This window comes from Bombus fervidus, chromosome 10 (genome assembly GCF_041682495.2).
Source record: "Bombus fervidus isolate BK054 chromosome 10, iyBomFerv1, whole genome shotgun sequence".
In the NCBI taxonomy this organism is placed as follows: Eukaryota; Metazoa; Arthropoda; class Insecta; order Hymenoptera; family Apidae; genus Bombus; species Bombus fervidus.
In genome coordinates this window covers 2,795,024-2,867,112 of record NC_091526.1, presented here as the reverse complement: position 1 = coordinate 2,867,112, position 72,089 = coordinate 2,795,024, and the positions used below count along the sequence as shown (strand labels likewise).

General features: G+C 38.5%; 1 long non-coding RNA gene and 19 other non-coding genes across 20 annotated transcripts; 19 read left to right on the top strand and 1 right to left on the bottom strand.

The window, feature by feature from the left end:
* Window positions 1-47,690: 47,690 nt before the first annotated feature.
* LOC139991356 (uncharacterized) lies at window positions 47,691-51,169 on the bottom strand. Its single transcript, XR_011800804.1, has 2 exons — window positions 49,575-51,169; window positions 47,691-47,895 (listed from the first exon to the last, which is right to left on the bottom strand). It is a non-coding gene; the product is annotated as an uncharacterized lncRNA (long non-coding RNA).
* Window positions 51,170-53,994: 2,825 nt separating this feature from the next.
* LOC139991822 (5S ribosomal RNA) lies at window positions 53,995-54,113 on the top strand. Its single transcript, XR_011800944.1, has one exon. It is a non-coding gene; the product is annotated as a 5S ribosomal RNA (ribosomal RNA).
* Window positions 54,114-54,320: 207 nt separating this feature from the next.
* LOC139991821 (5S ribosomal RNA) lies at window positions 54,321-54,439 on the top strand. The gene has a single exon (XR_011800943.1). It is a non-coding gene; the product is annotated as a 5S ribosomal RNA (ribosomal RNA).
* A 209-nt stretch (window positions 54,440-54,648) lies between these two features.
* Window positions 54,649-54,767, top strand: LOC139991820 (5S ribosomal RNA). Its single transcript, XR_011800942.1, has one exon. It is a non-coding gene; the product is annotated as a 5S ribosomal RNA (ribosomal RNA).
* Window positions 54,768-54,979: 212 nt separating this feature from the next.
* Window positions 54,980-55,098, top strand: LOC139991819 (5S ribosomal RNA). Its single transcript, XR_011800941.1, has one exon. It is a non-coding gene; the product is annotated as a 5S ribosomal RNA (ribosomal RNA).
* Window positions 55,099-55,307: 209 nt separating this feature from the next.
* Window positions 55,308-55,426, top strand: LOC139991818 (5S ribosomal RNA). Its single transcript, XR_011800940.1, has one exon. It is a non-coding gene; the product is annotated as a 5S ribosomal RNA (ribosomal RNA).
* A 212-nt stretch (window positions 55,427-55,638) lies between these two features.
* LOC139991817 (5S ribosomal RNA) lies at window positions 55,639-55,757 on the top strand. Its single transcript, XR_011800939.1, has one exon. It is a non-coding gene; the product is annotated as a 5S ribosomal RNA (ribosomal RNA).
* A 207-nt stretch (window positions 55,758-55,964) lies between these two features.
* Window positions 55,965-56,083, top strand: LOC139991830 (5S ribosomal RNA). Its single transcript, XR_011800951.1, has one exon. It is a non-coding gene; the product is annotated as a 5S ribosomal RNA (ribosomal RNA).
* A 207-nt stretch (window positions 56,084-56,290) lies between these two features.
* LOC139991815 (5S ribosomal RNA) lies at window positions 56,291-56,409 on the top strand. The gene has a single exon (XR_011800937.1). It is a non-coding gene; the product is annotated as a 5S ribosomal RNA (ribosomal RNA).
* A 208-nt stretch (window positions 56,410-56,617) lies between these two features.
* On the top strand, window positions 56,618-56,736 carry LOC139991814 (5S ribosomal RNA). The gene has a single exon (XR_011800936.1). It is a non-coding gene; the product is annotated as a 5S ribosomal RNA (ribosomal RNA).
* Window positions 56,737-56,943: 207 nt separating this feature from the next.
* On the top strand, window positions 56,944-57,062 carry LOC139991813 (5S ribosomal RNA). Its single transcript, XR_011800935.1, has one exon. It is a non-coding gene; the product is annotated as a 5S ribosomal RNA (ribosomal RNA).
* Window positions 57,063-57,269: 207 nt separating this feature from the next.
* On the top strand, window positions 57,270-57,388 carry LOC139991824 (5S ribosomal RNA). The gene has a single exon (XR_011800945.1). It is a non-coding gene; the product is annotated as a 5S ribosomal RNA (ribosomal RNA).
* A 209-nt stretch (window positions 57,389-57,597) lies between these two features.
* Window positions 57,598-57,716, top strand: LOC139991812 (5S ribosomal RNA). The gene has a single exon (XR_011800934.1). It is a non-coding gene; the product is annotated as a 5S ribosomal RNA (ribosomal RNA).
* A 207-nt stretch (window positions 57,717-57,923) lies between these two features.
* LOC139991829 (5S ribosomal RNA) lies at window positions 57,924-58,042 on the top strand. Its single transcript, XR_011800950.1, has one exon. It is a non-coding gene; the product is annotated as a 5S ribosomal RNA (ribosomal RNA).
* Window positions 58,043-58,249: 207 nt separating this feature from the next.
* LOC139991811 (5S ribosomal RNA) lies at window positions 58,250-58,368 on the top strand. Its single transcript, XR_011800933.1, has one exon. It is a non-coding gene; the product is annotated as a 5S ribosomal RNA (ribosomal RNA).
* A 208-nt stretch (window positions 58,369-58,576) lies between these two features.
* Window positions 58,577-58,695, top strand: LOC139991810 (5S ribosomal RNA). The gene has a single exon (XR_011800932.1). It is a non-coding gene; the product is annotated as a 5S ribosomal RNA (ribosomal RNA).
* A 208-nt stretch (window positions 58,696-58,903) lies between these two features.
* Window positions 58,904-59,022, top strand: LOC139991809 (5S ribosomal RNA). The gene has a single exon (XR_011800931.1). It is a non-coding gene; the product is annotated as a 5S ribosomal RNA (ribosomal RNA).
* A 208-nt stretch (window positions 59,023-59,230) lies between these two features.
* On the top strand, window positions 59,231-59,349 carry LOC139991808 (5S ribosomal RNA). Its single transcript, XR_011800930.1, has one exon. It is a non-coding gene; the product is annotated as a 5S ribosomal RNA (ribosomal RNA).
* A 208-nt stretch (window positions 59,350-59,557) lies between these two features.
* On the top strand, window positions 59,558-59,676 carry LOC139991807 (5S ribosomal RNA). The gene has a single exon (XR_011800929.1). It is a non-coding gene; the product is annotated as a 5S ribosomal RNA (ribosomal RNA).
* Window positions 59,677-59,884: 208 nt separating this feature from the next.
* Window positions 59,885-60,003, top strand: LOC139991806 (5S ribosomal RNA). Its single transcript, XR_011800928.1, has one exon. It is a non-coding gene; the product is annotated as a 5S ribosomal RNA (ribosomal RNA).
* The last annotated feature ends 12,086 nt before the right edge of the window (window positions 60,004-72,089 follow it).

Sequence of the window (72,089 nt, the reverse complement as noted above, 5' to 3'; positions counted from 1 at the left end):
GAAGTAAAAATTAGAACAAGAAATTTAATCCAATTATTACGATTTATTTATTCATTAAGATTCAGGCTATTGTCATGTTATTGTAAGTATTTAGAACTAAATAAGCGACTTTGAAACACTTTATTCCAGAGCATCATAAACAAAATATCGATTAAACGAAAAAAAACGACTTCTTTTACATTTCGCTTTGTATTTTAAGAACTATTTGTCGTACTTGAAGAAATTTTACTAGCAAATTGTAGCTAATAAAATTATTTCTAAAATGAGGCCTGTTGCGTTATGATAAGACCAATTGTTAAATAAAATTGTTTACAAATTTTTAATTTACAATAAAAATATATAAGCTTATCTTAGTACGCTATCTGGAAGACTTATATTTTGATATGCAAATGTAAAATAATGTTTTCCTTCAAACACTTGGCTAAAATTCAGTGATAATCATTTCTGCTGAATTGGAAAATGCTATAACTTTCATATTTTACCGTAGCGGAACTTGCTTCTATCGATTTATGCGATCCATCTGGGATTCCACGCAATTTGAAAACTTATAAAAACGTTTCTTTAGAACCAATTTGCTCTAAGATAGATCTTTTTAAAAAAAAAAGTCGTCAACACTAAACTATTAAACATTACAAGATGCAACAGGCGTCATTTTACAGTTTATTATTTGTATTAAACATGGATGTTTTTTCGTATTGAATGGATGCCTACAAAAGATAGAAAAACATTTGCAATGTTGTTGACTTTTCGCAGTGGATAGTCGCGAGGTTTCGGCACAACGGGCAAGGTCGTTGCGAGCCACGCGTGTCGTTCTTGAATTGCCTGCGCAAAAAGTGTAGATCCGAACAGGTTTTAATATGGCCTTATATAGCATTGTTTTACTCTGCACGCTTAAGTTGGAACTTCTGCCAATGAACCAGTAAAATTTTTTTTAATTTTAATTTAAGTTGCTTGGATTTATCTACGATGTGTCGTTTCCGTGTCACTCTTCTGTCGAGAATCATGCCTAGATATCTGACTAAATCTTTGTTTGGAATTGGAATATTATTTATAGCCACCTGTGCACTAGATTATTTTCAAAGCGTTAAGGTTATATGACTGGATTTATTTTCATTTATTTTAAAGCGCCATTTGTGGTACCACTTTTCCATAGAGTCGAGACCTCGCTGGAGAGTTGAAGAGGCAATTATTAGGTTTGAGTGGGACACCTGAAGAATACAATACAGCAAAATTTTAAGAGAAGCGTCAGACTCTATTTGCAAGGGAACGGAGGACATGTCGAACAGTTATTATACAATGATTTGTTGCATATTTTGTGGACACTTGCAGACGAGACAATCGCAGTTTACGTCTTTAAATATCACCGTCTTCTTCTCTACGACTTCTATCTTATGTATCGTTCGGATTGAGTATCGCCGTGCAGCCCCGCTGCTTAGGCTGACCTCCTTTCGCTCGTGTAAGAAAGTTTGCTTGTGTGCAGGGGTATTTTAGCCGATTTTTAATTGTCAATAACTACAAAACAAAGCCGAAAACGCAATCTTTTTATTCTTAATTTTCGTCTTGTTTCGACTTCAAGAATCGCCCTTTAAATTTCCTGACACCTATAGCCGAATACCCTATATATTTGCCTATATGCGCATGAATTTCTTGCACAGAATCATCGATTTATTTTATTTATTTATTTTTATTATTAATATAATATTATCAATAAGTATCTTAAACACTTTAGAGTTGGAGTTCTCAGGAATCACCTTTTTCATTACTTTCTTATCCTGTCGTTATACATTCTATGGTTTAGATTCCCTTTTAAATAATTTAAATTCAATTCTTACCACACTTTTCCGTTACTAGAATCATTTTAATTTAAGCTTTTTTACAAATGGTGCAAACAACACCCCTATCTTGGTATTTAAAATTGTCATATAATATCATTTTTGGTAATTATGTGCAACAGGAGCGACCTCATCGATTTCCATGACTTTGAAACATGTTGTCAAGGTGATCACCCTGAACAACTTTTTCTTGTACATGTTATCGCCGCTCGGCCTTAGTTTCCGAGATACACGCAAAAATATTTTTAATATTATATATTTAATGGTATATAGCTTTTTGGAGTTTGGGTTGGATTTCAATTAAATTGGAATTCATTTTAAGGTGTATTTGCTTCAATTTAATACTCATTATTAACGTTATTATTAACATCTGCTATTATATCGAAAAACGCAGTTATTCGATCGTCGAAATTATGTTGTCGCAAATCTATATAAACAGCTTCACCGAAAATCTCGTTCATAATTGCGTATGCGTGGCAATAAGAAGTGTTTTTGAAAATTTTACTTCAACACCGCACTCGTTGCTCTCTCGTAAAGATCTAATTCGTTGCAATACGAACTACACATAAGTTATCGAGGGATTTCTAAGAAAAATATTTCTTCACTCGCATGTTGTTATTTGGTTGGACGAAATTTTTATGCCTGAGCAGCATGTAAAGTATTGAAGTAAAATTTGTGTTACGCCACGAGGCTTACCATAGGCCGTGTCTCTAACCGCTGCTCGTGGTACTACAGTGTCGCAGACAGATCGTGTTATCACACAAGTGCATAGTTGTCATCAAGCAGCGAGTTCTAGAAACGTCGATTCGCCTTCGGTTCGTTATTTCATCTACACAAAGAAGCTGGCATACGTGATCATACGAAGGCAAAGAAAAAATCGAAGGGCAACAGTATCGTTTGAGGATTCAAACGGAATGCATCGAGAGATTCAGCTGAATAAAATTAAGGTCGCTTAAGCTAACGAATATATCGAGAGATATCCTAAAGTCGAGACGAATTCCTGTATCAAACGAATTGTATTCATCGCTAAATAATTTGTAACGTGTGCATTATAATATTAAATATTATTAAATATTTAATATAAATATAGTTTATATTAACCCTGTTAATTCAGTGTTAAACTCTGTTGAAGTGGTCATCACTTCTAAGAAAACTCTACATCTGATCTTTTAGTTTTCTCAAGCGCTGAAACCACCGACAGCGTATAGACAAAAGATTGCGTCGAAGGCAAACCGTAAACAGTAGATAAGCGACGTTGGCTTCAGGGTTTTCAGTCACACTGCTAGTGTAGCATCAACCACATCCCAATCCACATCAGAGACCAGGCCGCGCTTCGGAACCGATGGGCTGATGACGGAAATAAAGATGTGGCGGCACTCGGCATCAATGTATGTCGCCGAAGGGAGGTGCCTAACGAACCCTCAATATCCCAACGGTCCTTTCGCCGAATGTTCGAAAACGCCTAACAAACGCATGGATAGTGGGGATATTGAGGGATGACAGAGAAAATGAATCGGATTCCGCCAAAAGTCAAGTAGTTGTAAGAGCTTCAGTCTTGAAATGTCGCGGCTGGAGTTCAGAAGTAAATTATAGTTAGTGTAAACCAAGTGTTAAGAAATAAATTCTCTCTTTTTATTTCTTTATTTTTATCTTTTATTTTTCGACTTCGATCTTTTTCGATTTCTCTTTTTTATTTTACGTGACATTAGCGTGCAGATCTGGATCAGCTCAATTATATTCCGATTTGTATTTACACTTCAGTATTTAAAATATATATTTTCTACCTTACAATTTATCCACGCGTTCCTTTGTATTCACATACATCTAGTAACCTCAACAAACTCATTTGAACTACCTCTGTTATCGTAATCGAAACAGGGGAACAACTGATCGATTATCCGAATCGTAGCGAGAATTTACGCAACCGCGTCTCTCCGCGAACGATCGTAACAGTTTTCCAAGACACTTCTTACAGCCTCACGTATGCAGTTGTAAACGAGGTTTCCGCTGAGGCTATTTATTTTGGTCCGTAAAATATGATACGAAAATGTAGAGTTTGATAGCTGATGGATGTAAATAGATAGCTAAACGGCCAAGTAAGCGGCAAACGTGTTAACTATGCTCGTGACTAAGTCAAAAATACACACATATGATTATGATCATTGTAGTGATACCGATAGTTTTTTGCAAATATCTTGGTAACTAAACCAGGGAGAGGTTACATGTATAGGAAAAAGTTGAATATTTCAAGATCATTGAAATTGAGATCGTCCCTGTCCTAAATGATTAATTAGATAATTAAAGGAACTTATCTAATTGGAGTTCAATTATAATTGTAGCGCCTCCTCTGAGAATATAAATTGGTAATGCCATCTGCTTGCAATACTTGCCAGACGTTTAAAGCAAATTAAAAAATAAAAATCGCGCTCTGCTTGTGTTTTCAGCGTTGCCGTTCTTCCACCGGTTCACGGCTGTCGCTAGTTTAAAATATTGCCGTTATTATTTAAGCTTGAGTATTCGATTGAAAAACGAGGAACAATTAGGTTCGTTTAATTATATAATTGTAATACTCTTCCTCAAAATGAATTGGGAGATGTTTAAAGCATCTAACGGGAACCAGAGACTCGAGAAAAAGTTGTAAATTCAACTACTACAAGACGAGAAGAATAAAGATTTTTTATTATACCTAAACATAATAAAACAAAGATAGCTGTTATACAAAGAAAAGGTTTAAAAATAAATATCTGAGAAAAACATTCTAACTTATCATCTTAAAGTTATCTTATATGAATTAAGTCTCCAAAATCGCATTTGCAAACACATTTGCGTCATGTATAATCGATAAATCATAAAATTTGGCGAGCTTCATTCCGTTCATCTGGCTGCTCTACAAATAACATCAATATTAACACCTTCTTTCTTGGCAACAAAAGTCGACGCATATGTTGTGCTGTGTGTGTGTTTATATCAATACAACTATTCTCTAAGCCGCGTTTGACCCATCGTCTCAGCGTACTGTTTTATGCGTTAATAATCATAATTTGTTATTTTTTAAAAGAGATAAAAATGTTCTTTGTTGAATGTTAACATAGAGAAAATATTTATCTGCTACTTATATCGAGCTACAATAAATAAAAATCGTTTTCCATTTAATGCAGAAGTCTTTATCCTATCAGGTATTTTTATTTCGAAAGAATCGAGTTTTATTCTACTATTCTCGAGCCTTATAAATGTTAAAGTCTGAATGCTGTGGCTAGTGATCAAGGCAAGTAATTGTCTCGAAGGTTAACCTTTCGAAGAACAAAAAATCATTTCAAGAACAAAAACATTCATCAAATAAAACGACAAGGACTACTCTAGGATTCTACGTTTCGTGGTGTTTTGGATTACGTAATCTCATCTCTGCTACACCTTTGAAAAATCTCCTTATGTTGTTATCCTGCCCTATACTTCTGGTTTTAGTAAACGAGAGATCGTCGACTAAAGACTAGTGAGTGAACAGTATTTAGTTGTTTTTCCAAACTCCTGAGACAGACACGCAAGAACGTCCCAATCTATAGATTTTCTGGCAAAAGCTCCACCATTAAGGCTCTATCGTGCTGCTTAATCAAAAGAAGATATAATTTTTGGTTATTATTCTTCGGGTGTACTCCATACCCTAAACGGTTTGCGAATAACATCGTCAAGACCAGGGATAGCTTCCGCCATGTGGATGAGAGTCTCTATTAGGAGAAATTAATAAATTACTATTTGGCCTAGAAACTAACGGCTCTTTTACAAGTATTGATCGGTACAATGGATACGACGCGTGTATCGCGTAAATTTTAGTGATGACGAGTTGACTGACTTCAATAGATGACTGCTCTAATGGTAAGACCGTTGACTTGACTACACGAAGATTATAAGAGTAGTAGTAGACCCGTCTCGTACTATTAAGGAGGAAAGCTCGGTGTGGATGTGTCTTTTTGAACTAAGAACGCGGATTCGTTGTTCACACTTTTCGGTAGGAAAGTGAGGATTAACGATCCGCGATGCCCATTGGTTATAGCTAACGATAATAAATAAAATTATGAGGAGAAAGTCTCCTGCAGATGTGGCTCATGGGTGTCCTTGTTCATGAGGAAAACCTGCTATTTCGATAGACAAACACCCGCTTTCTCCGTAATTGATAAGAGCGTGCAATAAACATAAGGACTGTTTTAAGGACCATCCATAAACCGAAAATACTTATATGTATAGAGATTAAGCTAAAAAGATCCGATTTATGGTGTTTCCTTAGGTTTATTACGGGTCAGTGTAACAATGTGTAGGTCTTGGCAGCCAGACCGTGAGGGACCTCGCACGGACCATCTCACGCGACGTAACACATGGTAAGTAGAATTTGACCCGTGACACGTGCGGCGACCAGTCTAGGATTACTATTGTTCCTGTCACACAATGGCTCTTAATCTTTCAGGGAACTCTTCAAATTAAATAATTGCTCCAATTTAATGTGAGTGCGTCTATTGTACTAATATTGGGGTGTTTAAACTAGGAGACACAGCGCTCACATTCCGTGTTTATACGACTAGTAAATAGGTCAATCTCGGGCTTACCGAGATAATTTACGATAGTTTTAAAGGCTTTATTGCGTAAGGATTATTCTGTCTCGGGTTCTAGTCTACGAGATTCTCTATCAACTTCTGTATGTTCTTTGGATTTTATATATGAGGCGTAAAGTCAAATATTTCTCTCTTCGCGTCAAGATTTGATTATGAAATTTAACGCGGTTGATTATTGAGATTCTGAAACGTACTTCTCTCATTCTGCTAACATAAGAGATGGCTACTGTATTATCAAATCGTAGTAAAGTATCGCAGTCTCTCGACTCTTTGGTGAAATAACGTAATCCAAAATAGGCTGCCTTTAACTCGACAACACTCATTGCCAATTTATGGTCCTCTTTGACCCTTTGAGCGCAGCGTTGTCCGACGTTAAGCGTGCGCCGTGGGTTGCCCACTCTTTACGAAAAAGCACACCGTGGGCTGCGTATTTCTTACGAAAGAGCGCAAGTTGAGCAGACTGAATCTTCATTGCAAAATATACTGATTGTAACTAAAATAAATTATGTAGTGACCTCGCTTGTCTTAATCGATTGCGAAGAGAATCAAGCGGTGCGATAGCATTCGTCATATTTGTTACTTTATAAAGTACATCTATGTAAACTCCCTAGAGTTCATAGAGTTCATGTGATAGGGGCTCTCTCTCTTTCTGTTCACGGATAGCACGACTTTCTTTGTTTCACAGACAGAGCAACTTTCTTTTTTGTTTTACGGACAACCATTTTGAGAGATAGACAACATCAGAGATAGACAAGATCACAGAATAATTATTTAAAATACTGAAGATTGACGGAGAAAGATCGGTAGCTCAGGACGTTGAAAATCGATTCTCGATTTTCAGGTAGACATTGCACAGAACTTGTTATTTATTGTTTACTGTTATAGATTTGTATTAATTGTTGTTTACTCCTGTATCTCATTTAAGTATTTTCACAATAAACTCGATTTTCAGACTTCAGAATCGATCACTTGAATTACCCCGAGATTTACGACATCACAAATATTTCAAGTTTTGTTCAATAAAAATTATAAGATGACAATGAAATACAAAATATCATTAATCGTCCATAGCGTTCAAATGTACTGAAACTTTACGATATAAAATCGAAACAGCGCGGTCGCGCTGCTTGGGACTCAACCGATTAAGAACAATGTCATTTAAACTACTAGAGTATTGCATACTCTGCCGAGATTGTTACGCCAAATTGATTATGGTTAGAGTGATCGGTAGTATCGTTCTGGTTGTGTTCTAATGTCTTTTGTTGCAGCCTTGTCTCCTCCATTGGTATAGCCTGCTGTTACTACGGTTCACCTCCCCGGTATATCCATCGGCAACGTTCTACTCGTCGTTCTCGTACGCGTGCCGCTGTTAGAATTTAATCTTGAAGTTAAGATTAATAATCTGTAGAAGACACAATGTTTATGTTGAAATAATATTCAGTGATGTTTATTAAACAGAACTACAGAACCAAATGTATATAAGCGAGTGATATAATTTTTTTGTTATTGATTATTTGTTTAAATTTTTACAATTTGTCCAGAAGGACATTTGGTAAAATATTATAGCTTAAAGAATAAAAATATAGCATGTGGATGGTTACCCCCAGCGGGGTTCCATCTTCTAGGTTGCCTATTGCATCTCTATTGCGAGGTCTGCGGGATGCTTCCTCTTCAGTCTTCTTTCTATTTTGGTTTTATTTGTTTCAGCAACCAGCTGGTTTGGGTGTGCTGCAAGTCTTTCTTTGTACTTTTTTGCGTATCTAGCGATTTCCTCTTTGACTGTTGGAATTTTTAGATCTTTTCGGAGGTCTTCATTTTTGACGTACCATAGAGCGTTAATTATTGTCCTTAAAATTTTTGCTTGCTCTATTTCTATTTTGCTTATGTGACTCATTGTTGCCGTCCTCCATAGTGGGACTCCGTATGTCCCGATTGGTTTGATTATTATCTATTTCTTCCATTAATGAGCTGAAGAAGTTTCTTAAAGGTAATTCTTGCAGCCATCGCTGCTTGTCTGTATCTGGGTTTCCTGCAGCATTTGTGCCTGGAATTATTTTTCGTTTTTTGCTAGTCTTTGCTAGCTTCCAGTTTTCGTCCTGGTAACTTATTTCGTTGTCGTGTCTGCACTCCTCCTGTCTCCACTGCTCTTCCATTTCTTCTGTTTCCATATCATTTTGGTTGTTATTATTTTGCTGTTGTTGCTGTAAGCCTGGTAAATCTGACGACCCTTTTATATAATATTTTTCTCCTTTGGTTGCAATCCTGATTGTTTATATCTGCTGCTGCATTGTTTGTCACTATCACTATTCGTAGCACTTCTCTGAATCACTTGACTGGAGCACACGTTTGCTTACACACATCTGTTTGCCTCGGTTGCCCGAGCGATACTGAGTGATATAATTAACAACGTATACAAGAATTGTTAATTGTTGGCCAGTTACTCTCAGACTAGACGTAGGTAGTGACCCATGATCCCTTAAATATTTTGAACCTAACTCTCTATACAGTATTGAGTATGACCTGTGTAAGTGTCCTGTTCAAATGCCTGTGTGGATGTTGTGTAAGGGTATTGTGCCTATGCGTGAAATATCGTTGTATTCCAACAGCCGCCTATGGTTGGAAATTCTAGTTTTGTGATTGCGGACCTTGACATCGTTGCTGGGATTTTAACTTTGCACTATCCGCACTTGATCGCAAATATGTTAAACACGATCTTGAGTCAGGTGAACTGTAGCGCCCTAATTAAATCAAAGGGACTCCATGATAGATAGAAACCTAATAAGGCGGGTAAGGAAAGTAATATCTTTCACTTCTTTAGAAAACGAAAGTAATGATTTTGATTTCTTATAGCAATAAATATAATCTCAATCAGGCTAGAACCCGAAAGAGCAACTTTGGATTTCTAATAAATTAGAGTGGTAAAAAATCCGTCGTAACTTGTCGTAAATTCGTTTACGTCGCTTTCGATTTATCCTGCTTTTAACGCAATTTCTGATTATTCCTTCCATGCTGCTGCTTAAATGCTCTGATTCAAATGACGAATATCATCCTTTCCCGACATTTTGAAACCCGTGTGGTTCACCCGATATGAAAAAAAGAAATGGTAGGCGAGCAACGACGCTGGCGGCACAGGCAAAGCGCGATTTCCGATTTTTAATTCGCTTTAAATGTGTGGCAGGGAAGGAGTACTATCAACTGATCTCGAAATACAGTTATCTTAAATTTTGCTTCTGAAACAAAAATGATAATTCAGTTTCTACAATGTGAAATAGTCATTCTTAAAGCCTCTTAAAGTTTGTGCAGGCTTTCTTTTTTCTCGCAACCTACCTTTTCTTCCGCCTTTCTTTTTAACATTATGGGGATGCGAAAAATAAAAATATTCGATACTAAACAAGCGTATTACATAATCAAAGCAATTATTAACAACAATAGAAAGGTACCCACCGTCGTCATTCAAAAGTTAAGATAAGAAACTCGCCGTCTTCCATTTTCGTTTAAGAGGAACACGAATTCTTGATTCTCTTAATTTAAACAAGTGCTAAAACACGACGCGATACAGCAATCCGACAAGTGAATCGTCGTTGCACAGCAAAAAATTTTGTGTGTACGGAAGCACTATTGTACGTGCGTGACCGTGCACGCATTCTAGCAAGAATATTTGCCTGTGATCGTATTCACGAGCTATAACTCCGCAGAGAGAAAACTTAAGTAAGCGATTCCACATAATAGGAAAATGCATTGAACGTGTATTTAGTAGTGATTATGGCATGAGATAGCAGATCTAAAACGTATAATCTTAGCTTTGGGAAATCATGCGCCGAAAGATATAGGCTCCTATAGATCTTTACTGCTATTAGATGTAATGGGCGGCGATTAGTATAACAATATGAGTGGGAATAATGTATATAGTTGAGAGATAAATATATGTATGTGTATGATAATGTATATGTACGTATATATTGAGCTCAAAAGCGATCAATGAGCGAAAAGAAGACTATCCTATGAGGAGAGATATCGGTATTAATTTGAATCAGTAAAGAGTCGTAGAATATCGGTCATTCTAAGTTTATGCGCTTTAATTTGGCCTACTCTTGGTAAGCGTCATGTTTGAAAAAAGCAACTTGTAGCGCATCATACAATGATATTTAATAAAAGAGGACACATCGTTTTTTTTTTAATTTTACCATAAAGATTAATCATTCGCAAAGATAAGAAAGTTGTAATTTGTAACGAATGAAACATTGACGTCGGCTTAACTATTTAGTTGGCAAACTTTAATGTCTAGATAATTAATAATGTTAGTGTTGAGGTTGACTGATTGAAAAACGAGTGGATGAATTTGTAATAGAAAAACATATTTAAATAAATAAAGGTATAAGCATAATGTGTAAGTTTATGCTGATCCAGATCCTCGCTCTCATAGTGTTACAATAAAATAGAATCGATAGGGAACACGTTCATATATTTATAGCAAAAGGACATTACCAAAAAAGTTAACCTTACAGCTTTAGCTAAAGGCTACAAACAACATAAATAGAAATCTATTTATTAGTTCCTTTGTTCCTAGATCTTGTAACCCAGAACATAATGTATATTAAAGGGAACAATAATATGAACCTCTCCTTATTTAGAATATTTTTTGTTTCACTAAACTCAGTTTCCTGCGTAATGGTGATCTCTAGGTAACGAATGTGCATAAATAAAGATTTTTTTTCTTTTTTGCATTTATTTTACAATCAATTCTCGTTGGAGAATTTTAAGTAAATTTATCTGGCGTGGTACTATGACATGGTTAATAAGTGTTTATAGTATGTTTGATTCTATTTGAATCTAGTGCTTAGGTCTAAGGTGTAATACCTTTTTAGCCTGCGGATCTGTTCCGACGTGTCGAGTAGTTGAGTAATTAGAGGGTTTTGATGGTTGTTAACTCTTGTGTTATGTCTATTGCTGAATTTGGATAATTCTTCTTTGATTGTGGGTATCTCGAGGTCGTGATGTATCGTTTCCTTGGTGACGTACCAAGGGGCATCTATTAAGGATCTTAAGGTTTTCGATTGGAATCGTTGAAGAATTTCTATGTTGGAATTACTTGCTGTTCCCCATAGTTGGATTCCATAAGCCCAAACAGGTTTTAATATGGCTTTGTATAGTGTAATTTTACTTTGCGTGTTTAAGTTGGAACATCGGCCGATGAGCCAGCAGAATTTTTTAAATTTTGCTTCGAGATGTTTGGTTTTATCTAAGATATGTTGTTTCCATGTCAATCTTCTGTCCAGAATTATGCCCAGATATCTGACTGACTCTTTATATGGAATAGGTATATTGTTTGTCGTCACCTGTGGTTAAGTTTGTCCCGTAGCGTGAAAGTTATGTGGCTGGATTTGTTTTCGTTGACTTTGAAGCGTCATTTGTGGAATCACTCTTCCATAGAGTGGAGACGTTGCTGGAGAATAGAGGAAGCAATTGTGGGTTCTGAGTGCGAGGCTAATAAGGCTGTATCGTCTGCAAATGTCGCTGTGGTTATCACAAATAAAGATGTAGTTTTTTTTGTAGTAGTTACTTCAACAGTTAGTAAAAAACATTTAAATACAGTAGAACTTTTATTTAGCCATTAGTTTAAGAATGTCACAAGTAAAATTATCGATGATCGTTCCACGTTAGCCCAACCTTTACATTTGATATACAGCACCTGATATTAAATGATTCTTTGAAAATCATGCTCTTAGCGACTTGATCAAAGTCTAGTTCCTTCCTAGATGAGCTAATCTTTTTACTTCTCTCTTCTTCTAACGTCCTTTCTCTTTTGATTTATTCGTACTTCTTTAGTGCTTCCTCAACCTTTTTTTGTTTTCGTTTGAAAAATTAGTAAATTAACTAAACAATTACACCTTAGCAAATACGAAGCAAATCGCAAAAGCCGAGACATTTACGTATATTTGATAGTAATACAAAGATGACGTACGTAATACGACAAAATTTAATTACTTGAAGAGTAAGAAGTCAGCTATGAAAAGCAACCTTACGTAAATAACGATGCTAATACGACCTAATAGCAGCGAAGAACTATTATACAGAGGGGTGTCCCATAGTTGGTGGTACAACCAAGTAGCGGCTGATCCTACGTGAAAAAATAGATTGAAAATATTCAATGAATCTTGTCAAGAAAATCGAATTTGGAAAGATATATATAAAGTTGGCTAATTCCACTCTAAACAAAAGTACATAATTAATAGAAGCTTAAACGACGTGTGAAAATAAGTTAAAAACGTAGAATAACACTTTTTCATGTTAAGGTTTATCTCGATAAAATAGAGAGGAACGCGTGGATGAATGTGTAATAGAAATATATTTAAGTAAATATAAGTACAGTGTATGCTAATCCAGATCCGCACGCTGGTGTCACGTAATTTTAAATGATAACCAATTAATTCAGTGAATGGCTGCCTTTATTGGTAGCACAGTTAAGTTTTTAGTACACAAAGATTACAAGAACCGTCGCAGACCCGTCTCATACCATCAAGGAGGAAAGCTCGGCGTGGGTGTGCCCTTTTGAACTAAGAACGCGGATTCGTCGTTCACACTTTTCGGTAGAAAAGTGAGGGTAACGATCCGCGATGCCCATTGGTTAATAAATGAAACTATGAAGACAAAGAAAAGCAGATGTGGCTCATGGGCATCCTTGTTCATGGGAAAAGCCTGCTATTTCGCCAAACACCCGCTTTCTCCGTAATTGGTAAGAGGGTGCAAACACATAAAGACCATCCGTAAGCCGAAAATACTTATATGAATAGAAATGAAACTAAACAGATTCGGTTTATGGTATTTCCTTAGGTTTGTTGCGGGTCAGTGCAACAATGAGTAGGTCTTGGCGGCCAGACCGTGAGGAACCTCGCAAGGACCATCGCATTTGACGTAACACGTGGCAAGCAAAACTCGATCCGTGACACTGGCAGCGTTGCATTACAACAAAGCTTCAAGGCCATGTGCCTATGGGTATTTATATTGTCACGTGCCGCGATCCGCGCGATCCGTGGCACAAAAGTAAACTTGATAAATTCTCTTAAACCGAGGTAATTAAAAACGTTTATTTAAAACCGTGTTTACAGTATTTGAAGTGTAAGGCAATTAAAGCCGCTAGAAGCTATATTTTGCGAAAACTCATCTAACTATATTTTTATAGTATGTCTTTATAACGATACTATGTCAATTTAAATTGTAAGCAAAGTCGGCAATTGAATAAACGTTGGGGATCTTCCCAAACATTTTCAAAAGAAAGACCCCGACGTTTTTTCATCTCCGACGGATATAAATGTAGCGACTCAGAGAAGTCAGTATGTGAATATTTACCGTTCGGTTATCGAGTAAATTAGTTATCGTTTTGTCTATCGAAGACTCAGTTATCATTTTGTCTAGTGAAGAATTAGTTATCATTTTGTCTATCCACGGCAGATATACCAACAACTGTCAACAGCAAAACACTGACGTTTGCGGACGATACGGCCATACTAGTGAGGCATGCAAATCCAGAAACAGCCGCCGCACTACTACAAGAACACATTACAAAAATAGAAAAATGGCTGCAAAACAAATAAATAAAAGCGAACACCATCAAGTGCAACCACATAACATTTACACTTAGAAAAGGAAAAACACCAGATATCCAACTGAACGGCGCCCACATAGCACAAACAAAGCAAGTCAAATATCTAGGAATACATTTAGACACACACCTTACATGGAAGCACCATATAAAATCAATAATAAACAGAATAAGTGCAAAAAGGAAGCAGATGTACTGGTTAATTAATAGAAAATCTAAATTAAGCATAATGAATAAACTAAATATATACAAAACAATAATCAAACCAATCTGGACATACGGAGTCCCACTATGGGGGACGGCAGAATGAGTCACATAAGCAAAATAGAAATAGAGCAAGCAAAAATTTTAAGGACAATAGTTAACGCTCCATGGTACATCAGAAATGAAGACCTACGAAAAGATCTAAAAATTCCAACAGTCAAAGAGGAAATCGCTAGATACGCAAAAAAGTACAAAGAAAGACTTGCAGCACACCCAAACCAGCTGGTTGCTGAAACAAATAAAACCAAAATAGAAAGAAGACTGAAGAGGAAGCATCCCGCAGACCTCGCAATAGAGATGCAATAGGCAACCTAGAAGATGGAACCCCGCTGGGGGTAACCATCCACATGCTTTAAAAATATTTTAAGTATTTTCAAAACGTTAATACTTATGTTGCTAATTTAATTATGTAACAATATAGAAATGAAATAAACATTATGTCGTCCGTACAATTAAACTGTTTCCTCACTTTTCTCCATATTTTGAGAGTATTTTCGTCCAGTCGCGGGAAGACGCGGTCGCGTTGAAGCGCATCAACGGGAGTCGTAAATTCCCGTTACGATTAAACGAATCGACACCACGAGCAGGGCGATCCCCTTATTTCTTATAGGATAATAGGGGTGTTTGGTTTTGAATATAACTGGAATCTACAGTTATATAATCTATATCTATTTATTTAACCAGCTAACAATACTTGTTGCGTCGACAAATATTGTTTGACTTCGTCGTGTCAGAAAGTACAATAATTTATTGATCCGAAGGTTAATCGATTTTATGGGTAGAGCACCGAGAACTTGACTTTTGATATTTTTCGATATTCGTTAAATTCGCGATTTTATTCGTCAGGGCTTACGATGTATGGAGTATGATTTCTGAAAAAAGACTAACTGCCCTGGGATAAATTCTTTGTCCTCTCGGGGAGACGACCCCCACTGCGTTCAGATCACGCCACCGCTCGCGCCGATGATCATGTCACGTAAAATAATAAAAAAACACAAAAAATAATAAAAAAACATAAAAAAAAGACAGAATTTATTTCTTCACACTTGATTTACACTTGACTTCCGAACTCTAGGAGCGACTTTTTAAGACTGAAGCTCTTACAATTCCGCCTTTAAAAACTGATTTGTTTCTTTCTTTGTCATCCCTTAATATCCCCACTATCCACGCGTTTGTTAGTCGTTCTCGAATATTCGGCAAAAGGACCGTTGGAATATTGAGGGTTCATTGAGCACTTCGCCTCGCCGACACACACTGTCGCCGAGTGCGGCCGCATCTTTATTTCTATCATCAGCGGTTCCGAAGCGCGGCCCGGTCTTTGATGTAGATCGAGGTGTAGTTGATGTTACAATCACGTATGCCGACTTCTTTGTGAAAATAAAGAACGGACCGAAATCGACGTTTCTGGAACTCGCGGCCGGGCGGCAACCATGCGCTTGTAACATCAACTACACCTCGATCTACATCAGAGACCGAGCCGCGCTTCGGAACCGATGGACTGATGATAGAAATAAAGATGCGGCCGCACTCGGCGACAGTGTATGTCGGCGAGGCGAAGTGCTCAATGAACCCTCAATATCCCAGCGGTCCTTTCGCCGAATATTCGAGAACAACGGCTAACAAACGCGTGGATAGTGGGGATATTGAGGTTTCTTTCTTTGTCAGAAAGAAAGAAACAAATCAGTTTTTAAAGGTGGAATTGTAAGAGCGTCAGTCTTAAAAAGTCGCTCCTAGAGTTCAGAAGTCAAGTGTAAACCAAGTGTGAAGAAATAAATTCTGTCTTTGTATTTCTGTATTTTCGTTTTTTATCTTTTATTTTACGTCTTCGATTTTTCCTTCCTTTTTTTTCTTTTTTTTTTTTTTTACCTGACATGCTCGTCGATACATTGTATGTTTCGTCGGGAAGATGAGACAATTCGTATATGACGCTGGAGGACCGCGAGAGACGGTTAGAAACACGAACCATACCAAGCCTCGCGACGTAACAGACAGTTTTTTTTTTATGATCTTTAGAGATTCGTTATTAAAGTTGCTTTTGGTATGCCTCGTTGTTACTTGCCGCTGAATCACCTACCATAATAAAATAACAAACATAATTGAAGTCAGAACAACAATAAATCGTCCCCTCTCTGCCACGCAGTGTTGTCGCATTGTCGCTCAGCTGCTATACAAACTTGTTGTGATTTTCGAAGGGGAATAAGTAAATAGGCGGTCACGCATATTTAACTGCAGCCACAGGCACATAGGGACGCGTCTTTAACGAAGCGACTCGTGTCCAGTGTTTAGAACCGTCCAGAAATTGAGTCATGACTTATTGTAAAAAATCAACATGGAATATAACAAAATTCGAGTTCTTGCGAAATAGACAGAGTAGAGTGTTTTTGTGTGAGACATTTTTGTCTTCCATATTGATTTTTCACAACTAGCCACGACTCAATTTTTTAATGGTTTTCCCTAAGCTTCGATATATGAATATCGAGACTTGTTTATATGATCGTGGTTCAGCCATAGCCTAATCAGCCAGAGCGCGGTTTCCTTCTTTTATTTGAAGGTATATAGATAGAAGTTGTACGATTATACCAGAGAAATAAATTTTTCTTCGCCATTGAGCTTATCGCCTGCAACATCTTCGCTGCACTCGTGATGGGTTTCGTTGTTATTAACTCGGTTGTCGGTTACGATCGATGCATTGTTTATACTCGGTGGAGTTGGCTCAGTTTCAGATCAGTTTCCGCTGATCACAGATTCGCAATGTCTGGAGACGCCTGACTGCAGACAATTTACATTGCTTTTCATTTTGCACGCTGGGCTGGTTTGCATAAGATTACGAATTATTCGTGCACAATCACATTGCTCCAGATCGTGCTGGTAAGCAGCAAGCACGAGTCATCCATTTCGTCGAACTGTGTTACTTTTCTTCGTTTTGGCTATATACGGATTAGGATTATTATCCTGATATACACCTTCGCCATACAGTCTCATGTCTACCACTCAGTCTTTGTCGTCTTTACTCGATTCGAGTAGCTTCTTCAAACGGTGTCGCTTATCGTACAATTTCCCCTGCTTCTCTTTTCTCATATTTTCTTTGAGAGCTACTTTATCGTGTTCTACGAAAGAGCCCGAGGTTTTCGGAAAAATAGGAATATGAGACCGAATCCTTCTCGAATTATTAACTCTGCAGGCGAATAAGCATTTTCTAGTGGCGTTTTTCTAGAAGATAAAAGTCCTACCATAATACCTTCGCATTTTTTATGATGCTTTTAGCAATCTCCACCGCGGCTTCTGCAACGCCATTGCTCTACGAGAATCTTGGAGAACTTGCTACGTTGTTGATAAACTTGTTCAAAGTCCAAATCACTCGCAAACCGACCAAGATCGGTGAAAAATTGAGTGCCGTAGTCAGTTCTCGAGACTTCTAGAATATCAAATCTAGCGAACATTGCTTTACAGATCAACCTGCAGATCAAACTGTCAAAAGAGAAAATTTATACTGGCTCATTGAGAAATACCTGTGATGACCAAGGACATGCACAAGCAAAAATCTTTTGCGTGCCAATGATCGGTACAATTTATGACACGCGCGCCAGCGAAGCTATTTTCGAGGAAGCTGTTTTTTATCCATCGCTTTCGTTACTTTTGCGTGTATGCATTTTTCCGATCAAGTTTTGTCACCAGTCTCGCTCGGGCAACCGAGGCGAACAGATGTGCGTAGGCAAACGTGTGCTCCAGTCAAGTGATTCAGAGAAGTGCTACGAATAGTGTTAGCGACAAACAATGCAACAACAGATATCAACGATCAAGATTGCAACCAATGGAGAAAAATATTACATAAAAGGGTCATCAGATTTACCAGGCTTACAGCAACAACAGCAAAATCATAACAACCAAAATGATATGGAAATAGAAGAAATGGAAGAGCAGCGGAGACAGGAGGAGTGCAGACAAGATAACAAAATAAGTTACCAGGACGAAAACTGGAAGCTAGCAAAGACTAGCAAAAAACGTAAAATAATTCCAGACACAAATGCTGCAGGAAACCCAGATACAGGAAAGCAGCGATGGCTGCAAGAATTACCTTTAAGAAACTCCTTCAGCTCACTAACGGAAGAAATAGACAATGACCCGACAAGCAAAACCACAACTAAAACTCCTTACATATCAAAACCACCACCAATATTTGTTGAGGCCCAAATAATAGACCCGCTTATTGATCGACTAAACAATGTAGTCGGGAAGGATAACTACACAATAAAACAAACAAAATTAGAACAAGTAAAAATTCAAACAAACACCCCAGAAGTTTATAGGAAAGTGATAAATGAACTAAAGGAAAAAAATGCTATATACCACACGTACCAACTCAAAACAGAAAGGAGCTATAAAATAGTTATAAGAGGTTTACATCCAAAAACTAACACAAAAAAATTAAGTGAAGAATTAGGAAAAATTGGCCATGAAACAAGAGCAATAAACAATATGACAAGATACGATACGAAGCAACCATTGCCACTATTCTTAATAGAACTGGAACCCAGAACCAATAACAAGGAAATCTATGAAATCAAAAAAATACTAAATACAATTGTAACAGTGGAACCACCACGCTACAAAAAAGAAATACCACAATGCATGCGGTGTCAACAATACGGACACACAAAAAATTATTGCAACAGAAGCCCGGCATGTGTTAAATGTGCAAAAAATCACCTAACAATACACTGCCCATACACAGGAAAAATAGAACAAGTTAAATGCTATAATTGTAACGGAAACCACCCAGCCAGCTACAAAGGATGTGAAATAAGGAAACAAATACAACGTAAACTGTTTCCTCCACTTCGCAACAGATCACACAATGACCATCAACCACAACAAAGTATAACGGATAACGAAACAACATTGAAAGCACAACAGGAACTAGACGCTATAAGCAGAAACAGAGATCCCCAAGGTAAACGAAGCTACGCACAAGTAACTAAAAACATTAGCAAACCAACGCTTGCAATCAATCAGAATGAAAACAATAACATCGAAGACGTTACAGACATCAAAGAAATGCTCAAACAATCCATTAAAGGTATGGAAATGTTAGGAAAAATGGTAAGTGATCTAAACACAATACTAAGACAACAAGCACAACAAACAACAATCATGTTACAACTACTTACTAACTTGCTAAGTAAAAAATAGAGATGGACATTTTGAAAATAGCAGTCTGGAACTCCAATGGCTTGCAACAGCGAGCCCACGAAACTAAAATATTTTTGTATAAAAATAATATTGATATACTACTTGTCTCAGAAACACATTTCACCCTAAAAAACTACATGAAAATACCGTACTACACCATATACGATACCAAACATCCCTCAGGTAAAGCACATGGAGGAACTGCAGTAATAATAAAAAATGACATCAAGCATCACTTACATAGTCAAACAAATCAAGAACACCTACAAGCAACCACTGTCACAATACAAACCAATGACAATTACTTCCAGATGTCAGCAGTATATGCACCTCCGAGACACAAAATGACACTTAAAAAATGGGAAGAGTACTTCCAATCCTTAGGGGACAAATATATAGCGGCAGGAGACTTTAATGCAAAGCACACATTATGGGGTTCGAGAATTAGCACACCGAGAGGTAGAACATTGGAAAAATACATTAGAAGCAGCAACCTCAACGTACTATCTACAGGAAAACCAACGTACTGGCCGACAGACCCCAATAAAATACCTGACCTGTTGGATTTTGCAGTAACAAAAGGGCTAAATGAAAGCAAATTAAAAATAACAACCAGCCTCGAGCTTAACTCCGACCATACACCAATTATAATAGAATATACAAGCAAACCACTAGTTTATAACAAGTCAGAGTCGCTTTGCAATAAAACCACCAACTGGCAAACTTTCAAAGAACTGATCGAAAACAAAATCAACTGCAATATCCCGTTGAAAACACCTGAACACATTGAGCAGGCAGTAGCAACTTTGACAGAAATAATACAGGAAGCAGCGTGGGCAACCACCACCTATGAAACAAATAGCAGGCAATCAAAAATTATTCCGCAGGACATCCTAGACAAAATCAGGGAAAAAAGAAAAGCGAAAGCAAAATGGCAAAAACAGAGAACACGAGAAAACAAGAAAAACCTAAATAAACTTGCAAAGGAACTAAAGAATAAAATAAGGGAACATCATAATAACGAATTCTCAAAATTCATCGAATCACTATCCGCGCATGAGAATACCGACTACTCCCTATGGAAAGTCACTAACAAAATTAAGAAAACAGTAAAAACAATCCCAGCAATCAGAAAAATGGACAACACATGGGCCAGAACCAACGAAGAACAGGCAGAAGAATTCTCAAAGCACCTACAAAATATATTTTCGCCGTATGAAATTGATAACAGCATCCCTGGATGGCAAACAAATGAAGAAGTGGAAAATGCCAGCAACACAACTGATAAACGCTGCACCATACTCAGCACAACAGCGCAAGAAGTTACAAACTTAATTGAGGCAACAAAGACAAGTAAAGCACCAGGATTTGACTTGATCAATGGGAAAATCTTAAAAAACCTTCCCCCAAAGGCAATAAGACTAACAACGATAATATTTAACGCAATTCTAAGAATACAGTACTTTCCTACACTATGGAAAATAGCACAGATAGTGATGTTACCCAAACCAAACAAAAACCCACATTTAACTGCATCCTACAGGCCGATATCATTACTACCTGCGTTTTCCAAAATACTAGAGAAAATAATATATAACCGCTTAAAACCAACAATAGAAAAAGAAAAACTAATACCGAACCATCAATTTGGATTCAGGAATAAACACTCCACAATAGAACAATTGCATAGACTCGTCAACGAAATCTTACAGTCGCTTGAAACAAAACAATACTGCACAGCACTCTTTATGGATATCGAAAAAGCATTCGACAAAGTTAACCATGAAAAACTTCTTCAAACAATCAAAAAGCAATTTCCAGAACAAATCTACAAACTACTCAAATCCTACTTAAACAACAGAACCTTTGTAGTAAAAATAAATGATGCATACTCTGAAATTAAGGACATCAAGGCAGGAGTACCGCAAGGAAGTGTCTTAGGACCAATATTATACACACTATACACGGCAGATACACCAACAACTGTCAACAGTAAAACACTGACGTTTGCGGACGATACGGCCATACTAGTGAGGCATGCAAATCTAGAAACGGCCGCCGCACTACTACAAGAACACACTACAAAAATAGAAAAATGGCTGCAAAACAAACAAATAAAAGTGAACACCAGCAAGTGCAACCACATAACATTTACACTTAGAAAAGGAAAAACACCAGATATTCAACTGAACGGCGCCCACATAGCACAATCAAAGCAAGTCAAATATCTGGGAATAAATTTAGACACACGCCTTACATGGAAGCACCATATAAAATCAATAATAAACAGAATAAGTGCAAAAAGGAAGCAGATGTACTGGTTAATCAATAGAAAATCTAAATTAAGCACAATGAATAAACTAAATATATACAAAACAATAATCAAACCAATCTGGACATACGGAGTCCCATTATGGGGGACGGCAGCAATGAGTCACATAAGCAAAATAGAAATAGAGCAAGCAAAAATCTTAAGGACAATAGTTAACGCTCCATGGTACGTCAGAAATGAAGACCTACGAAAAGATCTAAAAATTCCAACAGTCAAAGAGGAAATCGCTAGATACGCAAAAAAGTACAAAGAAAGACTTGCAGCACACCCAAACCAGCTGGCTGCTGAAACAAATAAAACCAAAATAGAAAGAAGACTGAAGAGGAAGCATCCCGCAGACCTCGAAATAGAGATGCAATAGGAAACCTAGAAGATGGAACCCCGCTGGGGGTAACCATCCACATGCTATATTTTATTTATTTCTATTTATTTTTATTTTTATTTTTTATTTTTTTTTTTTTTTTTTTTTTTTTTTTTTTTTTTTTTTTTTTTTTTTTTTTTTTATTCTTTTATTCTCTAAGCTATAACATTTTACCAAATGTCCTTCTGGACAAATTGTAAAAATTTAATAAAACAAATAAAAAAAAAAAAAAAAAAGTTTTGTCACCAGCCTCGATAGTGTTCGCGAGAGTCATAAATTCCGAGTTTCTAAAGACCCCACTTGTCGATGGTCCGCTGACCAGAGCAAACTACGTCAAGTGGCTCGAGCCCGGAAGAAGTCCCACGGCGTCACATCTACAAATTTCCTGCCAAGTAGCACTCCGATCTTGAAGCGTACTAAAAGAGCAGGAAGTGTGATAAGAGTGATAAACAAATACCTAATTGGCCGAGCCAGTATGGCAGTTAATCAAGTGAAAGAAGGAGTGCCTTCGGATCTCGAAGAAAGCGAAAAACTGCGAGACGATAGTCTGTAAGAAATTACGATCGTGTATGTCCGGAAGAAAATACGTTATCCGCTATCGAAGTAAAGACACATCACAAAACTGTTGTTTAATAGCAACAAGCCTAAACTAAATGTAGAAAACAAGTTGTTTATGGCTAGAAAAGATCACATTGCTAAATTCGAAGCACTATGATCCATAATTCTAACAAATATAAGTAACGCACCGCGATACGTAGGCAATAACGAGCTTATAAAGGACTTAGAAATGCCAACAGTAGCCGAAGAAATAATCCGCCCAAGAGGGAGATATAAATCCAGACTAGCGAATCATCCCAATAACTCGGCCAAGTATGTGTACACAGTTAATCCACCTAAAAGGTGGATCCATAGAGAACATTCAAAAGACCTTCTTTCGCAATGACAGAACATTAGTATGAATTTTCTGCTGAGAAAGCATCTACACGATACACCTTGTCTACAGTGTACAGCTTCTTGCTCGCAGTTGATTCTACTTAACAAACTCTTTTTCTTATGCCAACTATCGGCATTATTCTCACTTTGGCCTAGAGTTTAGTGAGTTTTATACTGGGCAAAGAGTCCACGAAAACTAACTGTTTCCCCAGAATATAGGTCACTTTAAAACAGTACCGTATTAAACGTATGCGTAATTTACGCAATTTGGGTATGAACGATGGCTGATGGTTTTGTCTGAAATTGTCTGCAACGGCGGTTTACAATGTAACGTTAACCGTTTAAGTCCCAGGGGTTATTGAAAGAACAGGGTCGAAAAATCCCGAACAGCGCCATAGCGCTTGTAATCGATTGCGAAGAGAACAAGTGGCACAATATTCTCATATTTGTTACTTTATGAAATACATCTATATTATTATATATGTAAACTCCCTAGAGTTCAAGTGTGACAGGGACTCTCTCTGTTTACGGACAGCACGACTTTCTTTGTTTTATGGACTTTCTTTTGTTTTATCGACAACCATTTTGAGAGACACCCATTTCCCAAACGGACGGACAGAGAGCAACATCAGAGATAGACAGGATCACAGAAGAAAGAATCATTATTTAAAACATTGAAGATTGACGGAGAAAGATCGGTAGCTCAGGATATTGAAAATCGATTCTCGATTTTCAGGTAGATATTACACAAAACTTGTTATTTATTGTTTACTGTTATAGATTTGTATTAATTGTTGTTTACTCCTGTATTTCATTTAAGTATTTTTACAATAAACTCGATTTTCAGATTTCTGCTATTAGTTTATAAATATTTCAAGTTTTATTGAATAAAAATTATAAAGAAGATAACAATGAAATACAAAATATTATTAATCGTCCGTAGCGTTCAAATCTACTGAGACTTTTCGACACAAAATCTAAACAGCGCGATCGCGCTGCTTGGGACTCGAACGGTTAATGTACTCATATATTCTTTAAAACGCTCGATAGCAAACGGAAGCCAGAATTTCTTTTTCAATTTGGCTGTATTTTCCCTCGCGCGAGATCAACGTTTTTGAAGCATACGCCACAACCTCTCGACTTTTGTTTTCGTCCTCTTGCAGTAGAGCTTCGCCCATAATATAACTCGATGCATCTGCTTAAATTATAATATTTCTGGAAAAGTCAAAATGTTCTAAAGTTAATGTTCTTTTCACACGATTCTGTATCTCTTCGAACGCTCGTTTTTGAACTTCAGCCACACGAAACGAACGTTATCTGTTAGCGAAGAAATAAGCTGTTTGAAGATTTACGATTTATTCGATATTCTATTTGCCGACGTAGTTTACTGCTCCGAGGAAATGCGTCTGTAAGAAGATTTAGCAGAGAAAAGTGGTCGATGCCAGACGCGCGTGTCACACGCTCAAGAAGGCTACACGCTCAGAAACAGTAAATAAGATAGGCTAAACATCCTGCATGCCGCAGCCAGCGAAACAATAACCAAATAGTAACGGAATAGCCGCTTCGGATTTACACCAAACGACAACCCCTCCAGAGGGACTAAAACCTCAGTAAAAAAAACCCTCCCAAATAAGCACTCGACATCATTCTGTTGTAACACTTTGAACCGTCGCTCTGTTGGATTTGCATAATAAATTCTATTACCATATACAAACTTCAATTTCTTCACCTTATTTGTGAAACATTCGAACTGCGACGCGAGGAGATTGTCACGTAAACTTGAGACTTCGATTATAAAAAAAAAGAAGGTTGAGCCGTAACCCAATTATTAACTTTCTTTTATCATACTTTATTATAAATACAATGGTTTTACAGAGGTAGAATAATACTAAATCAGAGAAAGGCTGAACAAGAACTGCCCCAGCTGGTTGAAATCTCGGCTCATATAAATTTTGGTTTGAGAATGTTGAGGGGCTCGGTGTAGGTTATGATGTGCAAAAGTGTCCGAAGATCGTAGGTCGATGTCTTATCTCTGGTGTAGATTAAGATGTGGTTAATCTCATATACCCCCCTCCTTAGATTGATTTTGGTTCTCCAAAATCTTAGTGTTTCTTCAGTACGGAGCGGTGGAATTAAACTCTGGTTGGCTCGATCTCTATTTGTTCTTCTTCGTCGTGGTATCTTATGCTTTTGAGTTTTGTTGATGCCTGTGTTAACTGTGGTACTTCTGAATAATTATTTAGGGGCGTAGGGTTTGTCGCAATGTCTTGAATGTTATTTTTTGTTTTACAGCATAGTAGGTTGATACATAATTTCGTCGGTAAACATTTCTTCAATAAATCGAATATTCCTATTTTGTTAAGGAGGTAGATTCCTGTCAATCCTAAGGCAACGTAACCTGCTATTTGCAGAAATGAAAGTCCCCATGATTTAATTGATTGTATTCGTTAAAAATACGTTAGTTGATTGATTTGATCATACATCTGGTTCAAATTGTTTTGATATTCTGGAATGTGACTAAAGATTCTAGGTGTTCTCTAATCTTGTCTAACAAGTAGTTTATTCTAGTGTCGTTTGCAAAAGGAATCGTTTTAAGTTTATACTCAAACGTTACGTTGACTTTAGATTGTCCTATTTTCATTATACTATCGTTAAATATTAAATGACATTGTTCATCTGGAGATTGAATTATAGATGGGCTGCCTATCTTACTTTGTCTTTGACTGGTGTCGCAAAGTACGTGAACTTCGATTTCTTTTTGTGGTATGGCTATGTATTTGTTCTCGGCTGTTGGTGGAATGAAAGTTATGTCTTCGAAATTGTAAACAGCAAATTTGCAAATGTCTATCTTTCTACTAAAGTTGATGATTTCTGACGCAAAATCGTGAATGGATTTCTTTTGGTGTATAGCTTGTGTTTGTTTGCACATTGTGAGTCCTATTTTCGTGTTACAATCTTTATCAAGGTATTCATTGTCAACATTCATATATGCAAATTGATGTACTAAAAATATTTGATGTTCAATTACGGGTGACAGAAATGCATGGTCTCTTTTAGTCGGTATAGGATATACTCACACTATATCTTTAAAACTTTACTTTTGACAGTGAATACCGTTAGTCTTGATATATCTAGAATGAATTGATAATTTTTGTATTTTGGTTCCAATGCTGTGTTATAAAGGTAATATCCTAATGCTTTCTTATAATTTTCGATAAACAGTACATGATCAATGATCTGAGGGTTAAGGATTCCTGCTTTTCCCATATTTATAGCGTTGAATATTTCATCGAATTAAAAATGAAGATCATAAATTGCGCTTCCGGCTTGAATTATCAAATCTGTTATTAGTCTTTCTCTAGTGTTATTGACCATATTCGTTAAATTTTACTCTTACTTCATCAATTAGTTTAATACTGTCGGATTTTATAATTTTAGTTTAATTATAGTTTTTAATTAATTTGCGTCCTGAAATAATTTGTCAATGTTGATGCTTATTAGGTCCAAGTCATCGGTATCAAGAGTTCCGAATAGACTTTTCGATATAGATCCAATAATATTCAACAATCCTCTCTTAGTTAGTGTGTAATTGTGTGTTAAAAGTCGTAATTGGTGTGCTAAGGTTTCTAATTTTTCTACGCGTCGGTTTAGAGATATTGTTTCGATATGAATTTCGCATTTGTTTTTACATATTTTTTCGATGAACATGACATTCGCTTTCATATGATTCAGTTCTTCATATACATCGTTTATATCTGTCCCTATATACATATTAATTTCGTCGGAATATAAGTATGCTTGCTTAATCTTTTCATGAAATATCCTACTGCCATTTAATGGTAAAACGTTAATTCCTTCGCCAAGCTTAGAGTAAATTAGTGTTGTAGTTACGATGAACGTCTTGAAACATAAGTTTTTGACCTATTACCGAGAATTTTCTTAATGTCTTTGTCAATTATCTGAGGTGTGATAGTAGTCGGTGATAGGTGTAGTTGCTGGCTGTAGAGATCACTATAGGTTCTGCGTGCGTAGATGTTGCTGCTGGGGTACTGCTGTTTCTCTTCTCATTTTAGTATCGTGGAAGAAAAATCAGACTACGATCACCGGGATTTGAACCCGGGGCCCGAACGTTCGTCCGGTGTTATTTGCTGTCGAGTGCCGCCACAGATCATCTCATAATACGGTGTTTTGACTCGATGGATTCGATATGGTCCTAACCATTCGGTATCCATTTTGTCTTTCTTGTGATCGTTGTGAATTAATACAAAGTCTCCTTCTTTGAAAATTGTTTGAGTTCGCACGATCTTTCTTTTCTGATCTCGAGCGTTTCTTACTACTTATTAGTGTTTGTCTCGCTAACTCTAAATATTTGTTCAATTGTTTCTGCCATAGAGATAACATATAATGATATGTTAGGTTAGTGGTTTTTATAATCGCGGAAGGTAAATTAGCTTTTCTTCCGAACGTTAATTCAAAAGGAGTAAATCCTGTTCCTTCATGAACTGCTGTATTATACCCTAAACATATAAATTTGAGTATCCCATCCCATTCTTTATCGTCGTTATCCCCTAGGCTAGTACGAATTAAATCTTTATCTATTACGTGAGTACGTTCTAATGATCCGTTGGATTGAAGATAAAAACTAGTCGGCTTGATATGTTTGATCTTAATAGCTTCGTCACACTTCGTTATGAGCTTGTTACGCCACAAGGCTCAGTAGAGATCATATTTCTAACCGTCGCTCGCAGACCTCCAGCGTCGCAGACATATCCGCTTATCTGCCCGACGAAAAACAGACATTGTATCGACGAGCGCATAGTTGTCACCAGGCAGCGAGTTCTGGAACCCTCGATTTCGGACCGTTATTTCTAACAAAGAAGTCGGCCTACGTGATCATCGGCGCGAGCGGTGGCGTGATCCGAGCGTAAGGGGGGTCGTCTCCCCGAAAGACAAAGAATCGGTCTAAGGACTTCAGTCTCAATCGAACATTCTAACTGAAAAGTCGCATTCAAACACTCTAACTGAAAAGTCTCATTCGAAAACTGTAACTGTACAGTCTCATCTGAAAAGTCTCCTTTACAAATTCATACGATACGCATCGAGAGCCTTGACGAACAAAGTCGCTTTGAATATCGAGAAATAACAAAAGTCGAGTCGAATTCTGTAACGCATTAATTGTATCCATCGCCAAATAATTTGTGACGCTTTTATTGTTATTACGATTTGTTGTTGAATATACACGCTATTTATTAACCTGTTAACCCAGTGTTAAATTCATTCAACCACCCCTATTATCTTAACCGAAACAAGGGGAACGACTACTTCGCGGCGTCGATTGTCAAATCGTAGCGAAAATTTACGCCTCTCGCTGACGCGTTTTCCTCGCGACCGCGTCTCTCCGCGAACGGTCCTAACATTTTTGGTCCTTCGAGCCGGATTCAGTGGTAAGTGAAAAAAGTGCACACCAGTGACACCCACTACCGTACAGTGCCACGTGAATCCAACATAACCAGCAGTGGAAGCGTTACCACTCCAGCGAAGTCAGTAACGCCAGGGCCGTCAATCCTGAGGTGGCAAAACCCGGTGATTGAAGAACGCAATCACGGAACCTCATGCCAACAACACACGGTGACGAGCAACAGTAAACTCACAGCTAGAAGGTAAGCTCGTTCATTGCATTGTCTTTACAAACCGCCACAAAGATGGAAACCACAGACAAAATTGTCTCCTTGCATCGGAGACGAGGTTACCAAATTGCTCGATTTACTACCGCATCCAAACGACTCGACGAATACGAACGATGCAGTCAAAAGGACAAGTCCAGTTTACCTGTCCACCAGGCATGGGTCGAAGACACGTGGAAACAATATCGACTATTGCAAGACCAACTAGAAGATTTAGGCGAGGAGGTAAACCCACGCGATCCCGAAATTGAAGCAACATATTTCGATTTGACATTACGAATATTCAAGCTCATGAATAATACACCAGCATCAACGTCGAAACCGCCAAGTCGCGACTCATCCAATATCGCCAAGTCGGCTTCGATTAAACTACCAGAAATTCACCTATCTACGTTCGACGGTACAATTGAAAATTGGTATTCTTTTTATGATTCATTCTTGTCCACAATTGATCGAAGCGAACGATTGACACCCGTCCAAAAATTCCATTACCTTCGAGCATCTTTGACTGGAAAGGCCGCGCGGTCTATCCAATCGTTGGACACTACGGAACTAAATTATCCGATTGCTCTCGACACTCTTAAAGAGAAATTTGACTGCCACCGTCAGGTTTGCATGCGCCATTGGGATATGATATTTGATTATCCGGAAATAACCGTAGAGACACCCGAAGCAATAGATGACTTTCTCGAGACAGTTAAGATTAATCTTCAAGCCTTAGAAAAACTAGGTGAACCAGTCACCTCAAACGTAGTTCTGCTCAAATTATTCACCTTGAAACTACCATCAGCCACCATTCGTAAATGGCAACGCACTCTGCTTGACAAAAAAATGCCGTCATACACACATTTACTAGACTTTCTGAAAACACGAACAAACGGGGACAGGATAAGCTCCACCAAAATCGTGAAAAGAAGGGCGTCCGATCCACATAATCGTCAACGACAAACCGCGCCGCGAACCCACACATTTACCACTACACATAGAGCGTTGATGTGTCCAACTTGCCAAGGATCACACGAAATTTGGAATTGCAATGTCTTCAAGGCGAAGTCAGTCAAAAATCGCATTGAAACCGCCAAAAGAGCATCGCTCTGTACCAATTGTTTAAGTAAAAGTCATTCCGTGGCTCAATGTTCCGCCGGTTCATGTCGCATATGCAGACTACGACATCACACTTATCTTCATCAAGATCAAAGTTATGTGAAATCACGATCATCTAGTGGCCGATCATCGAGCGGTCAATCGTCGAGCGACCGATCATCAGGCAGACGATCACCATCTAGTTCATCGATACCGCGTTTGTCGCGTCGGTCGAGACGATCCGAATCATCTCCCAGATCATCTCGCCGATCATCGCCCCGATCATCTCGCCGATCATCGCCCCGATCATCTCGCCGATCGTCTCCTCCATCATCTCACCGATCGTCTCCCCGATCGTCTCCCCGATCGTCTCCCCGATCGTCTCCCCGAACGTCTCTCAAACGTGAGTCCCGCTCGACACGAATGAAGCAAACCGGATCAAATTTATCGCCGAATCCTCAACGACAAGGGAGACAATGACTAAATTAGACGTCGTTATTAGGGACCGAATCGCACAAAACGGATTCAAGCACCGCGCTTCTCTCTGAACCATCGTACCACGATCTGTTAGTGACAGCGCGGGTTAAAATTCTGGACGACAAGGCTCAACCATTCCGTCGTAGAGCTGTGCTAGACACCGGCTCTAGTATGAACTTCATTACCGAGAAACTTGCAAAAAACATTGAAACTCGGTCAACGGAAATGTTCGGTCCCAATCGGAGCCCTAAACACGTTATCGACGACATCGAAACGTTACATCACGGCTACAATCACCTCAATCGACGGCACATACGAACGTACACTGACGTTCCTTATTATACTTACCATATCGACTTGGGTCCCAGATCAGTCCGTAGATCGCTCAACAATACAAATATAATATAAATAATAAGGAATCTACAACTGGCCGATCCAAGATTCCATAGACCTGCTCCGATCGAAATCATATTGAGCGCCGGACCAACACTAGCATCACTCTGTGTCGGTCAACTTGACATCAGTCACTCAAACGGGCCTGACTTGCGTCTGCAAAAAACGCGATTCGGATGGGTCATCGGGGGGAGCCCAACCTCGCAATCAGCAGCGCACACGTTTCACGCCTCTACGACGGCTCTACAGGCGGACCTCGCTCGTTTTTGGGAGATCGACGAAGGACCGCTCATTTCACACATCTCAGAGGCGGAACGACAGTGCGAGGAACATTTCCGGAAGCACGTTCAACGCACCGACGAAGGGCGATACATTGTCGCTCTCCCATTTAACAACACGACTTCTCCGCTTGGATCTTCTAAAACCATACCGATGAAACGTCTCACATCCCTCGGCCGCCGGTTCCAGCGAGACAAACAATTCGAAGCCGACTATCATGCCGTAATAAAAGAATATTTGGAATTGGGACACATGACGAAAATCACTACGGACCATTCAATCGATGACGGATATTTTCTGCCACATCACGGCGTAATCAAGGACTCCAGCCAAACTACGAAGCTCCGGGTCGTGTTCGACGGATCTGCATCAACCACCACCAGAGTTTCTTTGAACGATATACTTCATACGGGACCGAAACTACAAGAAGATCTATTCTACATTCTCCTGAGATTCCGTTCTCATCAAGACGTCCTTACAGGCGATGTCGAAAAAATGTATCGACAATTTCTTGTGCGGCCAGAGGATCGGAAATTCCAACAAATTTTGTGGCGCATCACGGAGGGGGAAGCTACAAAGACTCAATCCATTTCTGGACAAGGACGGGATGTTGCGAGTCGGAGGCCGACTCAGTCACTCATCACTACCTTTTAACCAAAAACACCCAATTATCCTACCCAAATCCTTCGTCACATCACTCATAATCGAGCACGAGCACCTCCTAAACCTCCATTCCGGAACTCAAGCCACCTGATATTCCTTGAGAAGATCTTATTGGCCTATCGACGGCCGTAGCCAGGTTTGGAGCACGGTGAGGAAGTGCGTTCGTTGCTGCCGAGCTAATCCACCCCCAGTGGATTATGTAATGGGCGACCTGCCAACCGCACGGATAACAGAATCTCGGCCGTTTACTAGCGTCGGAATCGATTATTGCGGACCATTTTACATCAAGGAGCGAAAGGATCGCAACCGACGTAAAATAAAGGTATACGTAGCAATTTTTGTATATCTTACAGTCAAAGTGGTCCACATCGAGCTGGTCAGTGACCTCACCAGCGAGGCCTTCATTGCTGCGCTGCGAAGATTCATTGCTCGCCGAGGATTCTATTCAATTATCTATTCCGACAACGGTACTAACTTCGTTGACGCCAACAACGAGCTACGAGAGCTCCGGAACCTCCTACGGTCCGACGATCATAAGGTAAAGATTCAATCCTTTTTAGCCGACCGACGGATCGAATGGCGTTTCATTCCTCCAAACTCACCTCACTTCGGCGGGTTGTGGGAGGATGCAGTAAAGTCCTTCAAACGACATCAGACGTGTCGCAGGTAATGAGCTCCTGACATTCGAAAACTTGAATACACTCATTATCGAAATCGAATCGATCCTCAATTCCGCTAATTCCAATATCTGCAGATCCAAACGATCTCCTTGTTCTTACTCCTGGTCACTTCCTTATCGGAGACGCACTAACAGGTTTGCGAGATCGAGATTTCAGAGATACTCCAACCAATCATCTCTCCAGTTGGCAACACATTCAAAAAATCAAACAACATTTCTGGCAACGCTGGCATCGAGAGTATCTAAACGAACTAAATATCCGAAACGAATGGAGCAAGGGCTGTCACGGTATACGAGAGGGCAGCATCGTCCTCCTCAGAGAAGACAACGTTCCCCCAATGCAATGGTCATTGGGCAGAGTCGTCAAGGCCCAACCCGGCGCAGACGGCATCATACGGACGGCTACCGTACGAACGGCAACGAGCATACTGGATCGAAGCATCAAGCGGATGGTACCACTACCGAGCAGATCGACGACAAAGGACTCCGAAACAACCAACAGCAACGAGGTCTGACGAGAGATCCACCACACGACATTACCCATAATATTTGATCGGTACCCTCTCAACGGGTGGAGTATATTACGCCACGAGGCTCAGTAGAAATCGTATTTCTAACCGTCGCTCGCGGACCTCCAGCGTCGCAGACATATCCCCCTACCTGCCCGACGAAAAACAGACATTGTATCGACGAACGCATAGTTGTCACCAGGCAGCGAGTTCTGGAACCCTCGATTTCGGACCGTTATTTCTAACAAAGAAGTCGGCCTACGTGATCATCGGCGTGAGCGGTGGCGTGATCCGAGCGTAAGGGGGGTCGTCTCTCGGAAAGACAAAGAATCGGTCTAAGGACTTCAGTCTCAATCGAAATCTCTAACAGATCAGTCGCAACCGAACATTCTAACTGAAAAATCGCATTCAAACACTCTAACTGAAAAGTCTCATTCGAAAACTGTAACTGTACAGTCGCATCTGAAAAGTCTCCTTTACAAATTCATACGGCACGCATCGAGAGCCTTGACGAACAAAGTCGCTTTGAATATCGAGAAATAATAAAAGTTGAGTCGAATTCTGTAACGCATTAATTGTATCCATCGCCAAATAATTTGTGACGCTTTTATTGTTATTACGATTTGTTGTTGAATATACACGCTATTTATTAACCTGTTAACCCAGTGTTAAATTCATTCAACCACCCCTATTATCTTAACCGAAACAAGGGGAACGACTACTTCGCGGCATCGATTGTCGAATCGTAGCGAGAATTTACGCCTCTCGCTGACGCGTTTTCCTCGCGACCGCGTCTCTCCGCGAACGGTCGTAACAGAGCTCGCTAATAAAATTCTGTCCTTGATCAGTAAGGATTGTCTTGGGTGCAGAGAATGTATAAATGTAATAGTTCGATAGTGCGTTAATAATAAATTCGGTTTGTTGTGTCTTTAGTGGAACTAATTTCAAGTATTTCGTCAGCTCGTCGTGAATTGATAGAATAAATTGGTTTCCTTGCTTAGTCTTTGTCATTGGTCCTATAATGCCCATGGCTATTTCGTCGTTGGGGTTTAAAGGTGTGTCTGAAATTACTGGTTCTTCCTTAGATCGTATTCCAATTAGTTTTTCTTTGTGCCAAACGTTCGATTCGATTCTATTCACTAAATTTGGGATCTTATATCGTTCTTTGATTCTTTGGTATGTCTTTTGGATTCCTAAATGTCCTATTGTACCGTTATGATTTATCCTGAATTATGTTTTCCCATGCAAATGTGACAGGGTGTTGGGTATCGTTAAAGTATAGAAGCATAAGTTTGATTTGATTCTTTTTTAATTCTGTAAAAGTGTTGTCTCCTATACCTACTTCCTTGTTATTTCATAATATGTTATTAATTTTTCGTAATCATATTGTCTCGTCAAACTCTCCTAAATCTGTTTTAGTCACTTGATAAAAGGATTGATCGTTAGGTTTCATTTCTAATCGTTTTGGGATTTCTGACCTCTTTCCATTCCGTAAAATGTAAAAAATCTAAAATTACTGTTCTTCCTGGGGTTTCTACCTTTAGGATCGCGTGAATTCTAGATAAGCTGTCTGCAACTGGATTGTCTTTGCCTTTAACATATAAAATGTTTGCGGCTCGTTTATACTAAAAACATGTCACTCGACTCTCTTTAATTAGATTGATGCCGCCTCCTGTGTCTACTACATGTGTTACTGGTCCGTCATTTGACTCGAACTGCAAGGTGAGCAATCTTCCTGTGGTTGTGCTGATTCTTGGTATTCCTCGTTCCGATATCTTTGTCGCTCCATTATGTTGTCCAATTCCGATTCTATTTGGTTGATCTGTGAAGGTGATCGGTTTCTTTGACTGGGTTGGCTGAAAATTTGAACACTGAGGTGCGATGTGTCCGACTTTTCCACACTTAAAGCACTTAGCTTGCATTATTTCATTCGTTGGTACTGGGTTTCTGCGTGATATAGCTCCTTGGTTCGTGGTTGATCGCTGGCTTTGGGGTCGTCCCTCTGAATATTTTTTTCATAGATCGTACTTGTCTTCGTTGTTCTTCCCATAAATATCTTTCAATGTCTCCAGCTTCTTTCTCGGCTTCTACTAAGTTGCTGGTTTGCTTGGTATTACCATTTGTCCTATGTCGGTACATAGTCCTTTAAGATATATCTGGCTTACTCTCTGCATTAATTTCTCGAGCATTACTTTTCGTGTTAGCGGTTGTGGGTTTTCGTTGGTTATTGCGTAGGTTAGTTTGTTGAGCACTCGTCAGAATCTAATGTTGAAGGATTGAACTTACTCGTCTCTTCCTTGCCTTAGTTCCCTGATCTGTTCTGCGTATTCGTCAGACGTTACTTGGGCTGCTACGTTCTGTCGTAATGCATTGAACAGATCGGTATAGTTCTCGATTCGTATATTTCGAATGCTTTGTGCTGCCTTGCCTATTATTTTCTCGATTTTAGTGGCCTTTAGTAATAATTCTTTTTCCAAACAAAGGTTTCTCATTGATCGGACTTCTGTTATGAAGTCTTCTACGTCTATGTCGTCGTCACTGTTTAGTATTGGAATATATTTCACTGCTTCTTCTGCTGTCAGAAATCGCTGCTGTGTGTTTCCTGGTTGCATTTGCGAGTCATCGTCATCGCTTTCTATCTCTGGCGCAGACGGCCAGGTGCGTCGAGGTGTATTATCGCGAACTGATTCAAAGTTTTTGGTTATTATCGTGGCTTGGCTGCCGCCCAGCCCTATCTTTAATTCGACTACTGCACGTCCCAATATCTCGATTTCTTTTGCCCGTTGTTTGTTTTCTTCGTTCGCTTGTCGGACTATATTGTCCACACGTCTTTGCGCTTCAAGATGGTTTTACGAGTGTTCTTCTTGCTGTTTGTTTAGTTTGTTTAGCATTTCGATAATTTGTCGATAGTTTGTCATCGTCTTTACCGATGGATGCTTTATCTTTCGACATCCTTCTAAATATTTCTACCTCTTCGTCTAAGTTTTGTTTAAAGCTAGATCGCCTGTCTCTGTGTGTAAAAAATGAATCCAGCGTTTACCTCGATTTCTTAGCTTCTGTAGATGCTTCCAGTTCCGAAGGTGTTCTGGGTTCGTAGATTGTGAATTTGTCGTGGATGACCCGTAGTCCAGGTTGAATCCTTGTTATGGATGTCCTTGTTTTCAAAACGAAGCGATGTTTCACAATTCTCGAAGGATCGCTAAAATTTCACGTAAACTTGGGACTTAAATTATAAAAAAAAAGAAGGTTGAGTCGTAACCCAACTATTATCTTTCTTTTATCAAACATTATTGTAAATACAATGGTTTTACAGAGGTAGAATAATACTAAATCAGAGAAAGACTGAACAAGAACTGCCCGAGCTGGTTGAAGTCTCGGCTTACATAAGTTTTGGTTTAGGTTAGGTTATGTATGTTAGGTTAGGTTAGGTGTAGGTTATGATATGCAAAAGAGTTCGAAATTGAGGGATCGATGTTTTATCTCTGATATAGATTAAGATGTAGTTGATGTCACAAAATCACCATCGATCTATCATTTTCGTGATTTCTTGTGTCTCCTACGTGACAAAATTAGCGATCCTTGTCAGGATCCATTCAACGCATCAAAAGGAAACTTCAACGGAAACTCTACGGATTCTACGGCGAAGGACGACGGTCACCTCCTTGATCAAAAGAAGGATCTACAAAGAATCTCGGTAAGCTGGCTTTCGTACATTATCGAAACAGTAGACCCGAAATACGTTCTGAAAATAGTGACTCTTTTTCTGCTGAAAGTATCGTATCTATCAACATGAATCCAACTGACAAGAGTACGGCAAAGCAAAACGAACTAATTGCTACTATTCTCGAACAAGTTCAAAGTCTAACTCACGAGTTTAGAAACTTTAGAAGTAATACTGCGTAAAACATTAACAAAATAATTAATAAAATAAAAGAACTTACGGAAACTAGTGATAGAAACCGGACCAAAGAAATACGTGACCTTGCAAAAACTATAGGAGTGAAATACGACACTGAAACCGACCAGCCACAGATCAGCACCCAATTAGAAACCGGTGCCGAGAACGTGACAGACGACGAAACCAACGGACCGGACGCTTTACAAAGACCACGAATTAGTCACGTCACGATTAGACAAAGAAACGACTGCGGCGAAGAACAAGGCCTTCAAGCAAGAGAGGCCATACGTACTATTGAGACACTACGGGGTCGAGACGACGTAGGTGTTGAAGATTTTATTCTATCAGTCCGCAAAGCAAGAGCCAGGTACAAGACAAGTGCTAGAGACTTCCTATTAGACCTTATACTTATTGAAAAGATAACCGATAACGCGAAAAGGAATATAAGATACTTAAAGATTAACTCGTTTCAAGACCTATATTCATATTTAAGGAAAAACGTGTCAGCACCAACCACTGTTAGCAATTGCAGAGATAAATTTAAAACAAGCAATAACAGAAAGCGTACAATCTTTCGAATTTAGATTCCGACAACAACTCAACGAATTAAATTACACAGTTCTAAACGAAAACCGCACGCCGATTGAACGACGCGTAGCCATGGATATCGAAGAACGCGGAGCACTAAAGACGTATTTACTCAATTTACGATACGAAATAGGGCAGATAGTAGTAGCTAGCGATCCGAAAAACCTTTTTTTTCTTTTTTGTCGTGACCCGCTTTTGTATCCAGTCTAGAAAATATTTTCGTCCCCTTTTAACACTAAACCTACCAGCGCCGGTCAAATTGACCGATCTCGAACTTATTTAACCATAAAATTTAACCATATTTAAACGATATCATATCGCTTCATAATTTCTGATTTGTTCTAAAACATGCATACAATATATTTTTCGGTATTTACTTTTAGTTTGCTCTTTTATTTTCTAAGAAAAATTTATATTCTGCCTTGCCTACCGTGAGCTGTCAATTTGACCGACCGACAAATTATTTTCGTTATTCTTAAAATAAATACAATCAGTACAAAGAAAAGGCTATCTCAAGGTCAGATGACAAACAAAATCAGTAATAACAAACAATAACAGCTGTTACATCCGTAATTTTGTCATCAAAAATAGTCCATCCCTCGAACAAGATGGTCACTACCTGTCAAGACATATCAATTCAGGCCCATAATAATCCTAAGGAACCACCACAAAATTTAGCATTTTTTACAGTCCATTGTTGCAAACATTTTAAAAATCGAGAAGTTTCTTAGGATTATTGCTCATTACGATAAAACACGGGAAAAGCTTTCCCAACTCCACCCTCGAATAACCGTTGGTGGAGAACGGCCAATACTCATTAATATTTTCGTCACAGACCATATTTTTACTTGCTATTGTCCTTTCGATTAGAATACATCTCAGTTTGTTAGTCAATCAGTCGACATCTAAACTTGTTATCTCTAAAATTCAGGCAGAAAGCATCTCAAAGCGTTTTGTGTAAAGTTGTTGTAAAAGGAAAAGTAAAGCATATCAAATTTGATAATAATTTTGTATTCCGTACATGGTATTATTCTGTGATAAATATTTAGCTTAAAAATGTCAACTTAAAAAAAAAAATTATAAAAAGAAATAACAGACATGGAAGAAGTCTGTTCAGTGTGCGATGAACAAGAAACTTTAGCAACTGAAAACGGAATGGAAACACATAACAAGCTATATACAACCGAATCAGAGTTGAATATTATTTATAAATAAGCGTTCACGTCCAGGGCAAAAAGGAAAGAAATTTTCGTTGATGACAAAGAGTGAGACTGATGTAGAGAAACAACGTATCGAAACTGGGCCCTATGGGACAGTTTGGAAAGAAATAGATGCAAGTCCCAAATCTGCCAGGACATCATACATACATAATACATACATAATAAACGGCATATAATGAAAAAACATGTAGAGACGACATTTTATCTCGTCATTGATCACCGTATAAAGGACCATATAATAAAATGTACGGAAGAAGCATTTAGAGTATTTGGGACTAAGAGGGAGCTAAATGCAATAAAACTAAGTTCATTGCTCTGCTATATGCTATATAAAAAATTTAGATGTCTCATATTTGTGGAATAAAATTTGGAGACCTGCATTTTTTTCAAAAACAATGAGAAGGAATAACTTTGCTGAGATTATGAAGATTATACGATTTGATAAGAAGAGCGAAAGAAGCCAACGTTTACGAACTAATAAATTTGCAATGGTATCTACAGTATGGGGCAAATTTACAGAGAATTCACAAAATTATTATAAACCTGGTGCATACATTACTTTTATATAAAGAATCGCGGGAAAAAACCATGCAATAGAACTATCAACAAGTTCAGATTCATTACTGCAAAAATCTTGTCAAGTAAAAAATTGTAAAGGTTACAAAATTACGAAAATTTGTTTAAGACGCAGGAAATATTTATGCGGCAAATGTACGTTTGACAATAAGATAATTTGTAAAAAAAATGCAGCAAAGTTGAATAAGATATATGTAAATTCGGCCAGTCGCGGGGAGACGCGTTCGCGAGGAGGCGCGTCAACGGGAGTCGTAAATTCCCGTTACGATTGTATCAATCGACACCACGAGTAGGTCGATCCCCGTATTTCTTTTAGGATAATAGGGGTAGTTCAGTTGGAATAAAACTGTAGTCTACAGTTTTATTAATATATATATTTATTTCTATTTTGCACGGATACACAAGCGAAGTCGGTGAATTCGATTATTAACACGGAACGTGGAGTTAGTATGAATGCCCGATTATCGTACGAACAGTTGACTTGACTGTCGCGAGGGCTTGAAGAGCCAAAGGAACCCGGGAGATGTGTGGCACAGACTGGCCTAGACTCACTGTTCGTTCTTTCGCCATCACAGGAGTAGGAGATTTTCTACTGTCTTAGGTAGTTGACGATATTGTTTTTTGGGATGAAGTCCCTTTTTTCTTTGTATACACATCCGCTCTTTCCGTATGGCAGATACCTGTTTTATTCGTGATTGTTACCAACACGTAATAAATTCCAGGTAGTGGTGGATAGCCCGCTGTAAACGTAAAGTACTTTTTTTTGGGACTCTACGTCCCGTAATTTTAGTGCAGACCGATTGACCCATCTATATACGTTAGCCATTAAACTATCGTTGGAGTATACGGTGGGTCCTTGGGTCTGTAGAAGGTCAGAATAACGGTATGAGGGCCGTTGACAGTCAGGTAATAAGGGCTGACTTGTTGGCCGCTTCATACGGCGTAACAATGTATCTCTATATAAATAAAAGTATAATTCTATTTAAGTCTATAATTGAAATTAAATAAAAGTAAATTTGGACAAAATTTTATGAAAGTTTAAATATATATAAAATGATTAACTTTATAACTAAATATATATAAAATGATTGTTATAAATTAACCATTGTCTAAATTAAATCATAAAAACTATTACTTCTTTAATCGCCGGTCATTTTGACCGCACAGGTAGGAATAGGTCTATACGAAGGGTCGGTAGGTTTAGTGTTAATGTCATCTACCTTAAGCAACGGGTGGGTCACGCTACTATTAAGCTTTGTGTAATTTTTTACGTCCGCGATCGGGTTAGATCATTATCTAGTTCTTTTTTTAGTTTCGGAAATAATGGTATATATGGCTGCTTCACTGGCATACGGAGTGGATTAAGGAAAATATTCAACTGTTCAAAGATTATTTACCTCCTTTACTAACTTTAATTTTCACATTTCAGGTTTTCCGAGTAGATTTTACAAGAGAAAAACTTTGAATTTACCAACGACAGAATTTCTCGCAAAATTAAGGTTGGGGAAACATCGACTAATAGTTTCTTACCATTTGTCCCGTAAATAAATAAAAATATAGATGTCTGTAAAATATCCATAAAATATCTGTCGGGTTATCATTAAGATTAGGGTTAGGGGCGTGTAATGAATCTTCACCGGAATTATTCATCGTTGTCACACAATCGAGGTAACGTTTATTAATACAAGTATGGATGTTACAAGATTGGCAAGTGGCCGCGGTAATTAGACACTAATGACAATGACCGTAGGTTCGATAATGAATCCGCCGTCAACGGGATAACAGATGTACTTTTCTCCAAAGTCTAAGTCGGACTCGACTTACTTCTCGCGATACAAGAATTACTTGACTAACTCTTTATTGAAACGTGGATTATTCACCGATCGTACAGACACTAGATAACTGGCTAATGAGACTGCAAGAAAGTGAATGACTTTCCGTCACGATGACGCTGCGGAGGAGCAAATTATGATGGGGTGTGCCTAAGAGCACGAGATCGTCGAATTCGAGGAAAGCCTCCGCTCGGAAGGTGAGGGAAATAGACGTCGCTGTTAATTGGTTAATTTCTATGTTGGTGGTTTGAAAAGGATGCTAGCCGTCCTTGAGAGAGATGGTTGCTAGCGGGAAGCGTCGTACGTGAAGAAAGCAGAACGCCCGTATTTTCCCGTAGTAGCTGACAGATTTATGGGCTGATAAGATAAAGACTGTTTGTCAATTTGAAGGAGTTAGTTAGTTAACTAAATCCTAAGATTTATAGCGGGTCCGCAGGCTAGCTAAACGTATACCGTGAATGATGCATCGACATCTGGCGATCATCTTGCTCGAAGAATAGTCTGTGTGTGGCGAGCCACGGGGCTGTTACGTAAAAGAAAAAAGAGAAATCGAAAACGAAAAATAAAAGATAAAAATAAAGAAATAAAAAGAGAAAATTTATTTCTTAGTACTTGGTTTACACTAACTACAATTCACATTTGAACTTCAGACGCGACTTTTCAAGACTAAAGCTCTTACAACTACTTGACTTTTGGCGGAATCCGATTCTTTTTCTTTGTCATCCCTCAATATCCCCACTATCCACGCGTTTGGTAGGCGTTCTCGAACATTCGGCGAAAGGACCGTTGGGATATTGAAGGTCCATTAGGCACCTCGCTTCGGCAACATACATTGTAGCCGAGTGCCGCCACATCTTTATTTCCGTCATCAGTCCACCGGTTCCGAAGCGCGGCCTGGTCCCCGATGCGGACTGAGATGTGGTTGATGTTACAGGGCAAAGGCCGTTGGAATGTTTACTGCTAAGTGTCGGTACACCTATTTCTTTAAAGGAGAGCTATGCAATTCTATATCTCTGTTAAGTGAAACGTTCATCCCGTGACCGCGGCTACGTTCGGCGACTAGTTGTCACATCGAGCCTAAGCTCATTATCTCAAGCCTTGAACAATTGTGTTTGGGTTATTTTGTAAAGGCTACAGTATTGGGGGTTTTCCAAAGAATTCCAACGGGGGGGGGGGGGGGGGCGCGGTGTCCTTTTATCTCCGACATATCTATAAAAGAATATGCATTTTCGGCAAAATCAAATATTTCCAAGTTAATTAAAAAATCGCATTTTCCAGCTGACGCAACTCCACTTATCGATCCTAAAAACACCGCATCGCGAACATCTTTCTCCAATCGTTGAATGCTATTCGATTTACACACTCGATCCCAATATCCGACTTTCTTGCATTAGTGACAAGTTCGTTGAGTCGGAGAGATGCTATTCGAATCCGAACGTCTATGAAGATCACATCGATTGCATTGCGCACTGTTCTTTCTTTTCTGCGTACAGGTCCTTTCCTCTTGAGGCTTCTTATTCTTGAAAATGCTTCAAGAAGTCTCAATTTGTTTATACACACGGTTGGTCTCGTTGTGATTTGTTACCTCTTTGCATAGCAAGCTTATCGTTTTCTCCACGATCAAGTCGGGTGTTAGTTTTAAACGATCTGACGTTTCTATATTGCTCACGCTAATGATAGTACAAGCACAAATTAGATCTACTTTTAACATGTGCCGTAATCGCACGTTTCGTCCAACGTATCAGACGAATTCGCCGTAACAGACGAATCAACATTTTTGTCCATCTGTATACTCTTGAGTTGAATCTTTCGAAAATTATATTCTTGTTTTGCAAAAAGTACGTATTAAATTTGTCTTTCAATGCTTTCCGCGTCGTAATGTCGTTAATCTGAGGCAGTGGCCGATTTAAAATTTCTTTTTGTCGAAGTGGTTATCACTCCTAAAAGAACTCTACATCTGGCCTTTTAGTTTTCTCAAGCATTGAAGTCATCGACAGCGTATAGACAAAAGACTGGGACGAGGTACACAGTACACAGGCGACAATAGCTTCTCAGGGCTTTTAGCTCAATTACATTCCGATTTGTATTTACACTTCTGTATTTAAAATATATTTTCTACCTTACAATTTATCCACGCGTTCCTTTGTTCACACATCTAATAACCTCAACACTTTTGATTTTGCGTGATCCTGTGTTGTGGTTTTCGAGAGGACTAAATAGATAAGCGGTCGCGCACGTTTAACTATAGTCGCAGGCACGTGGGAACGTGTCTGATAATGCGGTCCCTGTCCAGTGTTCAACCATACTTCAGTAATACAAAGCGTGTTGCTGTACCTCTTCCTAAAGACGCGCTCACACACTAAACGTATTTCATACAAATTTATAAACTTTATTTATTTTGTGCCGTTATACTTTTATTACTTAGATACTTACACTGTTCCTAAATATTAGAATATTTATGAAAAATGAGGTAAACCTAAGAATCGTGAGAAAATTATTATCTGATTTGTGTAACTCATTTTATTTATTTGGTTTATTTCAAGTCTCAAAAATGTATGGAAATACCGAATATTTAAAATTAAAATAAAGGAAGACCACTTTTCCTTTTTGCATTATATTTTAAATGGGATTTCCATGGTGCCCTACGGCTACGAATCTATGATTTATTTCTTTGTTATTTGCACTTTGCTTCTGGATTTTTATATACAGAAGAAGTGAAATTTTGTGATTTAGAGCAACTGGAAAGAATTTTTATGAAAAATTGATTACAGGACCTCATAACTGTGGTTTCAAGATGATCGTACAAATCTTTTTATCGTATACTGATTAGCTTTAAAAACCAGGAAATTATAGAGACGATGTTTACGCTTCTTACTCTGTTTTCAATTCTGTCCGATTAATCGTTTTTCTGATAATGTCAGTCGATTATCACGTTTTATGTAAAACTAACATATATCACAATATTTATGATCCGTAGTATATATATAACATACATGTGTATGTACATACAATATACAATACAAAATGGCAAATAATCCTCGATGTCATAGTTCATCCTTTCAACGTTTAATTGCCTCTGAAAACACGTTTCGAGCATTTCGATTGACATTTCCACTGTGAGAGTGCACGACTGGCGCCTTCGTGGTGGTCAGTTTAATTTGATGTGACCAAATTTGCATTTCGGTGAAGCCGACAGTTCTCGTTTCACTGTTTAATCTTCCTGATTGCCGCTCCATAGAAACGCAGCTGTATCTCGGTTGGAAACGATAATCACCAATGATTTCAACCGTGTCGATTATTTTCGTTTGCGTTTCGTACGCTCAGGAAATTTCTCTATCCCAACATCAATGACTGCCTTCGCTCAATAATTCCGATTCCTATTTCTGTTCCAATGTTATGTAAACGTGGTAAACAACTTTTCGTGCAATTTCATCTGCTTCATGCAATTTTGTTTAAATTATTTACAATATGCACTTATCTTTTCTAATAAACAAAATTACATGTTAATCGTTTAGAAGTTCTGTCTTCTCGCTGATTTCGATGCCCTTCAAATACACTGTCAATGTAATCATTTTGAACAACTTTTTCCAAAGCAAATAATAGCCGCCCTGCCTTAGTTTCCAAGATACAGTTATTCCCATTGATATTCGAACATCTAAGGATAGCTTTTTTAAAATTGAACCAAACAATTTGAGTTTTTTTTTAAATTGGAAGAAATAGTTTACTAGATGACGTATAAAAAATATTTTTTAAATCGCAATTGGTCGCAATTGCGAAGAAAAATGTCAGTAGAAAAAAAGCACTTTTTATCAAATCTCTCATCAACTGTTTCAAAGATCTATTTTTTCATCTAGGTGTGTAATGGAAATTTAAACAACACATTTTGAAGATATATGCCAGTTATACATACATAAAAAATTTCATCGAAATCAATTAACGTTGCTATAAGCTACAAACGGCTGAAAGTGATAAAAATCGCAGATTTTCGCCACTTATCGAACAATCGATTTCGATAAAATTTTCAGCATATATGTATATAACTGACATAAATTTTTAAACTGTATTTAAATTTTCATAACAGACCAAGATAAAGAAATTTTTCTTCGCGATTCTGATCAATTGCAATGTTTTTAAAATTTTAAGGAAATCGAAATGCAGCGAGGAGACCTGACCACTAATTACCAATTGCATATAGGGTAAGATAATGTTATATGTATAAACAATTTTTGGTGACATGATAAATAGCTCGGTGATCATAGTTTTCTATGACAATGTAATTGTTAGTCATCAAAATGTAAGAAATTTATTCAGCTATTACCAATATTCTCAGTTAATAATTATTTATCATGATTCAATAACATGTATATGTTATTTTATTTCTGGCAGTTATTTTATTATTTCATTGAATAATTCTTACATAGGATATGCGGTAAAACATAGTAAAACATAGATTACTTGCAAAACTAATACCTATAAATAAAAAATATAAGTATAATTTTATAATTATAATTTTTCAATTACTGTCCTAGTTTTTGGGAAAAATAGATTTGATTAGAAAGATATCATTAATTCAATACAGTAAATTTACATGGCATATTTCATATGTAATCATACTGGTAGTTTAAAGTAGAGAGAGAGAGAGAGAGAGAGAGAGAGAGAGAGAGAGAGAGAGAGAGAGAGAGAGAGAGAGAGAGAGAGAGATTTTAGATTCTTTAATGATGGTATTCTTGTATACAGAATATGCCGATCAGAAAATTCTTTAAAGAGCGATGGGTGCAAATGCAAGATACTTGAGATGGAAGACTCAATTTATTAGCCATGTATAGGTATAATATAACACTGTCCAACAAATCTCAACTTTTCTGGATGTTCCCATTGCTATTAAGTGTTTTCATAATGTTTTTGGCGCTAATTCCAAATCTACAGATCGTTTTTCTGGGAGTTTTCAGATTTAAACAAATTTTGTGACATAACTGTAAAAGTTCAATTTCTGTTTACGTCGGAAGATTCTGTATACTTTCCTGAATACACTGCTATCGGTCTTCGATACGTTATGAATGTATGTTTAAACTATGATTAAAAGTGGAAGGACACCGATTTTGCACCAATGTTCAGATATTTTTCAGTTCATCTTAAAACATAAGAGTCTAGCGTTAAGTGAAATCATACCACACGATAAAGCAGACTTTTATCTTGAAGAAAAGCTCAAGAAAAGCATCACATATTTCTTCGTCATATCAGAAAGCAAAATAACTCCACAGATGCTGAAGTGCCGATAGTAGCATTCAAAGGCACAGCGGCTGCTCAACGTTCTTCTTAGTGCAATGCAGTCCTTTTGCACAACTATGTTGAGTATGTTCATCATACTCTATAATACTCAATTATTAGGGCGTTGTCAAAAAACTTCAAATTTAATTAAGGAATAAAGAATCTCATATTTCAACATGGCAATACCTCCAAAGTAGTAAAAACATTTTTCGCAAAAAAGTTCAAATTCTAAACTACTCAGCAAGATCTCTGGCTCTCAACATTATCGAAAATATTTGGGGATATCTTGCGGTATATGCCAAGGACCGACAATTTCCAACTATCGACGAGATAAAACAATGCATTGAACATGAATGGCATCAATAGATCCAAGAAACGATTAAGGAATTATATAAATCTTTACCAAGGCGGATAAATAATAACATGCAACAAAGTACTGAAAATTAAACAAAGCTACTAAATTTTTTGTACCTTCCCTGTTTTAAAGATATGTCCTCTACTTTTCTTTCAACAACTTTCTTAAATATTTACATTTTCTGAGATAAATTGATATTGATAAATTATGTTAAATATCGATATTTTAGTCTAATCGACTGGACCACATAGACAATAACAGAGTAAAACGATATATGTATGTAAACTCCTTAGAGTTCAAATGTGATAGGGATTCTCTCTATTTACGGACACCACGACTTTCTTTGTTTCACGGACAGAGCGACTTTCTTTTGTTTTACGGACAACCATTTTGAGAGACACTCATTTCCCAAACGGACGAACAGAGTGCAACATCAGAGATAGACAAGATCACAGAAGAAAGAATAATTATTTAAAACATTGAAGATTGACAGAGAAAGATCGGTAGCTCAGGACGTTGAAAATCGATTCTTGATTTTCAGGTAGAAATTGCACAGAACTTGTTATTTATTGTTTACTGTTATAGATAGGTATTAATTGTTGTTTACTCCTGTATTTCACTTAAGAATTTTCACAATAAACTCAATTTTCAGATTTCAGAATCGATCACCTGAATTACCCCGAGATTTACGACATTACATGTATATAGAATATACTTCATTTATGTTATATGTTAAATATAAATTGACAAAATAGTAAGATGCCTTACATTTTTTTTCCTAACTTATCTTCATATTTATGCAATTTAAATAATCAAAATTTGTGAATACTATGAAAAGCAAACATGTAGTAAGAAGATGAAATATAAAAATAATGAAAGCAATAAAAATATGCGATAGAAATAACATAACAAGAAAAACTTTATTAAACCAAATAAAATTAAATTACATTTATTTCGTATATTTTTCCCTTGCATAACCGACAAATACTAGAAATGATTCCAAACTTTAGTGCAATACTTGCACGTACGGTAGTCAATAATTAATTTATTCCCTCTATTTAAGAAGAATATGAATATATAGAAAAAATATTTTATTACTAACGTAATCTGATATTCAACGTATATATATTTAACTTATATTCAACAAATCGCATCTTTAAACAATTTACGTCCAGTTTCCTGACACCATTTTGACATTGCATCTTTCGCTTCATCGTACTGGTTGAAATAATTTCCAACCATGTGTTCCTTCAGGACAGTTCTGCCCAAGCAGTCGAGCTAAACAGATGTGAGAAACTGTCCAGTGAAAGTGTGACAACTAGTAAATTTATGTGGTTAAAACGTCAACGAAATGCCAATTGGTAAAAGCTGCAAGTAACAAATGCTGCTAATCAAAATAGCAAACAAAGGTGAAATATACTACTTAAACAAAGCTACAAATACTCTAAACTGAAAACAACCATTCAACAAAGAACAGGGAAGTTCAGCTATAAAAGAAGTGGAAACATTGCAAAAGGAAGAGAAGAACACCTACAATGACGAACTCTCCTATCAAGATGAAAACTGGAAGGTAGCAACAGCTCACAAAAAGCATAAAATAATACCAGGCACAAGAGCTATGAAAATTTCAGATACAGAAAAGCAACAGTGGCTACAAGACATCCCAATCCAAAATTCTTTCAGTTCACTGATAGAACATGTAACTAACCAAACTCAACAAAAATCCTTAAACAACCAAAACCAAAACAACAACAATAACAATGCTACAGAAATCAAGAAACAATCCATCAAACAATCCATCAAAAACACTGAAATGCTAACAAAAATGATAAGTGAGTAAAATGCAGTTTGGAACTCCAATGTTCTACAACAACGGGCCCTTGAAACTAAAACATTTCTGTATAACAATAATATTGATATATTACTTGTTTCAGAAATACATTTCATGCCAAAAAGCTATATGAAAATACCATATTACACCACCTATGATATCAGACACCCCTTAGGAAAAACACACAGAAGGGCCAAGTGATAATAGGAAACGATATCAAACACCACTTATATAGTCAAATTAGTCAGGAACATGTTCAAACAACCACCGTTACAATACAAACTAACAGCAATTCCTTCCAAATGTCAGCAATATATGCACCACTGCAACACAAAATGACATTACAAAAATGGGAACAGTATTTTCAATCAACAATTGCAAAATCAACTGCAATATTCCACAAACATCCAAACACATCGAACAGGTAGTAACAACATTGACAGAAATTATACAAGAAACAGCATGTGCAACTACTATTTATGAACCAAACAACAGGCAAACAAAAATAATTTAAACAGATATCCTTGACAAAATCAGAGAAAAAAGGGAAGCGAAAGCAAAATGGCAAAAACATAGAACATGTGAAAACAAAAAACATCTAAACAAACTCGCAAAGGAAGTAAAAAGTAAAATAAAAGATCATAATAATAACGAATTCTCAAAATACATAGAAACACTCTCTGCGCACAAGAATGCCAACTACTCTCTATGGAAAGCCACGAACAAAATAAAGAAGTCAATAAAACTAATCCCAGCAATTAGAAAAACAGACAACACATGGGCCAGAAGCAACAAAGAGCAAGCTGAAGAATTTTCCAACCACCTTTGTAACACATTTAATCCATTAATGTTAACAACTCCAAATATCATTCAGACATAAATGCACGAAATACTAGTAGCTCAACTGACAAGCACTATTCTGTACCGAATACAGCAGCACAAGAAATTAGAATCATAATCAAGAAAACAAAAAACAATAAAGCACCAGGATCCAACATAATCAATAGTAAAATCTTTAAAAAACTTCCCCCAAAAGCAATACGATTAATGATAATAATATTCAATACAATTTTAAGAATTCAATACTTCCCTAATTTATGGAAACTAACACAGATCATAATATTACCTAAGCCAGGCAAAGACCAAGCCACGTCAAACTAGATCTTACAGGCCAATATCATTACTTCTTGTTTCTTCCAAAATACTAGAAAAAATAATATTCATCCGCCTAAAACTAACAATAGAAAAAGATAAATTAATACCAGATCACCAATTTGGATTCAGAAACAAACATTCCACGATAGAACAAATGCACAGGCTCCTCAATGAAATTTTACTAGCAATAGAAAAAAAACAATATTGTACAGCTCTCTTCGTGAACATTAAGAAAGCAATGTGAACCATAAAAGCCTCTTACAAATAATCAAAAAACATTTCTTAGAACAAATTCATCACTTACTTAAATCATACCTAAGCGATATAACTTTTGTAGCAAAAATAAATAACACATATTCTAAAGCTAAGACATCAAGGCAGAGTACTGCAAGGAAGCGTCTTAGGACCAATATTATACATATTGTATATGGCTAATAAACCAACTACCAACAGCAAAATACTGACATTCGCAGATGACACAACTGTACTACTCAGGCATACTAATCCATAAACAGCAGTCACATTACTACAAGAGCATATAACAAAAATATAAAAGTGACTGCAAGGTAAACAAATAAAAGCAAACCCCAATAAATGTAACCATATTATATTTACACTATGGAAACAGAAACTACCAAATATCTAATTGAATGGCACACACATAACACAAACAAAGCACATTAAATACCTAGGACTCCACTTAAACACGCAACTTATATGGAAGCAATATACTAAATCACTTATAGACAAAATACAGATAAAAACAAGACTGTTGTATTGGCTAACTAGTCGAAACTGTAAACTCAGCATGGAAAATAAACTAAAAATTTACAAAACCATAATAAAACCAATTTGGACGTACTGAATACCACTATGGGGGACAGCAGCAATGAGTCACATAAACAAATTAGAGTCACTACAACTGAAGATATTCAGAACAATAGCCAACGTTCCATGATATGTTAGAAACAAGGATATACGCAAAAACCTAAAAATATCAATGGTCAAAAAAGAAATCGGCAGATACGCAAAAAAGTACAAGGAAAGAATGGCAACACATCCAAACCAGCTGGCTGCTGAAAAGAACAAAACTCATATAAAAAGAAGACTAAAAAGAAAACATGCCACTGACCTCATTAAAGAATAAAGTAGACAAACATGTTATTTAGCAATAAAGTTAGAAAAATTTACCAAATGTCCAGCTGAACAAATTGTAAAGTACAAATTAAATAAATAAAAAAAAAATGTGTTTCTTCATTCGGGCAAACACGAAAATAACATGGTGAAAGCGCGGATTGTAAGATGAGTTTTCCCATTATTGCTACTGAAATTTGCGCAATAGAATTTGCCCACAAGGATCATATAACAACACGTATCTCAAACTTGGACGCATTTGTTATTTAATGCTTCGTGTCTAACGTATAATATCAGATAGATCAAGTTAGCACTTACTACTACCAATAACAATATTGCATCTATGTAATCATCTAGTAACAATTAAATGTCTTTGTTGGGTCTCACACATATCAGGTAACGTATAGCGAAATGTGTTAACGTTTGTCCTTTATTTAGGCTAAATCACTTATAAATAATTATATAAACTATATTTACCATGGAAACGTCAAGCACGTGCGCGAATACCGATGGCCATCTTGCAACTACTGATGACGTCACGCGCAGGCTCTCGCCACGCACCGCTGCACTACACGGCGTTACTGTACAGAAGCCAGTAATCTTTTAAAAATTAAAGGAAGAAGTAAGTTATTTATTGACTGACCTACGTATAATGTCAACGACATTATTAACAGCGATTGAATAGGAAAAGTCAAATCATAAAGGATCTTCATCTCTGAAGTATGGGTGTCAAACTTTTAAAAGTTTGCACGATACAAGGATTGGCGCACTAGCTCTCCATTCTTTGTAGTTACATAATAATGTCGAGCAAAAGATGAGCTACTCAAAAAGTTATTGAAGTTGCTTCCGCAGGAGAACCGGGCTGGATCGATGGAGCACGATTAAGTATCCTCGAGAGGAAAGTGTGTAAAGGAATGATTCTCCTTTGACCTACATACACATACGCGCGAGGAGGAGGAATCCTGGACCGTTTCCGGTTGTGTTAACCTGTGCGTACGTGTACATCGAAGAACTTAATTCCATCCCTTCCGACCAAGCTTATACTTTCTCATTGCAGCAGCAGTTTTAAGCTCACGAGGGGAAACCTGCACAGTTTTTACGAGCGTAGTTTATGGAACCACGCCAGCTGGGCTCGCGATAAACCCGTTGCAGTTACGAAACGTATACATGCGCACATGAATTCCAGCCTGCCAGAAAAATGGAGGTACGCACAAATATGAATAAAACGTATTTGTCTTTATAGAAGGTATTTCTGCAATCGTAATGCCACGATATGATCGGGATGAAGGTTATTTGTCGTGAAAAATAAATCATAAATGAAAAATAAAATTTTAGCGTGTAATGCTTTGTTTTGAGAAAATGGTTTTAAATGTCCATTTGATATACTACCTGTGAAACCCGATTTAACAGACCTCTGTTTTTGTTCGTGTATGCATAGCGGCTCACGAAAGTATTTGGACACTTACAGAAACCTTTTTGCAATGTACAGGGTGTTTGATAATAAGTAATCAGTATTTAAAAGACAAGATATTTCTGAGAACGGATAGAGTGACCGGATGTTATCCCGATGGTCACTCATGCTAAGACGTTTGGAATTTCGCTATCTTATCACTTTGTTTAGTCGGATTTTGTCTGTGACATTTCGTCTGTGATAATAGACTGTTTACGAGAGACCGACGAAACATAAGCAAGGCCGCGACAAAACGTAAGTGCCAACAGGCCTAATGAGCCATCGATATCCCTAAGGTCTTTCTTACAAATACTCGGAAGAAGGCGTATATGACCACAGTCGGGGACGTCTAACGAACGCGTACTATATTGAGAGGTAACAAAAAGAAACGAAAACAATCCTCTCAATAGAGATCAGTTGTGAACGAGAAGCGTGTTTTGTTTTGGCAAAACCTAGTGTTTGAAAACGGAGGCAGGTGACATTTTACACATCTGGATTCAAATACGTTCATCTCCGCACATATTCGTATGTCCTTTTAAGTAGTTTTCTGCATGTTAATATTGAGTAGCAAAACTACTTCTTTCAGCCAACGCTCATACCTCGTTGAGAGCACTCATTCTCATTTTGCGTTTAGCGCCCAGCAGATGTCCGACGTAAGTTTGTTTATTGCGTGAATTATGGAGTGTTTGTGCCGAAAGCCAAATTAGTTTTCTGGGATTATGTCATTTTTTATGCAGAAGGAGGCTAGGGGGTTGTTTGTGATTATTTCGAATACTTTGTTTATGTTGGGGAGGAGACTTATAGGTCGTAGGTTTGCAGGTGATGAGCCGTCTTTATTTTTTTTGTAATGGCTATTAATTGGCTTTTTTCCATTTTCTGGGAAAATACGTGTCATTTAACGCTTTGTTGAAGAGTACTGTGTAATACCATTTTATTTTGTTCGGTAAGCGTTTGAGCAGAATGTTTGGAATGCCGTCGAATCCGGAGGATTTTTTGGTGTTTAGTTTGGAGATTATTTTTAGTTGGTTGTAATTTGTAAAGTAGTTTATTTCTGGTTCCGGTTGTTTGGTGTTGTCTGAAGTGTTTTCGTTTGAGAATGCGCAGACTGTTTTATTTAGCGTTATGTCTTGTTCTATTTCATTTTTGAGTTTGTTTGTTTCGGCGATGATAATTCTGTTTAGTTGTTCTCGGTCCATGTGTTCGTTTTGTGTGTGTGTTTTGGAAAAGTGGATGCCGATAATGTCTAGTTTTTCCGTTGTTTTAGTTATTATGAAGTTATCCTCGGTGTTTTTGTTGGTGTTGTGTATCGCTATACAGCAACGGGATGAGGGAGGCTTTTTCTGGAGGCAGTGTGAGAGGTGGGATGGGGTTTTGTTCTTTTGGTCTGAAAATTTGATTTATTTGCGGGAACATTCTGGTCGAGTCGTTTTTGGAGATATTTTTTATTTTGTTTGTCCAGTAATGGTTTATAGAATTTGCGAATTCTTGTTTCAGTTGTGATTTTATTTTGCATAGCAGGTACTTTAGGAATTCAAAGTCTTCTGTCGTAGGAACAGTTGTATTTTAGATTACTTAATTTGGATAGTATGTAGCTCTTGTCTAGTTGTAGTTTTTTTATTTTATTGTTGATATAGGGCTCGCATGAATTTTTTCCAATCACTGAATGGCTGTATGAATTGACGCCCTCTCTGGCGGGACCTACGCCTAGTATCCCTTTTGGGCTGACACGCCTGTCCTGTTCAGAGATTCACGGTCAACTGAATAGTTCTCTGCACGTCAATATCGACTACCAAAACTACTTTTCTCAGCCAACGCTCATACCGCGTTGAGAGCACTCGTTCTCGTCCGATCACGAAAGTTAAGCAACGCTGGGCACGGATAGTACTTAGATGGGTGACCGCTTGGGAACTCCGTGTGGTGTTGGCATTTTTTTATTTTCTTTCCATATTCTGCGTTTTTTTTTTTTTTGTTTTTTTTTCCTATCACTGAATGACTGTATGAATTGACGCCCTCTCTGTCAGGACCTACGCCTGGTATCCCTTTTGGGCTGAGACGCCTGTCCTGTTCAGAGATTCACGGTAAACTGAATAGTTCTCTGCACGTTAATATCGACTAGCAAAGCTACTTTTTTCAGCCAACGCTCATACCGCGTTGAGAGCACTCGTTCTCGTCCGATCACGAAAGTTAAGCAACGCTGGGCACGGATAGTACTTAGATGGGTGACCGCTTGGGAACTCCGTGTGGTGTTGGCATTTTTTTATTTTCTTTCCATATTCTGCGTTTTTTTTCTTTTTTTGTTTTTTTTTCCAATTACTGAATGACTGTATGAATTGACGCCCTCTCTGGCGGGACCTACGCCTAGTATCCCTTTTGGGCTGACACGCCTGTCCAGTTCGGAGATTCACGGTCAACTGAATAGTTCTCTGCACGTTAATATCCACTAGCAAAACTACTTCTTTCAGCCAACGCTCATACCGCGTTGAGAGCACTCGTTCTCGTCCGATCACGAAAGTTAAGCAACGCTGGGCACGGATAGTACTTAGATGGGTGACCGCTTGGGAACTCCGTGTGGTGTTGGCATTTTTTTATTTTCTTTCCATATTTTGCATTTGTTTTTTTTTTTTTTTGTTTCTTTTTCCAATCACTGAATGACTGTATGAATTGACGCCCCTTCTGGCGGGATCTACGCCTGGTATCCCTTTTGGGCTGAGACGACTGTCCTGTTTAGAGATTCACGGTCAACTGAATAGTACTCTGCACGTCAATATCGACTAGCAAGACTACTTTTATCAGCCAACGCTCATACCGCGTTGAGAGCACTCGTTCTCGTCCGATCACGAAAGTTAAGCAACGCTGGGCACGGATAGTACTTAGATGGGTGACCGCTTGGGAACTCCGTGTGGTGTTGGCATTTTTTTATTTTCTTTCCATATTCTGCGTTTTTTTTCTTTTTTTGTTTTTTTTTCCAATTACTGAATGACTGTATGAATTGACGCCCTCTCTGGCGGGACCTACGCCTAGTATCCCTTTTGGGCTGACACGCCTGTCCAGTTCGGAGATTCACGGTCAACTGAATAGTTCTCTGCACGTTAATATCCACTAGCAAAACTACTTCTTTCAGCCAACGCTCATACCGCGTTGAGAGCACTCGTTCTCGTCCGATCACGAAAGTTAAGCAACGCTGGGCACGGATAGTACTTAGATGGGTGACCGCTTGGGAACTCCGTGTGGTGTTGGCATTTTTTTATTTTCTTTCCATATTTTGCATTTGTTTTTTTTTTTTTTTGTTTCTTTTTCCAATCACTGAATGACTGTATGAATTGACGCCCCTTCTGGCGGGATCTACGCCTGGTATCCCTTTTGGGCTGAGACGACTGTCCTGTTTAGAGATTCACGGTCAACTGAATAGTACTCTGCACGTCAATATCGACTAGCAAGACTACTTTTATCAGCCAACGCTCATACCGCGTTGAGAGCACTCGTTCTCGTCCGATCACGAAAGTTAAGCAACGCTGGGCACGGATAGTACTTAGATGGGTGACCGCTTGGGAACTCCGTGTGGTGTTGGCATTTTTTTATTTTCTTTCCATATTCTGCGTTTTTTTTTTTTTTGTTTTTTTTTCCTATCACTGAATGACTGTATGAATTGACGCCCTCTCTGTCAGGACCTACGCCTGGTATCCCTTTTGGGCTGAGACGTCTGTCCTGTTTAGAGATTCACGGTCAACTGAATAGTTCTCTGCACGTCAATATCCACTAGCAAAACTGCTTCTTTCAGCCAACGCTCATACCGCGTTGAGAGCACTCGTTCTCGTCCGATCACGAAAGTTAAGGAACGCTGGGCACGGATAGTACTTAGATGGGTGACCGCTTGGGAACTCCGTGTGGTGTTGGCATTTTTTTATTTTCTTTCCATATTCTGCGTTTTTTTTTTTTTTGTTTTTTTTTCCTATCACTGAATGACTGTATGAATTGACGCCCTCTCTGTCAGGACCTACGCCTGGTATCCCTTTTGGGCTGAGACGCCTGTCCTGTTCAGAGATTCACGGTCAACTGAATAGTTCTCTGCACGTCAATATCCACTAGCAAAACTACTTCTTTCAGCCAACGCTCATACCGCGTTGAGAGCACTCGTTCTCGTCCGATCACGAAAGTTAAGCAACGCTGGGCACGGATAGTACTTAGATGGGTGACCGCTTGGGAACTCCGTGTGGTGTTGGCATTTTTTTATTTTCTTTCCATATTCTGCGTTTTTTTTTTTTTTTGTTTTTTTTTCCAATTACTGAATGACTGTATGAATTGACGCCCTCTCTGGCGGGACCTACGCCTAGTATCCCTTTTGGGCTGAGACGTCTGTCCTGTTCAGAGATTCACGGTCAACTGAATAGTTCTCTGCACGTCAATATCGACTACCAAAACTACTTTTCTCAGCCAACGCTCATACCGCGTTGAGAGCACTCGTTCTCGTCCGATCACGAAAGTTAAGCAACGCTGGGCACGGATAGTACTTAGATGGGTGACCGCTTGGGAACTCCGTGTGGTGTTGGCATTTTTTTATTTTCTTTCCATATTCTGCGTTTTTTTTTTTTTTGTTTTTTTTTCCTATCACTGAATGACTGTATGAATTGACGCCCTCTCTGTCAGGACCTACGCCTGGTATCCCTTTTGGGCTGAGACGTCTGTCCTGTTTAGAGATTCACGGTCAACTGAATAGTTCTCTGCACGTCAATATCCACTAGCAAAACTACTTCTTTCAGCCAACGCTCATACCGCGTTGAGAGCACTCGTTCTCGTCCGATCACGAAAGTTAAGCAACGCTGGGCACGGATAGTACTTAGATGGGTGACCGCTTGGGAACTCCGTGTGGTGTTGGCATTTTTTTATTTTCTTTCCATATTCTGCGTTTTTTTTTTTTTTGTTTTTTTTTCCTATCACTGAATGACTGTATGAATTGACGCCCTCTCTGTCAGGACCTACGCCTGGTATCCCTTTTGGGCTGAGACGCCTGTCCTGTTCAGAGATTCACGGTCAACTGAATAGTTCTCTGCACGTCAATATCCACTAGCAAAACTACTTCTTTCAGCCAACGCTCATACCGCGTTGAGAGCACTCGTTCTCGTCCGATCACGAAAGTTAAGCAACGCTGGGCACGGATAGTACTTAGATGGGTGACCGCTTGGGAACTCCGTGTGGTGTTGGTATTTTTTTATTTTCTTTCCATATTCTGCGTTTTTTTTTTTTTTTTGTTTTTTTTTCCAATTACTGAATGACTGTATGAATTGACGCCCTCTCTGGCGGGATCTACGCCTGGTATCCCTTTTGGGCTGAGACGTCTGTCCTGTTTAGAGATTCACGGTCAACTGAATAGTACTCTGCACGTCAATATCGACTAGCAAGACTACTTTTATCAGCCAACGCTCATACCGCGTTGAGAGCACTCGTTCTCGTCCGATCACGAAAGTTAAGCAACGCTGGGCACGGATAGTACTTAGATGGGTGACCGCTTGGGAACTCCGTGTGGTGTTGGCATTTTTTTATTTTCTTTCCATATTCTGCGTTTTTTTTTTTTTTGTTTTTTTTTCCTATCACTGAATGACTGTATGAATTGACGCCCTCTCTGTCAGGACCTACGCCTGGTATCCCTTTTGGGCTGAGACGTCTGTCCTGTTTAGAGATTCACGGTCAACTGAATAGTTCTCTGCACGTCAATATCCACTAGCAAAACTGCTTCTTTCAGCCAACGCTCATACCGCGTTGAGAGCACTCGTTCTCGTCCGATCACGAAAGTTAAGGAACGCTGGGCACGGATAGTACTTAGATGGGTGACCGCTTGGGAACTCCGTGTGGTGTTGGCATTTTTTTATTTTCTTTCCATATTCTGCGTTTTTTTTTTTTTTGTTTTTTTTTCCTATCACTGAATGACTGTATGAATTGACGCCCTCTCTGTCAGGACCTACGCCTGGTATCCCTTTTGGGCTGAGACGCCTGTCCTGTTCAGAGATTCACGGTCAACTGAATAGTTCTCTGCACGTCAATATCCACTAGCAAAACTACTTCTTTCAGCCAACGCTCATACCGCGTTGAGAGCACTCGTTCTCGTCCGATCACGAAAGTTAAGCAACGCTGGGCACGGATAGTACTTAGATGGGTGACCGCTTGGGAACTCCGTGTGGTGTTGGCATTTTTTTATTTTCTTTCCATATTCTGCGTTTTTTTTTTTTTTTGTTTTTTTTTCCAATTACTGAATGACTGTATGAATTGACGCCCTCTCTGGCGGGACCTACGCCTAGTATCCCTTTTGGGCTGAGACGTCTGTCCTGTTCAGAGATTCACGGTCAACTGAATAGTTCTCTGCACGTCAATATCGACTACCAAAACTACTTTTCTCAGCCAACGCTCATACCGCGTTGAGAGCACTCGTTCTCGTCCGATCACGAAAGTTAAGCAACGCTGGGCACGGATAGTACTTAGATGGGTGACCGCTTGGGAACTCCGTGTGGTGTTGGCATTTTTTTATTTTCTTTCCATATTCTGCGTTTTTTTTTTTTTTTGTTTTTTTTTCCAATTACTGAATGACTGTATGAATTGATGCCCTCTCTGGCGGGACCTACGCCTAGTATCCCTTTTGGGCTGAGACGTCTGTCCTGTTCAGAGATTCACGGTCAACTGAATAGTTCTCTGCACGTCAATATCGACTACCAAAACTACTTCTTTCAGCCAACGCTCATACCGCGTTGAGAGCACTCGTTCTCGTCCGATCACGAAAGTTAAGCAACGCTGGGCACGGATAGTACTTAGATGGGTGACCGCTTGGGAACTCCGTGTGGTGTTGGCATTTTTTTATTTTCTTTCCATATTCTGCGTTTTTTTTTTTTTTTGTTTTTTTTTCCAATTACTGAATGACTGTATGAATTGACGCCCTCTCTGGCGGGACCTACGCCTAGTATCCCTTTTGGGCTGAGACGTCTGTCCTGTTCAGAGATTCACGGTCAACTGAATAGTTCTCTGCACGTCAATATCGACTACCAAAACTACTTTTCTCAGCCAACGCTCATACCGCGTTGAGAGCACTCGTTCTCGTCCGATCACGAAAGTTAAGCAACGCTGGGCACGGATAGTACTTAGATGGGTGACCGCTTGGGAACTCCGTGTGGTGTTGGCATTTTTTTATTTTCTTTCCATATTCTGCGTTTTTTTTTTTTTTTGTTTTTTTTTCCAATTACTGAATGACTGTATGAATTGATGCCCTCTCTGGCGGGACCTACGCCTAGTATCCCTTTTGGGCTGAGACGTCTGTCCTGTTCAGAGATTCACGGTCAACTGAATAGTTCTCTGCACGTCAATATCGACTACCAAAACTACTTCTTTCAGCCAACGCTCATACCGCGTTGAGAGCACTCGTTCTCGTCCGATCACGAAAGTTAAGCAACGCTGGGCACGGATAGTACTTAGATGGGTGACCGCTTGGGAACTCCGTGTGGTGTTGGCATTTTTTTATTTTCTTTCCATATTCTGCGTTTTTTTTTTTTTTTGTTTTTTTTTCCAATTACTGAATGACTGTATGAATTGACGCCCTCTCTGGCGGGACCTACGCCTAGTATCCCTTTTGGGCTGAGACGTCTGTCCTGTTCAGAGATTCACGGTCAACTGAATAGTTCTCTGCACGTCAATATCGACTACCAAAACTACTTTTCTCAGCCAACGCTCATACCGCGTTGAGAGCACTCGTTCTCGTCCGATCACGAAAGTTAAGCAACGCTGGGCACGGATAGTACTTAGATGGGTGACCGCTTGGGAACTCCGTGTGGTGTTGGCATTTTTTTATTTTCCCATCATATTTTGCATTTATGTTTTTTTTTTTTTTTAATGATGTATAATCGTAGAAAAAAATATTAAGTTTGAATCAGTACCAATTTTTCGGCCGGCGTGGGACGGTTGATCAAACTAGTACATACTAATTTTTGACGAATTTAACTATAGCTCCTGATGATAAGCCTCCGCATAATATAGAATCCAATTGGCGGTCAGCTAAGGAACTGGATGAGAGGTAGAAATCGTATTCATGACGATGACTTTGCCGATCGCCTGTGCGAATTTTTGTGCCGCCGTTTTATCGTCATAACAACATCGATTCGATGGCATCGTTGATGGAAGCGATCGGAACATAATAAACTTTTTATAGAGCTAATCAGATGTCAAGAGCATGTGACTACTGATGTCTCCGCATCAATTAGGTGCTCTCTGTGTGTTCCACTCATTGGACGTATGAATAGAAGCCAGTATGGTGTCAAATGACATATAAAATGCTTTAATGCCCAGTTTTATATAGTCATAACTTTCGAACCACTGCATTCTGCAACTTGAAACTTGCATTGTCAGATTTTATGCAACGGAAGCTCCAGGATTGCATAAGAAAGTCAATAATTTTTTATATCCTGAATAAAACTCAAGGAGAAGAATAATTGTTCTTTTATTAACCTCACACGAACTACATTTGTGCAAAGATTCCAATTTGTTTGAATCTTCGAGTGGCCGAACTTCCCTTATAAGTTATAGTATATATACGTTAGCAGCAAGTGACTTGTAATTTCTACATATGTATATGTTATAACTTTAATCTAAGAAGATTTTACTCTTTCGTAATTCCGAGATAATTGCCGTGCAGTCTCTCACAATCCTTTTACCAAAAATGCATTGTTGTTTCCCCTCGTCCTATGGTCAGATTCTTTAAACAAAGTCTGCATTCTTTAACGATGCAACATCGGATCGCCATTATCTCTGCCTTAATATATTGTTAAATTATCTCACGCATCCTCTAAGCTCTAAACTGTTATATCGTCGACACCTCATAGCTCGGCGACTTCGAGTCGCCGGCTATCGATTATTTTCGAAACATTTACTCAAGCACTCTGCCGTGCTCTATATTGGGCCCTCAGTCCAGCCATAAATTACGGTAAGGCTAAATAGTGACGGGCTATCGACCATTAATTGTCATGAAGATGCATTGCCGCTAATATATAATATCTAACATATACACGTACGCTAATATATTTATACATCTTCAGATCACTTTGAAATATTACCAAGTAATATTATGATGATCGGGTTTCATTGCACTGCTGATAAAATTTCAAAATGTTTCGTAGTCATGGGTCACTGTATATTGCACTGTATTTGTAAACACCAACATTGCCATGATTAGCTGCTACCATTGATGTAGCTGTCGGTCTGTACCATCAGTTTTATTTTTATTACCAAATAAAAATCTTATTAACGATGTACCGAAGACAAGAAAGAAATCGCAACACTGTCTCCGTTTACAAATAAAAACAGGAATAGAAGTTACAGTTAGTGCTTACGTGTATATCTGATGGATTTTCAAAATTGTTTTTCTAGAAAATCAATATTTTGCATTTCCGATGAAGATGCATTGCTAATTCTTGTTCAGTTTTATCTACTTATTTACTCCTTATTTTTCTTCCCATAACGTCCTTAACCCTCAAATCCTCGTAGCTCAAATTAGGATACAACGTGAAAAATTGTATTAATTTGTATCTCTGTTAATACAAAAAAATAAATTTCTAAAGTTTATGCAAAAATATGTGTAAAATATTTACTTTCGTTTATTTTTGTTAGAAATAATAATATTTTTATCGTATTCCACTATTTTATCGAATAGCACGAAAGCTTAACTCAAACATAAAAAATTGATGGTTCGTGTATGTGCAAAAGCGATCAACATTGCCAATAACTGTGTCGTGATTATTTTTTTCCTGATTATTGTTTTCCTGACTATGATCGATGACGTTCACGTTATTGTTAGAATTTATGAAAAAAGTCGTCGTCCATTTAATAGCACAATAAAAAAAAGCACAATAAATAAAATAATAACGTCCTGTTATCCACCAATCGATGCTGCTTTCGATATTTTTCATCATTCTTTTACCATTTATTTGCCATTTTTTTTTTTTTTTTGTTATTCCGTAATTCTAAGAGAGGATTGACCAGCAAACTTTTATTCAAATAATTATTCAAATAAAACTTTTTTTTTATATTTGTTTTATACTAAATATTATTTTATATCATATTTATTAATGATATACGGAACTTCTACTCTTTTTATAGCAAACGTATTTGCACGTGCAAGTGTAACCTTTTTATACTTTTTAACTTTCTCGCTTGTTGATCCGAAAAAATGATATTATGTTCCTCATACAATTTCTCATGCACAAAAGACATTTATTTATTGTCCTCTATTCCTCTATTCTTATTTCAAATAATCAAATATTTCGCAAATTATTTAAGAATAATTTACTCGAATAAGATTTTGGAATTTATTCGCAAACAACTTTATTTTCAAATAAATTTAAGGTAATTCGAGGTAATTTGTTATTTTCATTTCAAATAGAAAGTGCGCAATCCAGTTCCACAATACTTTGCATTTATGTTAATAGAGTGTAAACAAAATTTACACACAATGTGAAAAATTTGATATATGATTAAAAAAAAGAAAGAAAAATAATGCTAGATTTTTCCTACCATGGTATACGTCTGATCTTGCTGATATTGATTATCTTAATCCCCGTAATGTCACGTTTCCATAAAACCTTTAGGAGACGAGAGATGCAAGCGTATAAAGTATAAAGAATGTGGTCGATATGACAGCGCTCCTTCGCATCAGCGTGCCCCTTTGAACGACTACGCCGTGCCGCGCCGCCGGCAAACGAACAGGAATTTTCTAAACGATGCCTGCGTGTCAACGATGTGCACGCACTTCGACGAACATTGCAACCGCGACGAGCACAGCGTTTGAGATCCGCCATCATCGTTTCACCCTAGCGCAGCACGCACAGCGAAGGGTAATTGTGCGCACTTGTTATAGGGGTGGAAACGGTGAAAGCGATGAATGCAGTGCACTGAACTTCGTGCACCGGGCATGTCACTTGATAGAACCTTCGTTGGATCTTTTGTCTTGATTGGAGGGTGACAAGCACTTTATATGTGGAGAAATTATTAAGAATAGCTTAACATGTTTGTTCAACAGCGTGACAACTTTTTATCCAGGAAATCTTATATGAATTTTACTTTTTATAAATATATTTGATGTACTAAACAGTTTAAAGATAGCTTGTCAAAAATCATTTATGATCTTTATTGCCTTTAAATAAAGAAACCAAAATATACATATGTATAACTTGAAAATAATCATTTGTAAGCTATTGAATATTCAGTAAATATACATGTATAGAATGTACCTATCTATATGTATACCGCAACAAATTAGCTAGCATGTTTATTCAATTTGAAACGCCTTGACTTTTTTCTGTAAAGTTAGTTAAAGGATAAAATATTTCGTACTGTATAAATTTCTTAGAAAATCGTAACTTTAGATAAGACTATATTATAGCAATAATTAAAATCATTTTAATTCAAAAATGAAAATATTTCTTTAAAAATGCATATACAGTGTGTCGAAACATTATTTTCCATAACTTTAGGAGGTGGTTCTACACCTTAGGACCGCTGGAAATCTATTTAAAAAATGCACTGCAAAATTAACCGTTAGCATTATTTTCAATTTTTTCATTGTATCGTACTCATTGTAAGAAATAAAAGCCTCAGAAAAGGGTCGAAGCTCAATAGTTCTTCTGAAAAAAGTATTAAAGTTCCATTAGTTCTCGAACTTATTTTATTTGCTTGTAATGTACTTATATTTTGTTGAATATTCTGAAATTCTTTATTTATTCTGGAATATGCAGGTAATCGCTGAAGATTCACATGAATTGAATAATAAAAAATTACAAAAAAAAAGATAACGAAAACAACGAAGTAGAAGAGGAAGAAGAAGAAGAAGAAGCAGGAAGACATTAAAAATAAGAGACGAAAGTTAGATTAGGTAAATAATATATTTATAATTTTGGCTTAGATATATGGTTTATAATATGTATGTATCTACACAATAACATTTAATTTTTGCAAAATACTTTTTCGTATCTACGCACTTTTTTTCAACAGTGTTACCCACATCATTTAGATTGTTGAGAATTTTTTATATTTTATAATTTCTATGAAATTTACCTTATTCTCATCATTCTGTAATATGATACGCTGACAATTTTATTTAACCAAATTCATACATTATTCGCTCTAATGAATTTCATGACGTAAGTCACCAATGACCACCGTGATATTTAACGCGTTAAGAATAGTTTTGTAAGTATCACGCCTCCATTCTGTCGAGATTACGCTGTATACATACATAGTGTGTTTCCTGGGCCAGTGGAATGAAAAACCTTTAGGTTGTGGCGTATGATGTGAGGAGATTGAATTTAAATTATAACGCCGAAAAGATTACTATTGCAACCGTCAAGTATATTTCAAATAGATATTATTATAAAGGTTGATAAGTTCCGTCGATAGACGTTCGTACAATCGTAGTCGCGAAGATAGATAATAAAATGCTCGCGGATAACTCAGACTCGTATACTCCGTTAATTCGCAAATAATGACTCGGTAATAATTCGATGATATTAACTGCCCGCTCGCGATCGTGTCTGTTTATTTATACTGGTCGGGGAGAAGTCGGAAGATTCAAATTAGTCTTAGAACGACGGTTACCCTCCACGGCGACATTGTTTTTGCCTAGAGATAATCTAACGCTAATTTCGTGTGTCGAGGCGGTGTGTCCGTGTTCCGAGGCACAACAGCAACATGAGACGCTTTCGCTTCACCTCGTCTTATGACTCTACGTCGCTACAAGGTTATCGGCGAATATTATCGAAAACATGTAGAATGGCATTCAAATATTAAAACAGTGTTTAAACAGTCCATTTACTATTTTCTCCATGCATATAATACTGGAAGAGATGGAATATGAATTGACGCCGGCAGAAGAGCAGCTAAATAAAAAAAACGAACGAAAACGAGGGGTAGAAACAAAATAATCAAGGAATATTGGAGAGAGATCAGTTTGAAGCTGGAAGAGGAAATGTGGAAGTGGGAGAGGGCTAAAACGAGGTGCTATGAACAGAAAGGAACAGACAGACAGATAGACGAAACCTAATGGTAACGGAACAGATGCTCGTAGATTTGATAGACCGAGATGAGCAGAGGCAGCAGAGGAACAATATGAGAAACCGCGGAAAGAAGATGTAACAAGGGATATTGGAAAGTTAGAGTAGACAGAGCAGAGTATTTAACCCTTTCGCTGCGAACGCTCAGAAACGAAATGCTCTCTGAGCAGCCAGCGTGACAGTGGCAGATCTATCGCGCGGATGGCACGATACCCGGAGAAAGATGCTGCGGCTGAGTGCCTATAAGCGCTGTTCGCAGCGGAGTACAGGTAAGGCATCGAGCAATGATCGCAAGATTTAGGTGCAGAAATGAAAAAATAACAAACAAATACCGGAAAAAGGCAAGTGATAAAATGTATACTATGCGGAAAAATACGAATAATAAAATAAAGAATATGAGGGAATGATCAGGATGGAAGGATAGATCGCGACAAGAAATAGCAAGAAGACAAGAAAGAGGAAAGATATGAACGAGGAAGATAATGAAAAGAAGGAAAAAGCGATGGAAAGCCACAAAGATCAAGTTTTTAAGTTAACAAAAAGAAGAACTTTCCTTTTATTTATTATGCACTTGAAAGTAACTTACGTTGATATATTTGCTTTTTGCTTTCTAAAATTAGCGTCGTTTTTTGTTTCTCTTTCTTTTTCTTTCAAGAAAGAATTGCAATCAAAAATCTCCTTTTTCAAAGCTGCAAGGCAGAAACAATAAACTATTAATACTACTACAATTTACTATTCAATAACATAATCATTAGTTAAATTAATACCAAATTCCAGTACTTAAAAGCAGATATTTAAATATACTAAATACTAAGTAGATTGTGGATACTAGAAATTTGTTTCAAATATTAATTTAAAAATCTTATTACTAATATCTGTGTATCAATCCATTGATTTTAAATTACATAGATATCTCACCGCATATCACTCATGTTTCTGGTAATCTAATACAATGAAGCTTTGTGTAACACGGATCCAAGAATAAATCACTGAAACTGTTTGTTCATTCAATTGACGGTACAGACTAAGTTAAAGTTTTTCTCTACGATAACAGACTAGTCATATAGGCGATTATATTCGCCTAAAGTATTTGTCATATACACTAGACGTATTGGTTTAATAGTTACATACTGATAATGTTTAAGATATGTACTTGTCTCTTACTAATAAATAGCGAAAATCGCCTCGACATTCAATTATTTTGGAAGAAATAGTAAAAACCAATTATTACGCCGCATTTGGTCATATACCTTATACGTACACAACAAATATGTGAAATGTGTATTTCGAATATTCCTTACAATACATTTTTACAATTATTCCAATGTATCATAGGGTTAAACTGCAGAAAGACTGACGAGACTTCGATTTGGTATTATAGTTTACGTTACAATAAGTTATAAGTACTAATATATGTCGGGTTATAGCCAGGTTTAGGAACGTGTAACGAATCTTGATTAGGACTAGCCATCGTTGTTGTACAACAGAGATTATATTTACTGGCATAAATATGATTTTTACAAAGTTTGACAAACAACCGTGGTGATTAGACACTCGAGATGTTATTGACAATGTTCTTAGGTTCAATAACGAATCCACGGTCAACGGGGTAACTTTTTGTTAAACTAAAAATATATTTATATATATTTTGAAGCACAAAGTAACGTTCGCTGTGACGCTCGGTATATACTGCCCATAAAGACGATGTGAAACTCTCCAAGGAGATCGCACGAATAAAAGACTGATGAAAGCTTTCCTCTCCTTACGATCGCGTTCGTTTGTTGTATATTGGTCGGGGACACTAACAAAATTCCAAGCGCCGTTGCTAGGCTGTTCCGCGTAGAGGCAACATTGTTTCTGCCCGGAGTTCGATTGTCACTACAACGTGTGTCTCATAATATTCACACTTCTCTGTTAGATAAACGTCCATCCCGCGACCGTGGCCAAGCTCAGCGACCAATCGCGTCATCCCGAGCCCAAACCCACCGTTACAAATCCCGGGCAAACACAATCGGATTGAATCACAACTACTTATAAGTTTCACTATTTAAGCACAGCTATAATAAATAGTCGAAACTATAGTATTGGGAATCCTCCCGGAAGTTCCAAAAGAAAGGCCCCGACGTCCTTTCATCTCCGACATATATATTATTTATCTAATCTAATAAATAATAATAAAGTATAAATTCTTATAAGTAGGAGATTATTTTAGATGCTAAAATAAGTGAAAAATATACAGTAATATCTTTCTCGTTTTCAAGAAAATAGAATTTAAACACGTTTAGTTAAAACCGATACACGTGAACTAGATTAATTTCCAAAGTTAATTTCCTGGGAAACGAAGAGTCATATGACAAAATCTTATTGTACATTTTTTATTTGTTTTTCACGTAGAATCGTTTTCTCGCCGATTGTATCATCAATATTGGAGCAATCTTCGTGACTATCTGACGAGTTTAATTCACAAAATACTACACAATGGTACTGCATATTGTGTCTGCTTACTTGTCCATGTTTTGTAAATGTCGATGGCTGTGTGACACCAACCACATGAGAGAGCAGGCCGCGCTTCGGAACCGATGGGGTGATGACGGAAATAAAGATGTAGCGGCACTCGGCGACAATGTATGTCCCAGAAGCGGGGTGCCTAATGAACCCTCAATATTCCAACGATCCTTTCGCCGAATGTTCGAGAACGCCTAACAAACGCGTGGATAGTGGGGATATCGTGGGATGACAAAGAAAAAGAATCGGATTCCGCCGAAAGTCAAGTTGTAAGAGCTTCAGTCTTGGAAAGTCACGCCTAGAGTTCAGAAGCAAATTGTAGCCAGTGAAAAACAAGTGTTAAGAAATAAATTCTCTTTTTTTATTTATTTTTTATTTTTATCTTTTATTTACATCTTCGATTCCCTTTTTTTATTTTACGTGACAGCTGCCATACCAGAAGATATGCAAGAAAGAATTTTACACGTTTAGCTATAGTGGCAGTTTTCCAATGGATATCGTGCAAAGAATTGTTTTATATTCCTTATCTAAAGAGGCCTTGTATCTGTGGTGGACGGCGAAACGTGTTGTTGCTTAAATTAATAACGAGACGAGTTGATTTCGTTAACTATATTTACAGATATTTTAAAATGTAGAATACAAAGTTAATCGCAAGCGTTGCTCGCTCGATGATATTCGTTATAAGATTGCGCGATACTGTGGTACTGATATTACTTGTTATGCTGACTCACTCGACCGATGATCTCGATGACTCGATACTGATATTAATTCGCGCGACTGACTATATCTGGAGAACATGGTCGTCTATTTATACTGGTTGAGGGGGGGGGCCGGAAGGTTTGAACTTGTTGCCGATTGTCGGTTACACGTAGCAGCGAAATTGCTTTGCCCAGAGTTTATTATATTATGTGCGTCGTACAGTGTTCATCCTCTGTGGCAAATCAACTACGTGAGACATCTTCGAATCGAAACGTCCTAAGCCGCTAATGAAAATTATACTGAGCAATAGCTATGGAATAAACATTTTGCACAGAAAACAAGGAATGTTAATCTTCCGAATCTCTTTTAAACTAGCATGACTTTTTCATACAAGGTCATTTGAAAATCATTGTGTTGTAGGTCGTTCAATTTGTTTTGACGAAAAATGCACGATGACATTAGTAACTCGGGAAAAAATCTTTAGAGAAAAAGGTAACGAAATGAAATTTCTAAAAAAAAACAATTTTGTGCTTCAACAACTTTTTCTATCGGCAAACATAACACATATAAGACATTCAAAGATAAGGAAACCAAGTTAGAGGAAATACTCTGTATGTTGGAAAAAGACACAATACTTACCTTGACGACATACTTCAAAGTCATCGGAATCGATGACGTATATCCCATTCTGCACTACTTTCATTTCTTTACCTATATTAAAAAGCGAAGATTAAAATTTTTTCACATATTCAATCACGATATGATTCGTGAAACACTACGTTCAGAATTGGGCAATATTTTATTCGGATAATAGTTAACGGACAAAAGGAAAGAATCAAATTTTTTTTACCAATGAATATCTAGTCGAATATTAATTTATTCGAATAAGAAATTATACAAAAAAGTTATCTGAATAAAAATTTACTCGAATACTTTATTATAAGGATTTGTTTATTCGGATAAAAATTTTCTTGTTATATCGCGGATGAACAAGAACATATAGATTGAACTAAATATGAAATATATTCTTAAGCTTTATTGTCCAATTGCTGTTATTTTGGTTTTTACTATTGCTCTTTGATCAATTAATTATTTTGTAACTTAATAATTGGAATTGGACTAATCGTGAATATATGTATGTACAAGATTGTACGTATTTGTAAAGAATGTATTCGTAAAAAGACTCGTACAAAATTACGCGAAAATAAACAACTCTTCTTATCATCGTTCGAATAAATAGGAAACGTAATTTGTTACGAATAATGAATAATTATTACGCGGATTGAATTCAAATAAAATGAATTTATCTGTATCACCACCTTAGACACGTAGATATTTATTTAAAACAATTTAAATTGTTACCTCGCGTGAGATGGTCCGTGCGATGTCCCTCATGGTCTGGCCGCTAAGGCTTACAAATTATTACACTGATCCGCAATAAACCTTTTTTTTTTTTTTTTTTTTTACGTGGGGAAATCCTCATGGACACTCGGCGCTGCGTAACAACGACCGAGTAGTGTCGGACTCTTACCGACTAAAACCCCACGGTGGTCGTCCCGACGTTCAGGAGTGCACCCGGGATCTCTTGCGAATTACTACCTGGGTGCAACCTCGTCGTCTATCTCCCTGCCGTTGTTGTTGTCTAGGGAGGCGTCTCGGCTTGAGTTGGGAAGCTAGGGGGGACCACTCCCCCTAGCGCCACGCCCCTGCGTCGTGCGGAGCCTCTGCGACGTTGGTGCGACGATCTACTGGGATCGGCTCTTCTCTCCCGGTCTCTTTCTGCCCGCTCCTTTTTCTGTATGACCTCCTCGCAGTAGGTGCGGACAGCATTAAACTCCTGGGGCCCACGGAGCATGGCCTCGACGACCGCTTCCGGGGCTAACCTCTCGGCGATGTCGAGCTGCAGGACGCGACGTGGTTCCGTCCACGCTGGACAAAACTCCAGCACGTGCTGCGCCGTGTCCTCCTCTTCACCGCAGTGGTGAACAGTTGGACGTCACCTCATGCCCGATCTTCAGCAGGTACTCACCGAAGGCCCCGTGTCCGGTGAGCATCTGCGTCGTCCTGAAGGTGAGCGGAACCCCGCCTTGATCTCTCCAAGCCTCCCAGTTAGGAAGCACGGCGCGGACGGCTCGGTGTGGCCGCCTGACGTCCTCCTCCGTCAGCTGGGAGCGCCATCGCGCCCAGATCTCCAGCTTCGCCTCTTCCCGGACGTTCGAGGCCGAGGGGCCGTCGGGCGGCGGCGTCGTCGTCGAAAGCGGTGCCCTCAGGTGTTCGTACACCCGACGGAGCTCGAGGGCCCGCAGCTCGAACGGGGGCGACGCCGCCAGCACTGTCGCCGACTCGTAGGATACTGTCCGATATCCTCTGGCTATGCGGATAGCGGTCGTCCTCTGCAGTCTCCTCACCAGGGTACGACTGCGACGGTTGGCCATCCGGTCTTGGGCCCATACCGGTGCCCCGTAGAGGACTCGGGACCGGACCACTCATCAGTACCTCGTAGAGTCGGCGGATTCCCGATCCTGCTCCACCGATGTTCAGAAGAAGGCCGCACAAGGCCGCCACCTCCATCGTCTCTGCCCAGACTCGGCCAGGAATTCCGTCCAGACCCAGTGCGGGACGCAATTTTCTTAGTCGCCGCGAGAAGCTCCTCCTGCGTGACCTGCAGCTCCCCGCTCCGCTCCGTCGACGTCGTCGCCGCCGTTGCCGTTGACGACATCTCGCCTCTGCCGGAGGAGAGGGACGGTCCCGACCGCCCCCCGTCGCTGCCCTGACGCGGAAACAGCGTCCCGATGACCTTGGCCAGCAGCACCGGATCCATGTTGGCGGTCAGCGGGGGGCCGCGGGTCGTAACTTCCTCGTTACCACCTTGTACGGCCGCCCCCACGGGTCTGACTCGACCTCCTCGATTAGCTCCTTCCAAGACCGAGCCTTCGCGATCTTGATCTCCCGCTGCAAAGTCCGTCTCGCCTCTCTGTAGACCCCGTAGCAGCTGGAGATCTCTTCCTCGTCGCGCGTCCTCCTACGGCGACGGCCCCTCAGGAATCTTCTGCGTGCCCGCACGCAGCTCGCCCGCAATTCCGCGATCTCCAGCGTCTACCAGTTAACGCCGCGATTGCGTCTCCGCCTCCTCGTCGACGCTTCCCAGACTGGTCGTCCCTCGGGCGTCCCATCTCCACGCTGAGACGATGGCTGCCGCCCGCAACATCTCCCTGTCCCGCACCTTCAGGCGCCATCTGGGTGGTGGTGATAGGCCGGAGCGACTCGCTCCACCTCGGGCGTCGCGGTTGTTGATCTTGTCCGCGTCCCTCCGGGACTACCACCATAAATATGTAGAGGTGATCGGACAGGGTGTCTCGACTTCCTCGGCCACTCTCCAGTCGCGGATCCTCGGGTACAGCTCCGATGTGGCCCACGTCACGTCGACCACGGAAGACCCCCTCCTCACCACGCAGGTGCTCGCCGTACCCTTGTTCGCCAGCAGGAGTCCGAGTCCCGCAGCCCAGTCGGTCAGCCATCTTCCTCTGGTGTTCGTCGCGGAGTTCCCCCACTGCGTCGAGTGGGCGTTGAAGTCCCCGAGGACCAGCACCTGGCGGGGAAAGCACCTTTCAACGCATTCGCCAAC